This window comes from Lissotriton vulgaris, chromosome 1_1 (genome assembly GCF_964263255.1).
Source record: "Lissotriton vulgaris chromosome 1_1, aLisVul1.2, whole genome shotgun sequence".
Classification (NCBI taxonomy): Eukaryota; Metazoa; Chordata; class Amphibia; order Caudata; family Salamandridae; genus Lissotriton; species Lissotriton vulgaris.
In genome coordinates, this window is record NC_141685.1 from 1201484369 (window position 1) to 1201556457 (window position 72089).

The following is a 72089-nucleotide window of genomic DNA, read 5'->3' on the forward strand; positions in this document are numbered from 1 at the left end:
CTCCATAGTATTGATCTGGTTACCCTTTATAAAAATCTAAACTTTTTGTATTGCTTATACTAAATGTACTAACAGTGGACTTTTCCATCTGCAGATTATACTGAATGACCAGCAGTGGCAGTGTTTCTCAGCAGAGTTTCTCTGAATTGCCGAGACTGAAGCAAAAAAAAAAGGAAGTCTTCTGGCATACTGCATCATTTTACCAATTTATGTGGTAAGTAAAACTCCCAATCATTCTTTTAGGCATTAAAACGATGTTAATAGCATCGGAATGTCCTCACTACTTTATAGTGGGAGCCTGTGCCTGAATATAATTTCTGTCAAGATGGAAGTAATGTGGATCACATTATGTTGGTCATGATAGATAATAAAAGACTGTCTGACTCAAACTCTACTAAAACCTGCTTTAGATCCTGGTGCTAGCAATGTTCTATACAAGGAAATTGCTGCCTTTGAGACTGAAATTCACCATCTCACTTATGAAAAATAGTGTTACATACTCAAGGAAGGAAGCTCAACTAACCTCTTCTACTGCACTCTGTATGTTGGACTCTGATACTCAAGATGGATTCTTGTTAAGGATAATCTGTCTTTGTACCTCAATCCCACTCTCAAAAAGGACACAGTGCTTCGACTGGTTCAGATTCCTTTACCATTCCCCCTCCTACATGGCTGGCAGTCATGAATACAGATAGTAACCTACTGCATAACTTCTGATATCTCATCCTCCTGTGTGGTTAGCTTCCACAAGGACAATTGGTCCAGGGGTGTCTGACATCATAAAGCTAAAGCAAGAAGTTGTATGACATGAGGTGCCATTCTGTTGCCTAGTAGTCTGACATCATAAAGCTAAAGCAAGATGTTTTCGGACTAGAGGGCCACTCTGTTGCATAGCAGCTGGCATCATGAAGTTAAAGGAAGATGTTGTCTGACATGAGAGCCACTCTGTTGCCTAACAAGGAGTAGGATCCATTCATCCTGGTAATGAGATGAGTTGCAGGGTAAACAGGATGCCCAACGAAACGATGAGATGGTAAGAAGATAGAAATTAGGACTTTATTTAAGACTTACACATTTGTATGAACGGACGTTTGAGCATAAGAGTCTCCACTTCATCGTTGCTGAACTGATAGGATTTGGCTAAAGAGAAGATGCAAATGATGCTATTCATAGTTTCTATTATTCCCGTTAACTGTAGCATAACCCATCCTCTCTCAACTTAGCAGCTGGCTTAATTGCTACTGGTGTACCATATCCTAAAACAAAGGAAGTGAGAAGGGTGCGCTGACTCTTGGCTGGCAAAAATATTTATATACCAATGTACGTGCTACAATTGTTTAGAGAGTGTTAGCAAATGAGGCAAGGGAATGCAGAGACGTATGAGAGGTTATAAACACAAATTGAGATTTGATTTTTTTATTGAGCTGTTGGTTTTTACAATAAAACAGACTCCATAGTATTGATCTGGTTACCCTTTATAAAAATCTAAACTTTTTGTATTGCTTATACTAAATGTACTAACAGTGGACTTTTCCATCTGCAGATTATACTGAATGACCAGCAGTGGCAGTGTTTCTCAGCAGAGTTTCTCTGAATTGCCGAGACTGAAGCAAAAAAAAAAAGGAAGTCTTCTGGCATACTGCATCATTTTACCAATTTATGTGGTAAGTAAAACTCCCAATCATTCTTTTAGGCATTAAAACGATGTTAATAGCATCGGAATGTCCTCACTACTTTATAGTGGGAGCCTGTGCCTGAATATAATTTCTGTCAAGATGGAAGTAATGTGGATCACATTATGTTGGTCATGATAGATAATAAAAGACTGTCTGACTCAAACTCTACTAAAACCTGCTTTAGATCCTGGTGCTAGCAATGTTCTATACAAGGAAATTGCTGCCTTTGAGACTGAAATGCACCATCTCACTTATGAAAAATAGTGTTACATACTCAAGGAAGGAAGCTCAACTAACCTCTTCTACTGCACTCTGTATGTTGGACTCTGATACTCAAGATGGATTGTTGTTAAGGATAATCTGTCTTTGTACCTCAATCCCACTCTCAAAAAGGACACAGTGCTTCGACTGGTTCAGATTCCTTTACCATTCCCCCTCCTACGTGGCTGGCAGTCATGAATACAGATAGTAACCTACTGCATAACTTCTGATATCTCATCCTCCTGTGTGGTTAGCTTCCACAAGGACAATTGGTCCAGGCGTGTCTGACATCATAAAGCTAAAGCAAGAAGTTGTATGACATGAGGTGCCATTCTGTTGCCTAGTAGTCTGACATCATAAAGCTAAAGCAAGATGTTTTCGGACTAGAGGGCCACTCTGTTGCATAGCAGCTGGCATCATGAAGTTAAAGGAAGATGTTGTCTGACATGAGAGCCACTCTGTTGCCTAACAAGGAGTAGGATCCATTCATCCTGGTAATGAGATGAGTTGCAGGGTAGACAGGATGCCCAACGAAACAATGAGATGGTAAGAAGATAGAAATTAGGACTTTATTTAAGACTTACACATTTGTATGAACAGACGTTTGAGCATAAGAGTCTCCACTTCATCGTTGCTGAACTGGTAGGATTTGGCTAAAGAGAAGATGCAAATGATGCTATTCATAGTTTCTATTATTCCCGTTAACTGTAGCATAACCCTTCCTCTCTCAACTTACCAGCTGGCTTAATTGCTACTGGTGTACCATATCCTAAAACAAAGGAAGTGAGAAGGGTGCGCTGACTCTTGGCTGGCAAAAATATTTATATACCAATGTACGTGCTACAATTGTTTAGAGAGTGTTAGCAAATGAGGCAAGGGAATGCAGAGATGTATGAGAGGTTATAAACACAAATTGAGATTTGATTTTTTTATTGAGCTGTTGATTTTTACAATAAAACAGACTCCATAGTATTGATCTGGTTACCCTTTATAAAAATCAAAACATTTTGTATTGCTTATACTAAATGTACTAACAGTGGACTTTTCCATCTGCAGATTATACTGAATGACCAGCAGTGGCAGTGTTTCTCAGCAGAGTTTCTCTGAATTGCCGAGACTGAAGCAAAAAAAAAGGAAGTCTTCTGGCATACTGCATCATTTTACCAATTTATGTGGAAAGTAAAACTCCCAATCATTCTTTTAGGCATTAAAACGATGTTAATAGCATCGGAATGTCCTCACTACTTTATAGTGGGAGCCTGTGCCTGAATATAATTTCTGTCAAGATGGAAGTAATGTGGATCACATTATGTTGGTCATGATAGATAATAAAAGACTGTCTGACTCAAACTCTACTAAAACCTGCTTTAGATCCTGGTGCTAGCAATGTTCTATACAAGGAAATTGCTGCCTTTGAGACTGAAATGCACCATCTCACTTATGAAAAATAGTGTTACATACTCAAGGAAGGAAGCTCAACTAACCTCTTCTACTGCACTCTGTATGTTGGACTCTGATACTCAAGATGGATTGTTGTTAAGGATAATCTGTCTTTGTACCTCAATCCCACTCTCAAAAAGGACACAGTGCTTCGACTGGTTCAGATTCCTTTACCATTCCCCCTCCTACATGGCTGGCAGTCATGAATACCGATAGTAACCTACTGCATAACTTCTGATATCTCATCCTCCTGTGTGGTTAGCTTCCACAAGGACAATTGGTCCAGGGGTGTCTGACATCATAAAGCTAAAGCAAGAAGTTGTATGACATGAGGTGCCATTCTGTTGCCTAGTAGTCTGACATCATAAAGCTAAAGCAAGATGTTTTCGGACTAGAGGGCCACTCTGTTGCATAGCAGCTGGCATCATGAAGTTAAAGGAAGATGTTGTCTGACATGAGAGCCACTCTGTTGCCTATAAAGGAGTAGGATCCATTCATCCTGGTAATGAGATGAGTTGCAGGGTAGACAGGATGCCCAACAAAACGATGAGATGGTAAGAAGATAGAAATTAGGACTTTATTTAAGACTTACACATTTGTATGAACAGAAGTTTGAGCATAAGAGTCTCCACTTCATCGTTGCTGAACTGGTAGGATTTGGCTAAAGAGAAGATGCAAATTATGCTATTCATAATTTCTATTACTCCCGTTAACTGTAGCATAACCCTTCCTCTCTCAACTTACCAGCTGGCTTAATTGCTACTGGTGTACCATATCCTAAAACAAAGGAAGTGAGAAGGGTGCACTGACTCTTGGCCGGCAAAAATATTTATATACCAATGTACGTGCTACAACTGTTTAGAGAGTGTTAGCAAATGAGGCAAGGGAATGCAGAGACGTATGAGAGGTTATAAACACAAATTGAGATTTGATTTTTTTATTGAGCTGTTGATTTTTACAATAAAACAGACTCCATAGTATTGATCTGGTTACCCTTTATAAAAATCAAAACTTTTTGTATTGCTTATACTAAATGTACTAACAGTGGACTTTTCCATCTGCAGATTATACTGAATGACCAGCAGTGGCAGTGTTTCTCAGCAGAGTTTCTCTGAATTGCCGAGACTGAAGCAAAAAAAAAAGGAAGTCTTCTGGCATACTGCATCATTTTACCAATTTATGTGGTAAGTAAAACTCCCAATCATTCTTTTAGGCATTAAAACGATGTTAATAGCATCGGAATGTCCTCACTACTTTATAGTGGGAGCCTGTGCCTGAATATAATTTCTGTCAAGATGGAAGTAATGTGGATCACATTATGTTGGTCATGATAGATAATAAAAGACTGTCTGACTCAAACTCTACTAAAACCTGCTTTAGATCCTGGTGCTAGCAATGTTCTATACAAGGAAATTGCTGCCTTTGAGACTGAAATTCACCATCTCACTTATGAAAAATAGTGTTACATACTCAAGGAAGGAAGCTCAACTAACCTCTTCTACTGCACTCTGTATGTTGGACTCTGATACTCAAGATGGATTCTTGTTAAGGATAATCTGTCTTTGTACCTCAATCCCACTCTCAAAAAGGACACAGTGCTTCGACTGGTTCAGATTCCTTTACCATTCCCCCTCCTACATGGCTGGCAGTCATGAATACAGATAGTAACCTACTGCATAACTTCTGATATCTCATCCTCCTGTGTGGTTAGCTTCCACAAGGACAATTGGTCCAGGGGTGTCTGACATCATAAAGCTAAAGCAAGAAGTTGTATGACATGAGGTGCCATTCTGTTGCCTAGTAGTCTGACATCATAAAGCTAAAGCAAGATGTTTTCGGACTAGAGGGCCACTCTGTTGCATAGCAGCTGGCATCATGAAGTTAAAGGAAGATGTTGTCTGACATGAGAGCCACTCTGTTGCCTAACAAGGAGTAGGATCCATTCATCCTGGTAATGAGATGAGTTGCAGGGTAAACAGGATGCCCAACGAAACGATGAGATGGTAAGAAGATAGAAATTAGGACTTTATTTAAGACTTACACATTTGTATGAACGGACGTTTGAGCATAAGAGTCTCCACTTCATCGTTGCTGAACTGATAGGATTTGGCTAAAGAGAAGATGCAAATGATGCTATTCATAGTTTCTATTATTCCCGTTAACTGTAGCATAACCCATCCTCTCTCAACTTAGCAGCTGGCTTAATTGCTACTGGTGTACCATATCCTAAAACAAAGGAAGTGAGAAGGGTGCGCTGACTCTTGGCTGGCAAAAATATTTATATACCAATGTACGTGCTACAATTGTTTAGAGAGTGTTAGCAAATGAGGCAAGGGAATGCAGAGACGTATGAGAGGTTATAAACACAAATTGAGATTTGATTTTTTTATTGAGCTGTTGGTTTTTACAATAAAACAGACTCCATAGTATTGATCTGGTTACCCTTTATAAAAATCTAAACTTTTTGTATTGCTTATACTAAATGTACTAACAGTGGACTTTTCCATCTGCAGATTATACTGAATGACCAGCAGTGGCAGTGTTTCTCAGCAGAGTTTCTCTGAATTGCCGAGACTGAAGCAAAAAAAAAAAGGAAGTCTTCTGGCATACTGCATCATTTTACCAATTTATGTGGTAAGTAAAACTCCCAATCATTCTTTTAGGCATTAAAACGATGTTAATAGCATCGGAATGTCCTCACTACTTTATAGTGGGAGCCTGTGCCTGAATATAATTTCTGTCAAGATGGAAGTAATGTGGATCACATTATGTTGGTCATGATAGATAATAAAAGACTGTCTGACTCAAACTCTACTAAAACCTGCTTTAGATCCTGGTGCTAGCAATGTTCTATACAAGGAAATTGCTGCCTTTGAGACTGAAATGCACCATCTCACTTATGAAAAATAGTGTTACATACTCAAGGAAGGAAGCTCAACTAACCTCTTCTACTGCACTCTGTATGTTGGACTCTGATACTCAAGATGGATTGTTGTTAAGGATAATCTGTCTTTGTACCTCAATCCCACTCTCAAAAAGGACACAGTGCTTCGACTGGTTCAGATTCCTTTACCATTCCCCCTCCTACGTGGCTGGCAGTCATGAATACAGATAGTAACCTACTGCATAACTTCTGATATCTCATCCTCCTGTGTGGTTAGCTTCCACAAGGACAATTGGTCCAGGCGTGTCTGACATCATAAAGCTAAAGCAAGAAGTTGTATGACATGAGGTGCCATTCTGTTGCCTAGTAGTCTGACATCATAAAGCTAAAGCAAGATGTTTTCGGACTAGAGGGCCACTCTGTTGCATAGCAGCTGGCATCATGAAGTTAAAGGAAGATGTTGTCTGACATGAGAGCCACTCTGTTGCCTAACAAGGAGTAGGATCCATTCATCCTGGTAATGAGATGAGTTGCAGGGTAGACAGGATGCCCAACGAAACAATGAGATGGTAAGAAGATAGAAATTAGGACTTTATTTAAGACTTACACATTTGTATGAACAGACGTTTGAGCATAAGAGTCTCCACTTCATCGTTGCTGAACTGGTAGGATTTGGCTAAAGAGAAGATGCAAATGATGCTATTCATAGTTTCTATTATTCCCGTTAACTGTAGCATAACCCTTCCTCTCTCAACTTACCAGCTGGCTTAATTGCTACTGGTGTACCATATCCTAAAACAAAGGAAGTGAGAAGGGTGCGCTGACTCTTGGCTGGCAAAAATATTTATATACCAATGTACGTGCTACAATTGTTTAGAGAGTGTTAGCAAATGAGGCAAGGGAATGCAGAGATGTATGAGAGGTTATAAACACAAATTGAGATTTGATTTTTTTATTGAGCTGTTGATTTTTACAATAAAACAGACTCCATAGTATTGATCTGGTTACCCTTTATAAAAATCAAAACATTTTGTATTGCTTATACTAAATGTACTAACAGTGGACTTTTCCATCTGCAGATTATACTGAATGACCAGCAGTGGCAGTGTTTCTCAGCAGAGTTTCTCTGAATTGCCGAGACTGAAGCAAAAAAAAATTAAGTCTTCTGGCATACTGTATCATTTTACCAATTTATGTGGTAAGTAAAACTCCCAATCATTCTTTTAGGCATTAAAACGATGTTAATAGCATCGGAATGTCCTCACTACTTTATAGTGGGAACCTGTGCCTGAATATAATTTCTGTCAAGATGGAAGTAATGTGGATCACATTATGTTGGTCATGATAGATAATAAAAGACTGTCTGACTCAAACTCTACTAAAACCTGCTTTAGATCCTGGTGCTAGCAATGTTCTATACAAGGAAATTGCTGCCTTTGAGACTGAAATGCACCATCTCACTTATGAAAAATAGTGTTACATACTCAAGGAAGGAAGCTCAACTAACCTCTTCTACTGCACTCTGTATGTTGGACTCTGATACTCAAGATGGATTGTTGTTAAGGATAATCTGTCTTTGTACCTCAATCCCACTCTCAAAAAGGACACAGTGCTTCGACTGGTTCAGATTCCTTTACCATTCCCCCTCCTACGTGGCTGGCAGTCATGAATACAGATAGTAACCTACTGCATAACTTCTGATATCTCATCCTCCTGTGTGGTTAGCTTCCACAAGGACAATTGGTCCAGGCGTGTCTGACATCATAAAGCTAAAGCAAGAAGTTGTATGACATGAGGTGCCATTCTGTTGCCTAGTAGTCTGACATCATAAAGCTAAAGCAAGATGTTTTCGGACTAGAGGGCCACTCTGTTGCATAGCAGCTGGCATCATGAAGTTAAAGGAAGATGTTGTCTGACATGAGAGCCACTCTGTTGCCTAACAAGGAGTAGGATCCATTCATCCTGGTAATGAGATGAGTTGCAGGGTAGACAGGATGCCCAACGAAACAATGAGATGGTAAGAAGATAGAAATTAGGACTTTATTTAAGACTTACACATTTGTATGAACAGACGTTTGAGCATAAGAGTCTCCACTTCATCGTTGCTGAACTGGTAGGATTTGGCTAAAGAGAAGATGCAAATGATGCTATTCATAGTTTCTATTATTCCCGTTAACTGTAGCATAACCCTTCCTCTCTCAACTTACCAGCTGGCTTAATTGCTACTGGTGTACCATATCCTAAAACAAAGGAAGTGAGAAGGGTGCGCTGACTCTTGGCTGGCAAAAATATTTATATACCAATGTACGTGCTACAATTGTTTAGAGAGTGTTAGCAAATGAGGCAAGGGAATGCAGAGATGTATGAGAGGTTATAAACACAAATTGAGATTTGATTTTTTTATTGAGCTGTTGATTTTTACAATAAAACAGACTCCATAGTATTGATCTGGTTACCCTTTATAAAAATCAAAACATTTTGTATTGCTTATACTAAATGTACTAACAGTGGACTTTTCCATCTGCAGATTATACTGAATGACCAGCAGTGGCAGTGTTTCTCAGCAGAGTTTCTCTGAATTGCCGAGACTGAAGCAAAAAAAAAGGAAGTCTTCTGGCATACTGCATCATTTTACCAATTTATGTGGAAAGTAAAACTCCCAATCATTCTTTTAGGCATTAAAACGATGTTAATAGCATCGGAATGTCCTCACTACTTTATAGTGGGAGCCTGTGCCTGAATATAATTTCTGTCAAGATGGAAGTAATGTGGATCACATTATGTTGGTCATGATAGATAATAAAAGACTGTCTGACTCAAACTCTACTAAAACCTGCTTTAGATCCTGGTGCTAGCAATGTTCTATACAAGGAAATTGCTGCCTTTGAGACTGAAATGCACCATCTCACTTATGAAAAATAGTGTTACATACTCAAGGAAGGAAGCTCAACTAACCTCTTCTACTGCACTCTGTATGTTGGACTCTGATACTCAAGATGGATTGTTGTTAAGGATAATCTGTCTTTGTACCTCAATCCCACTCTCAAAAAGGACACAGTGCTTCGACTGGTTCAGATTCCTTTACCATTCCCCCTCCTACATGGCTGGCAGTCATGAATACCGATAGTAACCTACTGCATAACTTCTGATATCTCATCCTCCTGTGTGGTTAGCTTCCACAAGGACAATTGGTCCAGGGGTGTCTGACATCATAAAGCTAAAGCAAGAAGTTGTATGACATGAGGTGCCATTCTGTTGCCTAGTAGTCTGACATCATAAAGCTAAAGCAAGATGTTTTCGGACTAGAGGGCCACTCTGTTGCATAGCAGCTGGCATCATGAAGTTAAAGGAAGATGTTGTCTGACATGAGAGCCACTCTGTTGCCTATAAAGGAGTAGGATCCATTCATCCTGGTAATGAGATGAGTTGCAGGGTAGACAGGATGCCCAACAAAACGATGAGATGGTAAGAAGATAGAAATTAGGACTTTATTTAAGACTTACACATTTGTATGAACAGAAGTTTGAGCATAAGAGTCTCCACTTCATCGTTGCTGAACTGGTAGGATTTGGCTAAAGAGAAGATGCAAATTATGCTATTCATAATTTCTATTACTCCCGTTAACTGTAGCATAACCCTTCCTCTCTCAACTTACCAGCTGGCTTAATTGCTACTGGTGTACCATATCCTAAAACAAAGGAAGTGAGAAGGGTGCACTGACTCTTGGCCGGCAAAAATATTTATATACCAATGTACGTGCTACAACTGTTTAGAGAGTGTTAGCAAATGAGGCAAGGGAATGCAGAGACGTATGAGAGGTTATAAACACAAATTGAGATTTGATTTTTTTATTGAGCTGTTGATTTTTACAATAAAACAGACTCCATAGTATTGATCTGGTTACCCTTTATAAAAATCAAAACTTTTTGTATTGCTTATACTAAATGTACTAACAGTGGACTTTTCCATCTGCAGATTATACTGAATGACCAGCAGTGGCAGTGTTTCTCAGCAGAGTTTCTCTGAATTGCCGAGACTGAAGCAAAAAAAAAAGGAAGTCTTCTGGCATACTGCATCATTTTACCAATTTATGTGGTAAGTAAAACTCCCAATCATTCTTTTAGGCATTAAAACGATGTTAATAGCATCGGAATGTCCTCACTACTTTATAGTGGGAGCCTGTGCCTGAATATAATTTCTGTCAAGATGGAAGTAATGTGGATCACATTATGTTGGTCATGATAGATAATAAAAGACTGTCTGACTCAAACTCTACTAAAACCTGCTTTAGATCCTGGTGCTAGCAATGTTCTATACAAGGAAATTGCTGCCTTTGAGACTGAAATTCACCATCTCACTTATGAAAAATAGTGTTACATACTCAAGGAAGGAAGCTCAACTAACCTCTTCTACTGCACTCTGTATGTTGGACTCTGATACTCAAGATGGATTCTTGTTAAGGATAATCTGTCTTTGTACCTCAATCCCACTCTCAAAAAGGACACAGTGCTTCGACTGGTTCAGATTCCTTTACCATTCCCCCTCCTACATGGCTGGCAGTCATGAATACAGATAGTAACCTACTGCATAACTTCTGATATCTCATCCTCCTGTGTGGTTAGCTTCCACAAGGACAATTGGTCCAGGGGTGTCTGACATCATAAAGCTAAAGCAAGAAGTTGTATGACATGAGGTGCCATTCTGTTGCCTAGTAGTCTGACATCATAAAGCTAAAGCAAGATGTTTTCGGACTAGAGGGCCACTCTGTTGCATAGCAGCTGGCATCATGAAGTTAAAGGAAGATGTTGTCTGACATGAGAGCCACTCTGTTGCCTAACAAGGAGTAGGATCCATTCATCCTGGTAATGAGATGAGTTGCAGGGTAAACAGGATGCCCAACGAAACGATGAGATGGTAAGAAGATAGAAATTAGGACTTTATTTAAGACTTACACATTTGTATGAACGGACGTTTGAGCATAAGAGTCTCCACTTCATCGTTGCTGAACTGATAGGATTTGGCTAAAGAGAAGATGCAAATGATGCTATTCATAGTTTCTATTATTCCCGTTAACTGTAGCATAACCCATCCTCTCTCAACTTAGCAGCTGGCTTAATTGCTACTGGTGTACCATATCCTAAAACAAAGGAAGTGAGAAGGGTGCGCTGACTCTTGGCTGGCAAAAATATTTATATACCAATGTACGTGCTACAATTGTTTAGAGAGTGTTAGCAAATGAGGCAAGGGAATGCAGAGACGTATGAGAGGTTATAAACACAAATTGAGATTTGATTTTTTTATTGAGCTGTTGGTTTTTACAATAAAACAGACTCCATAGTATTGATCTGGTTACCCTTTATAAAAATCTAAACTTTTTGTATTGCTTATACTAAATGTACTAACAGTGGACTTTTCCATCTGCAGATTATACTGAATGACCAGCAGTGGCAGTGTTTCTCAGCAGAGTTTCTCTGAATTGCCGAGACTGAAGCAAAAAAAAAAAGGAAGTCTTCTGGCATACTGCATCATTTTACCAATTTATGTGGTAAGTAAAACTCCCAATCATTCTTTTAGGCATTAAAACGATGTTAATAGCATCGGAATGTCCTCACTACTTTATAGTGGGAGCCTGTGCCTGAATATAATTTCTGTCAAGATGGAAGTAATGTGGATCACATTATGTTGGTCATGATAGATAATAAAAGACTGTCTGACTCAAACTCTACTAAAACCTGCTTTAGATCCTGGTGCTAGCAATGTTCTATACAAGGAAATTGCTGCCTTTGAGACTGAAATGCACCATCTCACTTATGAAAAATAGTGTTACATACTCAAGGAAGGAAGCTCAACTAACCTCTTCTACTGCACTCTGTATGTTGGACTCTGATACTCAAGATGGATTGTTGTTAAGGATAATCTGTCTTTGTACCTCAATCCCACTCTCAAAAAGGACACAGTGCTTCGACTGGTTCAGATTCCTTTACCATTCCCCCTCCTACGTGGCTGGCAGTCATGAATACAGATAGTAACCTACTGCATAACTTCTGATATCTCATCCTCCTGTGTGGTTAGCTTCCACAAGGACAATTGGTCCAGGCGTGTCTGACATCATAAAGCTAAAGCAAGAAGTTGTATGACATGAGGTGCCATTCTGTTGCCTAGTAGTCTGACATCATAAAGCTAAAGCAAGATGTTTTCGGACTAGAGGGCCACTCTGTTGCATAGCAGCTGGCATCATGAAGTTAAAGGAAGATGTTGTCTGACATGAGAGCCACTCTGTTGCCTAACAAGGAGTAGGATCCATTCATCCTGGTAATGAGATGAGTTGCAGGGTAGACAGGATGCCCAACGAAACAATGAGATGGTAAGAAGATAGAAATTAGGACTTTATTTAAGACTTACACATTTGTATGAACAGACGTTTGAGCATAAGAGTCTCCACTTCATCGTTGCTGAACTGGTAGGATTTGGCTAAAGAGAAGATGCAAATGATGCTATTCATAGTTTCTATTATTCCCGTTAACTGTAGCATAACCCTTCCTCTCTCAACTTACCAGCTGGCTTAATTGCTACTGGTGTACCATATCCTAAAACAAAGGAAGTGAGAAGGGTGCGCTGACTCTTGGCTGGCAAAAATATTTATATACCAATGTACGTGCTACAATTGTTTAGAGAGTGTTAGCAAATGAGGCAAGGGAATGCAGAGATGTATGAGAGGTTATAAACACAAATTGAGATTTGATTTTTTTATTGAGCTGTTGATTTTTACAATAAAACAGACTCCATAGTATTGATCTGGTTACCCTTTATAAAAATCAAAACATTTTGTATTGCTTATACTAAATGTACTAACAGTGGACTTTTCCATCTGCAGATTATACTGAATGACCAGCAGTGGCAGTGTTTCTCAGCAGAGTTTCTCTGAATTGCCGAGACTGAAGCAAAAAAAAAGGAAGTCTTCTGGCATACTGCATCATTTTACCAATTTATGTGGAAAGTAAAACTCCCAATCATTCTTTTAGGCATTAAAACGATGTTAATAGCATCGGAATGTCCTCACTACTTTATAGTGGGAGCCTGTGCCTGAATATAATTTCTGTCAAGATGGAAGTAATGTGGATCACATTATGTTGGTCATGATAGATAATAAAAGACTGTCTGACTCAAACTCTACTAAAACCTGCTTTAGATCCTGGTGCTAGCAATGTTCTATACAAGGAAATTGCTGCCTTTGAGACTGAAATGCACCATCTCACTTATGAAAAATAGTGTTACATACTCAAGGAAGGAAGCTCAACTAACCTCTTCTACTGCACTCTGTATGTTGGACTCTGATACTCAAGATGGATTGTTGTTAAGGATAATCTGTCTTTGTACCTCAATCCCACTCTCAAAAAGGACACAGTGCTTCGACTGGTTCAGATTCCTTTACCATTCCCCCTCCTACATGGCTGGCAGTCATGAATACAGATAGTAACCTACTGCATAACTTCTGATATCTCATCCTCCTGTGTGGTTAGCTTCCACAAGGACAATTGGTCCAGGGGTGTCTGACATCATAAAGCTAAAGCAAGAAGTTGTATGACATGAGGTGCCATTCTGTTGCCTAGTAGTCTGACATCATAAAGCTAAAGCAAGATGTTTTCGGACTAGAGGGCCACTCTGTTGCATAGCAGCTGGCATCATGAAGTTAAAGGAAGATGTTGTCTGACATGAGAGCCACTCTGTTGCCTATAAAGGAGTAGGATCCATTCATCCTGGTAATGAGATGAGTTGCAGGGTAGACAGGATGCCCAACGAAACGAGGAGATGGTAAGAAGATAGAAATTAGGACTTTATTTAAGACTTACACATTTTTATGAACAGAAGTTTGAGCATAAGAGTCTTCACTTCATCGTTGCTGAACTGGTAGGATTTGGCTAAAGAGAAGATGCAAATGATGCTATTCATAGTTTCTATTATTCCCGTTAACTGTAGCATAACCCTTCCTCTCTCAACTTACCAGCTGGCTTAATTGCTACTGGTGTACCATATCCTAAAACAAAGGAAGTGAGAAGGGTGCGCTGACTCTTGGCTGGCAAAAATATTTATATACCAATGTACGTGCTACAATTGTTTAGAGAGTGTTAGCAAATGAGGCAAGGGAATGCAGAGACGTATGAGAGGTTATAAACACAAATTGAGATTAGATTTTTTTATTGAGCTGTTGATTTTTACAATAAAACAGACTCCATAGTATTGATCTGGTTACCCTTTATAAAAATCAAAACTTTTTGTATTGCTTATACTAAATGTACTAACAGTGGACTTTTCCATCTGCAGATTATACTGAATGACCAGCAGAGGCAGTGTTTCTCAGCAGAGTTTCTCTGAATTGCCGAGACTGAAGCAAAAAAAAAAAAGGAAGTCTTCTGGCATACTGCATCATTTTACCAATTTATGTGGTAAGTAAAACTCCCAATCATTCTTTTAGGCATTAAAACGATATCAATAGCATCGGAATGTCCTCACTACTTTATAGTGGGAGCCTGTGCCTAAATATAATTTCTGTCAAGATGGAAGTAATGTGGATCACATTATGTTGGTCATGATAGATAATAAAAGACTGTCTGACTCAAACTCTACTAAAACCTGCTTTAGATCCTGGTGCTAGCAATGTTCTATACAAGGAAATTGCTGCCTTTGAGACTGAAATGCACCATCTCACTTATGAAAAATAGTGTTACATACTCAAGGAAGGAAGCTCAACTAACCTCTTCTACTGCACTCTGTATGTTGGACTCTGATACTCAAGATGGATTGTTGTTAAGGATAATCTGTCTTTGTACCTCAATCCCACTCTCAAAAAGGACACAGTGCTTCGACTGGTTCAGATTCCTTTACCATTCCCCCTCCTACGTGGCTGGCAGTCATGAATACAGATAGTAACCTACTGCATAACTTCTGATATCTCATCCTCCTGTGTGGTTAGCTTCCACAAGGACAATTGGTCCAGGGGTGTCTGACATCATAAAGCTAAAGCAAGAAGTTGTATGACATGAGGTGCCATTCTGTTGCCTAGTAGTCTGACATCATAAAGCTAAAGCAAGATGTTTTCGGACTAGAGGGCCACTCTGTTGCATAGCAGCTGGCATCATGAAGTTAAAGGAAGATGTTGTCTGACATGAGAGCCACTCTGTTGCCTAACAAGGAGTAGGATCCATTCATCCTGGTAATGAGATGAGTTGCAGGGTAGACAGGATGCCCAACGAAATGATGAGATGGTAAGAAGATAGAAATTAGGACTTTATTTAAGACTTACACATTTGTATGAACAGACGTTTGAGCATAAGAGTCTCCACTTCATCGTTGCTGAAATGGTAGGATTTGGCTAAAGAGAAGATGCAAATGATGCTATTCATAGTTTCTATTATTCCCGTTAACTGTAGCATAACCCTTCCTCTCTCAACTTACCAGCTGGCTTAATTGCTACTGGTGTACCATATCCTAAAACAAAGGAAGTGAGAAGGGTGCGCTGACTCTTGGCTGGCAAAAATATTTATATACCAATGTACGTGCTACAATTGTTTAGAGAGTGTTAGCAAATGAGGCAAGGGAATGCAGAGACGTATGAGAGGTTATAAACACAAATTGAGATTAGATTTTTTTATTGAGCTGTTGATTTTTACAATAAAACAGACTCCATAGTATTGATCTGGTTACCCTTTATAAAAATCAAAACTTTTTGTATTGCTTATACTAAATGTACTAACAGTGGACTTTTCCATCTGCAGATTATACTGAATGACCAGCAGTGGCAGTGTTTCTCAGCAGAGTTTCTCTGAATTGCCGAGACTGAAGCAAAAAAAAAGGAAGTCTTCTGGCATACTGCATCATTTTACCAATTTATGTGGAAAGTAAAACTCCCAATCATTCTTTTAGGCATTAAAACGATGTTAATAGCATCGGAATGTCCTCACTACTTTATAGTGGGAGCCTGTGCCTGAATATAATTTCTGTCAAGATGGAAGTAATGTGGATCACATTATGTTGGTCATGATAGATAATAAAAGACTGTCTGACTCAAACTCTACTAAAACCTGCTTTAGATCCTGGTGCTAGCAATGTTCTATACAAGGAAATTGCTGCCTTTGAGACTGAAATGCACCATCTCACTTATGAAAAATAGTGTTACATACTCAAGGAAGGAAGCTCAACTAACCTCTTCTACTGCACTCTGTATGTTGGACTCTGATACTCAAGATGGATTGTTGTTAAGGATAATCTGTCTTTGTACCTCAATCCCACTCTCAAAAAGGACACAGTGCTTCGACTGGTTCAGATTCCTTTACCATTCCCCCTCCTACATGGCTGGCAGTCATGAATACAGATAGTAACCTACTGCATAACTTCTGATATCTCATCCTCCTGTGTGGTTAGCTTCCACAAGGACAATTGGTCCAGGGGTGTCTGACATCATAAAGCTAAAGCAAGAAGTTGTATGACATGAGGTGCCATTCTGTTGCCTAGTAGTCTGACATCATAGAGCTAAAGCAAGATGTTTTCGGACTAGAGGGCCACTCTGTTGCATAGCAGCTGGCATCATGAAGTTAAAGGAAGATGTTGTCTGACATGAGAGCCACTCTGTTGCCTAACAAGGAGTAGGATCCATTCATCCTGGTAATGAGATGAGTTGCAGGGTAGACAGGATGCCCAACGAAACGATGAGATGGTAAGAAGATAGAAATTAGGACTTTATTTAAGACTTACACATTTGTATGAAAAAACGTTTGAGCATAAGAGTCTCCACTTCATCGTTGCTGAACTGGTAGGATTTGGCTAAAGAGAAGATGCAAATGATGCTATTCATAGTTTCTATTATTCCCGTTAACTGTAGCATAACCCTTCCTCTCTCAACTTACCAGCTGGCTTAATTGCTACTGGTGTACCATATCCTAAAACAAAGGAAGTGAGAAGGGTGCGCTGACTCTTGGCTGGCAAAAATATTTATATACCAATGTACGTGCTACAATTGTTTAGAGAGTGTTAGCAAATGAGGCAAGGGAATGCAGAGATGTATGAGAGGTTATAAACACAAATTGAGATTTGATTTTTTTATTGAGCTGTTGATTTTTACAATAAAACAGACTCCATAGTATTGATCTGGTTACCCTTTATAAAAATCAAAACTTTTTGTATTGCTTATACTAAATGTACTAACAGTGGACTTTTCCATCTGCAGATTATACTGAATGACCAGCAGTGGCAGTGTTTCTCAGCAGAGTTTCTCTGAATTGCCGAGACTGAAGCAAAAAAAAAAAGGAAGTCTTCTGGCATACTGCATCATTTTACCAATTTATGTGGTAAGTAAAACTCCCAATCATTCTTTTAGGCATTAAAACGATGTTAATAGCATCGGAATGTCCTCACTACTTTATAGTGGGAGCCTGTGCCTGAATATAATTTCTGTCAAGATGGAAGTAATGTGGATCACATTATGTTGGTCATGATAGATAATAAAAGACTGTCTGACTCAAACTCTACTAAAACCTGCTTTAGATCCTGGTGCTAGCAATGTTCTATACAAGGAAATTGCTGCCTTTGAGACTGAAATGCACCATCTCCCTTATGAAAAATAGTGTTACATACTCAAGGAAGGAAGCTCAACTAACCTCTTCTACTGCACTCTGTATGTTGGACTCTGATACTCAAGATGGATTGTTGTTAAGGATAATCTGTCTTTGTACCTCAATCCCACTCTCAAAAAGGACACAGTGCTTCGACTGGTTCAGATTCCTTTACCATTCCCCCTCCTACATGGCTGGCAGTCATGAATACAGATAGTAACCTACTGCATAACTTCTGATATCTCATCCTCCTGTGTGGTTAGCTTCCACAAGGACAATTGGTCCAGGGGTGTCTGACATCATAAAGCTAAAGCAAGAAGTTGTATGACATGAGGTGCCATTCTGTTGCCTAGTAGTCTGACATCATAAAGCTAAAGCAAGATGTTTTCGGACTAGAGGGCCACTCTGTTGCATAGCAGCTGGCATCATGAAGTTAAAGGAAGATGTTGTCTGACATGAGAGCCACTCTGTTGCCTAACAAGGAGTAGGATCCATTCATCCTGGTAATGAGATGAGTTGCAGGGTAGACAGGATGCCCAACGAAACGATGAGATGGTAAGAAGATAGAAATTCGGACTTTATTTAAGACTTACACATTTGTATGAACAGAAGTTTGAGCATAAGAGTCTCCACTTCATCGTTGCTGAACTGATAGGATTTGGCTAAAGAGAAGATGCAAATGATGCTATTCATAGTTTCTATTATTCCCGTTAACTGTAGCATAACCCTTCCTCTCTCAACTTACCAGCTGGCTTAATTGCTACTGGTGTACCATATCCAAAAACAAAGGAAGTGAGAAGGGTGCGCTGACACTTGGCTGGCAAAAATATTTATATACCAATGTACGTGCTACAATTGTTTAGAGAGTGTTAGCAAATGAGGCAAGGGAATGCAGAGACGTATGAGAGGTTATAAACACATATTGAGATTTGTTTTTTTTATTGAGCTGTTGATTTTTACAATAAAACAGACTCCATAGTATTGATCTGGTTACCCTTTATAAAAATCAAAACATTTTGTATTGCTTATACTAAATGTACTAACAGTGGACTTTTCCATCTGCAGATTATACTGAATGACCAGCAGTGGCAGTGTTTCTCAGCAGAGTTTCTCTGAATTGCCGAGACTGAAGCAAAAAAAAAAAAGGAAGTCTTCTGGCATACTGCATCATTTTACCAATTTATGTGGTAAGTAAAACTCCCAATCATTCTTTTAGGCATTAAAACGATATCAATAGCATCGGAATGTCCTCACTACTTTATAGTGGGAGCCTGTGCCTAAATATAATTTCTGTCAAGATGGAAGTAATGTGGATCACATTATGTTGGTCATGATAGATAATAAAAGACTGTCTGACTCAAACTCTACTAAAACCTGCTTTAGATCCTGGTGCTAGCAATGTTCTATACAAGGAAATTGCTGCCTTTGAGACTGAAATGCACCATATCCCTTATGAAAAATAGTGTTACATACTCAAGGAAGGAAGCTCAACTAACCTCTTCTACTGCACTCTGTATGTTGGACTCTGATACTCAAGATGGATTGTTGTTAAGGATAATCTGTCTTTGTACCTCAATCCCACTCTCAAAAAGGACACAGTGCTTCGACTGGTTCAGATTCCTTTACCATTCCCCCTCCTACATGGCTGGCAGTCATGAATACAGATAGTAACCTACTGCATAACTTCTGATATCTCATCCTCCTGTGTGGTTAGCTTCCACAAGGACAATTGGTCCAGGGGTGTCTGACATCATAAAGCTAAAGCAAGAAGTTGTATGACATGAGGTGCCATTCTGTTGCCTAGTAGTCTGACATCATAAAGCTAAAGCAAGATGTTTTCGGACTAGAGGGCCACTCTGTTGCATAGCAGCTGGCATCATGAAGTTAAAGGAAGATGTTGTCTGACATGAGAGCCACTCTGTTGCCTAACAAGGAGTAGGATCCATTCATCCTGGTAATGAGATGAGTTGCAGGGTAGACAGGATGCCCAACGAAACGATGAGATGGTAAGAAGATAGAAATTAGGACTTTATTTAAGACTTACACATTTGTATGAACAGAAGTTTGAGCATAAGAGTCTCCACTTCATCGTTGCTGAACTGATAGGATTTGGCTAAAGAGAAGATGCAAATGATGCTATTCATAGTTTCTATTATTCCCGTTAACTGTAGCATAACCCTTCCTCTCTCAACTTACCAGCTGGCTTAATTGCTACTGGTGTACCATATCCAAAAACAAAGGAAGTGAGAAGGGTGCGCTGACACTTGGCTGGCAAAAATATTTATATACCAATGTACGTGCTACAATTGTTTAGAGAGTGTTAGCAAATGAGGCAAGGGAATGCAGAGACGTATGAGAGGTTATAAACACATATTGAGATTTGTTTTTTTTATTGAGCTGTTGATTTTTACAATAAATCAGACTCCTTAGTATTGATCTGGTTACCCTTTATAAAAATCAAAACTTTTTGTATTGCTTATACTAATTGTACTAACAGTTGACTTTTCCATCTGCAGATTATACTGAATGACCAGCAGTGGCAGTGTTTCTCAGCAGAGTTTCTCTGAATTACCGAGACTGAAGCAAAAAAAAAAAAGGAAGTCTTCTGGCATACTGCATCATTTTACCAATTTATGTGGTAAGAAAAACTCCCAATCATTCTTTTAGGCATTAAAACGATATTAATAGCATCGGAATGTCCTCACTACTTTATAGTGGGAGCCTGTGCCTAAATATAATTTCTGTCAAGATGGAAGTAATGTGGATCACATTATGTTGGTCATGATAGATAATAAAAGACTGTCTGACTCAAACTCTACTAAAACCTGCTTTAGATCCTGGTGCTAGCAATGTTCTATACAAGGAAATTGCTGCCTTTGAGACTGAAATGCACCATCTCACTTATGAAAAATAGTGTTACATACTCAAGGAAGGAAGCTCAACTAACCTCTTCTACTGCACTCTGTATGTTGGACTCTGATACTCAAGATGGATTGTTGTTAAGGATAATCTGTCTTTGTACCTCAATCTCACTCTCAAAAAGGACACAGCGCTTTGACTGGTTTAGATTCCTTTACCATTCCCCCTCCTACGTGGCTGGCAGTCATGAATACAGATAGTAACCTACGGCATAACTTCTGATATCTCATCCTCCTGTGTGGTTAGCTTCCACAAGGACAATTGGTCCAGGGGTGTCTGAAATCGTAAAGCTAAAGCAAGAAATTGTATGACATGAGGTGCCATTCTGTTGCCTAGTAGTCTGACATCATAAAGCTAAAGCAAGATGTTTTCGGACTAGAGGGCCACTCTGTTGCATAGCAGCTGGCATCATGAAGTTAAAGGAAGATATTGTCTGACATGAGAGCCACTCTGTTGCCTAACAAGGAGTAGGATCCATTCATCCTGGTAATGAGATGAGTTGCAGGGTAAACAGGATGCCCAACGAAACGATGAGATGGTAAGAAGATAGAAATTAGGACTTTATTTAAGACTTACACATTTGTATGAACAGAAGTTTGAGCATAAGAGTCTCCACTTCATCGTTGCTGAACTGGTAGCATTTGGCTAAAGAGAAGATGCAAATGATGCTATTCATAGTTTATTATTCCCGTTAACTGTAGCATAACCCTTCCTCTCTCAACTTACCAGCTGGCTTAATTGCTACTGGTGTACCATATCCTAAAACAAAGGAAGTGAGAAGGGTGCGCTGACTCTTGGCTGGCAAAAATATTTATATACCAATGTACGTGCTACAATTGTTTAGAGAGTGTTAGCAAATGAGGCAAGGGAATGCAGAGACGTATGAGAGGTTATAAACACAAATTGAGATTTGATTTTTTTATTGAGCTGTTGATTTTTACAATAAAACAGACTCCATAGTATTGATCTGGTTACCCTTTATAAAAATCTAAACTTTTTGTATTGCTTATACTAAATGTACTAACAGTGGACTTTTCCATCTGCAGATTATACTGAATGACCAGCAGTGGCAGTGTTTCTCAGCAGAGTTTCTCTGAATTGCCGAGACTGAAGCAAAAAAAAAGAAAAAGGAAGTCTTCTGGCATACTGCATCATTTTACCAATTTATGTGGTAAGTAAAACTCCCAATCATTCTTTTAGGCATTAAAACGATGTTAATAGCATCGGAATGTCCTCACTACTTTATAGTGGGAGCCTGTGCCTGAATATAATTTCTGTCAAGATGGAAGTAATGTGGATCACATTATGTTGGTCATGATAGATAATAAAAGACTGTCTGACTCAAACTCTACTAAAACCTGCTTTAGATCCTGGTGCTAGCAATGTTCTATACAAGGAAATTGCTGCCTTTGAGACTGAAATGCACCATCTCACTTATGAAAAATAGTGTTACATACTCAAGGAAGGAAGCTCAACTAACCTCTTCTACTGCACTCTGTATGTTGGACTCTGATACTCAAGATGGATTGTTGTTAAGGATAATCTGTCTTTGTACCTCAATCCCACTCTCAAAAAGGACACAGTGCTTTGACTGGTTTAGATTCCTTTACCATTCCCCCTCCTACGTGGCTGGCAGTCATGAATACAGATAGTAACCTACTGCATAACTTCTGATATCTCATCCTCCTGTGTGGTTAGCTTCCACAAGGACAATTGGTCCAGGGGTGTCTGACATCATAAAGCTAAAGCAAGAAATTGTATGACATGAGGTGCCATTCTGTTGCCTAGTAGTCTGACATCATAAAGCTAAAGCAAGATGTTTTCGGACTAGAGGGCCACTCTGTTACATAGCAGCTGGCATCATGAAGTTAAAGGAAGATGTTGTCTGACATGAGAGCCACTCTGTTGCCTAACAAGGAGTAGGATCCATTCATCCTGGTAATGAGATGAGTTGCAGGGTAGACAGGATGCCCAACGAAACGATGACATGGTAAGAAGATAGAAATTAGGACTTTATTTAAGACTTACACATTTGTATGAACGGAAGTTTGAGCATAAGAGTCTCCACTTCATCGTTGCTGAACTGATAGGATTTGGCTAAAGAGAAGATGCAAATGATGCTATTCATAGTTTCTATTATTCCCGTTAACTGTAGCATAACCCTTCCTCTCTCAACTTACTAGCTGGCTTAATTGCTACTGGTGTACCATATCCTAAAACAAAGGAAGTGAGAAGGGTGCACTGACTCTTGGCTGGCAAAAATATTTATATACCAATGTACGTGCTACAATTGTTTAGAGAGTGTTAGCAAATGAGGCAAGGGAATGCAGAGACGTATGAGAGGTTATAAACACAAATTGAGATTTGATTTTTTTATTGAGCTGTTGAGTTTTTACAATAAAACAGACTCCATAGTATTGATCTGGTTACCCTTTATAAAAATCTAAACTTTTTGTATTGCTTATACTAAATGTACTAACAGTGGACTTTTCCATCTGCAGATTATACTGAATGACCAGCAGTGGCAGTGTTTCTCAGCAGAGTTTCTCTGAATTGCCGAGACTGAAGCAAAAAAAAAAAAGGAAGTCTTCTGGCATACTGCATCATTTTACCAATTTATGTGGTAAGTAAAACTCCCAATCATTCTTTTAGGCATTAAAACGATGTTAATAGCATCGGAATGTCCTCACTACTTTATAGTGGGAGCCTGTGCCTGAATATAATTTCTGTCAAGATGGAAGTAATGTGGATCACATTATGTTGGTCATGATAGATAATAAAAGACTGTCTGACTCAAACTCTACTAAAACCTGCTTTAGATCCTGGTGCTAGCAATGTTCTATACAAGGAAATTGCTGCCTTTGAGACTGAAATGCACCATCTCACTTATGAAAAATAGTGTTACATACTCAAGGAAGGAAGCTCAACTAACCTCTTCTACTGCACTCTGTATGTTGGACTCTGATACTCAAGATGGATTGTTGTTAAGGATAATCTGTCTTTGTACCTCAATCCCACTCTCAAAAAGGACACAGTGCTTTGACTGGTTCAGATTCCTTTACCATTCCCCCTCCTACGTGGCTGGCAGTCATGAATACAGATAGTAACCTACTGCATAACTTCTGATATCTCATCCTCCTGTGTGGTTAGCTTCCACAAGGACAATTGGTCCAGGGGTGTCTGACATCATAAAGCTAAAGCAAGAAATTGTATGACATGAGGTGCCATTCTGTTGCCTAGTAGTCTGACATCATAAAGCTAAAGCAAGATGTTTTCGGACTAGAGGGCCACTCTGTTGCATAGCAGCTGGCATCATGAAGTTAAAGGAAGATGTTGTCTGACATGAGAGCCACTCTGTTGCCTAACAAGGAGTAGGATCCATTCATCCTGGTAATGAGATGAGTTGCAGGGTAGACAGGATGCCCAACGAAACGATGAGATGGTAAGAAGATAGAAATTAGGACTTTATTTAAGACTTACACATTTGTATGAACGGAAGTTTGAGCATAAGAGTCTCCACTTCATCGTTGCTGAACTGATAGGATTTGGCTAAAGAGAAGATGCAAATGATGCTATTCATAGTTTCTATTATTCCCGTTAACTGTAGCATAACCCTTCCTCTCTCAACTTACCAGCTGGCTTAATTGCTACTGGTGTACCATATCCTAAAACAAAGGAAGTGAGAAGGGTGCACTGACTCTTGGCTGGCAAAAATATTTATATACCAATGTACGTGCTACAATTGTTTAGAGAGTGTTAGCAAATGAGGCAAGGGAATGCAGAGACGTATGAGAGGTTATAAACACAAATTGAGATTTGATTTTTTTATTGAGCTGTTGATTTTTACAATAAAACAGACTCCATAGTATTGATCTGGTTACCCTTTATAAAAATCTAAACTTTTTGTATTGCTTATACTAAATGTACTAACAGTGGACTTTTCCATCTGCAGATTATACTGAATGACCAGCAGTGGCAGTGTTTCTCAGCAGAGTTTCTCTGAATTGCCGAGACTGAAGCAAAAAAAAAGAAAAAGGAAGTCTTCTGGCATACTGCATCATTTTACCAATTTATGTGGTAAGTAAAACTCCCAATCATTCTTTTAGGCATTAAAACGATGTTAATAGCATCGGAATGTCCTCACTACTTTATATTGGGAGCCTGTGCCTGAATATAATTTCTGTCAAGATGGAAGTAATGTGGATCACATTATGTTGGTCATGATAGATAATAAAAGACTGTCTGACTCAAACTCTACTAAAACCTGCTTTAGATCCTGGTGCTAGCAATGTTCTATACAAGGAAATTGCTGCCTTTGAGACTGAAATGCACCATCTCACTTATGAAAAATAGTGTTACATACTCAAGGAAGGAAGCTCAACTAACCTCTTCTACTGCACTCTGTATGTTGGACTCTGATACTCAAGATGGATTGTTGTTAAGGATAATCTGTCTTTGTACCTCAATCCCACTCTCAAAAAGGACACAGTGCTTTGACTGGTTTAGATTCCTTTACCATTCCCCCTCCTACGTGGCTGGCAGTCATGAATACAGATAGTAACCTACTGCATAACTTCTGATATCTCATCCTCCTGTGTGGTTAGCTTCCACAAGGACAATTGGTCCAGGGGTGTCTGACATCATAAAGCTAAAGCAAGAAATTGTATGACATGAGGTGCCATTCTGTTGCCTAGTAGTCTGACATCATAAAGCTAAAGCAAGATGTTTTCGGACTAGAGGGCCACTCTGTTACATAGCAGCTGGCATCATGAAGTTAAAGGAAGATGTTGTCTGACATGAGAGCCACTCTGTTGCCTAACAAGGAGTAGGATCCATTCATCCTGGTAATGAGATGAGTTGCAGGGTAGACAGGATGCCCAACGAAACGATGACATGGTAAGAAGATAGAAATTAGGACTTTATTTAAGACTTACACATTTGTATGAACGGAAGTTTGAGCATAAGAGTCTCCACTTCATCGTTGCTGAACTGATAGGATTTGGCTAAAGAGAAGATGCAAATGATGCTATTCATAGTTTCTATTATTCCCGTTAACTGTAGCATAACCCTTCCTCTCTCAACTTACTAGCTGGCTTAATTGCTACTGGTGTACCATATCCTAAAACAAAGGAAGTGAGAAGGGTGCACTGACTCTTGGCTGGCAAAAATATTTATATACCAATGTACGTGCTTCAATTGTTTAGAGAGTGTTAGCAAATGAGGCAAGGGAATGCAGAGACGTATGAGAGGTTATAAACACAAATTGAGATTTGATTTTTTTATTGAGCTGTTGAGTTTTTACAATAAAACAGACTCCATAGTATTGATCTTGACGTAAATAATTAATTTACTCTCTTAATTTCTATGCAGGTAAGTACTTAATCAATAATAACTCAATCGGAATGAAAAAAGACAGAGTCCGTGGTGTTAGAGTTTCTAAGGGTTTTATTCCTCATAAAGGAATCAGGATATCATGTTCTGACCACCACAGGGGTGTCAGAAGGGATAGAGCGCTCCCGTTTAATAACAGTACATAGCTTATATACTTGATTTATACCATAAAGAATAATGTAAGAGGCGTAACAGCTGAGAGAAGACAAGATAACAGTATACACGTGGTACTAGTACATCATCAAGAGGCGTAAACTAGGCGTGAACCAGAGGTGTGTGCTAGAAACGTCACTGATAAGTGACGCAAGTGGGTGGCACCAAGGGGTGGTGCTAACAGAATTTTGCAATGTCAGCAGAAATCGGAAGCTTGGATGCGCGCGCAGCTGCATGACGTGTGATTGACGAGGTGCAAGGGACTTGACATTTACACTGACGGAAAGAGACAGAAGTCTGGCATGTCAGATCAACTTGTACTTCTATCATATCTGATATCTGATGTTTAGGAACTATACTATCTGGGCGGAAAAGGTCTCTAGGGCAGAAGCTATTCTATGCTAACTGTGGATGTGTGTATAAGCGCCTGAGTGTCTACATGTGAAGCGTGGGGCACGGGGCCTTCCATGGAAGCATGGTAACAGAGGCTATGAATTACTTGCATTGAGACAGGTCGGCCCTTTGGCTCTGCAGCTGGGGAGGATGTTTACAGAATCTAGTAGGCAGGAATGCATTCTCGAGGAACGGAACAGATAACTCGAAGGTTATAGTCAGTCTTGGCAGAAAGCAGGCTGAGCTGAGCGCGAGGGGCCGCGCTGAAAGTAGGACAGAGTTCACGGGTACAGAGGTAGCCTGGGCAGAGTCAGGAGCCACAAAAGAGGTTCAGATGGCAGGAATTCAGGGCCTACTCTTGCTAGAGCAGGAAGAATATGAGAAGTGTACTACAAAGAGACGGTGGCATAGCATATTTAGGGACGGACTACATAATCCATTCATGGTGGATCTGAAAAAGGACAAGTTAACGGTGGACGCAAATGTATTTGCGTCTTCATAGCTGGCACAGGAGGGAAGTTACATGCACTTTAAGCTGGTACATGGAGTCGGTGGGGTACGCGCTAGGGAACACAACATGGCCAAAATTTAATTTTCCTCATTCCCTCCTTGTTCCCTACGGACCCTTCATGAAATATCGATCCTCATGAATCGATCAGTCTGTTCTTGTAACATCATTTGTTCTTCTTTCTTTCGGTTACGTTTTGAATGAAAACTGGAATGTTCAATACAAGAAGTGGCACACAGTCCACAAATCGCTGGCCCACCTTGTAGGCACAGGCAGCAACTGAATACTAGGACTAGGCCAATGCCTAGGAAGGATAGGATCTTCCATCCCCAAGCTGTTAACGTTGTCCAGAACCAACCGGACCAAGTCCAGGTGCCTGGATTCTGATGTATCTGATTTGCAATATTATGAAGACGGGTGATAGCTTGATATACTGATGGTGCGTTTTGTGGAATGAAAACACAGCAACTTGACCCGATGACCTTACAGGCTCCACCTCTATCTGCCAAGATGACGTCAATTACAAGACGATTCTGAAGGACAACAACCCGCATAGCGGACTGCTCTTCTGTTAAGTTACCTAAGGCGGAGGCAGTTTCATTTACTACTGCTTCAAGTGTTCTAGTTAATCTGCGTATTAATTTACTATTCTGGACAGGTCCTAAAAAGAAAAAGAATCCTTTATTAAAATCGGTGTACTGTTCCCATGCCGTTTCTGTGTAGTCGACAAGTGGGACATCTCTTCTGGGTCTATTCTTTACTATATTGCTATTTCTATGGTAATCAGGAGGAGCTAGAAAAACAGGTGGCAGAAGGAATGCAATGTAACAGGTACCATCCCAATCTGGAGGTAGACGAATGTATGCGGTATGACCACAAACAAAGTAAGAATGACTGATAGCTTTGAAAGATGACTTTCCATGATCACTGAATTCGACCACAGTAGTGCATTTACTATGACCTAAGTGTACTGAACCTTTCTTCTTGATACATAATTCACCAGTGACTGGCAGTACTGACATAATAGGTAGAACTGGTGTGGCTTCGGATTAGACAGTAAGAATCATAAGGCTAATTGTATAATTACCTAATCCATACACTTCATTTTCTAGATCAGTTCCTATTCTAGTGGGGAGTCCCTCCTTATCTGGGTAACAGACGTCGAGCAGGACCAAGTTCAAGTTTCCCCAAACCCAGCCCCCATCGAAAACAGCAATATCAGGATCTAAGGAATTAATTATTTTAAACCATGCTCCGCAGGAGCCATTGTGAGAGAACGGATACGGAAAGAGAGGCAGAGCTCCCTTGTAATTCTGATAGGGAGGGAGTCGGCCACATATCCAGCAATTTGTAGCATTGTTAGTTTGATGAGAATGATGTAACATACTAATGAATGTGTTGTTGCGCAGCGCAAGTCTGTAGGAAAGCTCGTGAGGAGGTAACTCACTAAAAGTGTGTTCAGCAGAAACATTGTAAACAGATTGTTCACGCTTGAAAATAGGATAATAGATAGGTAACAAGATGCTAGCAATAATAATTAAAATGCTGATAATAAACATAATTATTAGTGTCACTATGCAGTGACTACGAAGTGATTTGCAATATGTACGTTTCTTTGCTTCTCTCTCTCTATCTCGATCTAGGGGATACATGTCAGAAACTATTTAACCGATTCACCTAGGGGAGGACTTAAACAATTAAACTGTCTGACTTGCTAGATCGTAATTTCATGCGATATTGTTCTTGAGGAGTCTTTTCTCGTTGCGATTCGGTAAAGTCTTTGGTAACACAGTCTTTGGTGGGGGTGGACGAGTCTGGGTCAGGTTTCAGTCCAGCGAATTTCTTGATATGGCTCGTGTGTACCCACCCCTTTCTTCCCTCGATTTTCACCGCCGTCCTTGTTGTTAGAAGAACGGTCTTCGGAGACTTCCAGCGGGGCTCCAACGGACTTTTCCTGTCGAAGTTGCGGACGAGGACAGTATCACCGGGACGGACGTCATGTGGCTTTACATCAGTGTTGTCAGGGAAGGCTGCGGCAACCTGTGAACGACATGATTGGAGTGCAGACATCAAGGAGGCAAGGTAATCTGTCAACATATTAGAATCAACATCAGTAATCTTTTTGGGAATGGGCGTCCCCCACATATTCGGTGGTCTTCCAAAGACCACCTCGTACGGAGATAGCCCTGATCTCGAATGGGCGACCATTCTCATATAGAATAGTGCCACTGGCAGGGCGACTATCCAGTCGACCCCTTTTTCCTGACATATTTTGGCAAGGCGGATCTTTAGTGTCTGGTTATGCCTCTCAACAAGGCCTGCGGCTTCTGGGTGTCGGACACAATGGAACTTCCACTGGTATCCTAGTAATAAGGAAACTTCTTTCATTAAGGCAGACGAGAATGGCTGACCGTTATCTGAGTACACGACACGAGGCAGGCCGTATCGTGGGAAGAATTCACGAACCAACTGCTTGGCAGTGGTCGGAGCAGTGTAATCTGAGACTGGGTATGCTTCGGTCCAGCGGGACAGAGCACAGACAACTACGAGAACATATTTAAAACCTCGACAACGGTCCATCTGGATATAATCCATCTGGAGGACTTCAAAAGGGTGATCGGGAGGATGAAATCCACCTTGCTCTACAGGGACGCTTTTACCTGGATTGAACTGACAACAGATCATGCAAGTACGCACTTTCTGTTTTGCTGCTGCTCGTAAGTGTTTATTGTTCCAGAGATTTTGCAAACTGTCTAGCATTGCTTTCTCTCCTAGATGTGCAGGACTATGTGCTGTATTTATCATGACTTGAACCATAGAGTCAGGGAGAAACCATGTCGATTTTCCCTTCGTCATCCAACCTTGATCTGTCTGGATCCCTCCTAGTTCAATCCATTTCTTTATTTCTTCTGGAGTAGCATGTGTCTGAATGTCGATAACATCTAGTGTGGGATCCCTGACTGTCATACAGTTTGTCGGATCTGTTATTTTTGTCGTATCATTTATCTGAGTGTCGGTCAGTGCTGTATGTTTTGCTGTCTGATCTGCCAGGTCGTTACCCTGGGAAACAGAATCTGTGGCTTTAGTATGTGCTTTACACTTCATGACGGATATGGCTGAAGGCAGATGTATTGCTTCTAATAGTGCTTGAATGAGAGGACCATGTTGGATCTTTGTACCATGAGAGGTCAGAAAACCTCGTTCTTGCCACAGCATGCCGAAGTCGTGTACGACTCCGAACGCATAGCGGGAATCTGTGTATATGTTAACATTTCTGTTCTTGGCTAGAATACAGGCTCGGGTCAGAGCGATGAGCTCTGCTGCTTGAGCAGACAGTGTATCAATACGGTGTGTTTCTTTAACTTCAGTTTCAGTGGTCACAGCATACGCGGCCACTAACTCTCCTGTACTTGTTCTCATGCATGAACCATCTACATAAAGTGTCAGGTCTGGATTTGTCAATGGAACATCTGTTAAATCTCGTCGGGGCTTTGTTACTGCATTAATGATCTCTATACAATCATGTGGAGCTGGATCTGTCATAACTGTAGGTAACAGTGTTGCTGGGTTCAGGATACTGCAGCGTCTGATTTCTATGTGTGGCTGGAATAATGTCAATTCGTAACCTGTGAGTCGTGCTATAGTCAAGTGCTGAGTCTGGGTTCTGTTTAACAGAACCTCTACAGAGTGTGGAACTTGTACTGTTAACTGATGACCTAAAACAATTGAGTCGCTCTGTCTGATTGCTAACGCTGTTGCTGCTACTGACTTTAAACATGCAGGGAGTGCCTGGGCTACTGAATCCAATGTACTTGAAAAATAAGCGCAAGGCTTATGTGAACCTGCTTGATCTTGGGTGAGGACAGACAACGCTGTACCATCACGTTCTGTAACGAAAAGTGTAAACGGTTTGCTGTAACATGGTGTCGCTAAAACTGGTGCTTGGCATAAAGCTTTCTTTAATTCCTCAAAGGCTTGTGTGTGTTCCTGAGTCCAAGGGAGGGCAATGGAAGTTGCTGCCTCCTGCGTCGTTAACTGAATGAGTGGTTTAGCTAGAAATGCATATTGAGGAATCCATTGTCTGCAGTACGAGGTGAGGCCTATGAAGGCCCGCACTTCCTTTTGTGTCTGGGGTCGTGGCATATTTACAATTAACTGGATGCGATCGGGAGTGAGCTGTCTCCCCACTTTGGACAGCAAGTGACCCAAGTACACAACTTGCTGAACACAGAATTGTAGCTTCGAAGGAGACACCTTGTGTCCCTTGTCGGCCAGGAAATGCAAAACTGTTAACGATGCTTGTTCACATTCGGGCTCACTTCGTGCGGTGATCAGTAGATCATCGACGTATTGTAGTAAAGCTGTATTAACTGGCATTTGGATACAATCTAGTTGTCTTTTCAGTGCTTGACTATAGATGCTGGGGCTTTCTGTGAATCCTTGAGGTGCGCGGGAAAATTTGAAACTTCGTCCATTTAAACTGAATCCGAAGAGATATTGGCTCTCCGGGTCAATAGGTACACTGAAGAAAGCGTTCTTGAGATCAATTACAGTAAAGAACGTTGCTTCTGAATCAATAGCAGTCAATAGGGAAGAGATATCGGGGACCACAGGATACTGTGGTACAATACATTTGTTCAGTTCTCGAAGATCAATCACCAGCCGATATACTGGCGGTGCATTGCGGTCTGTACGTTTAAGAATTGGAATGATTGGTGAATTACAGATATTGGAGTCGGTCTCTACGACCACCCCCTGGGCTATAAGCTCTTCAATGATTTTCAGTAAAGCCACTACAGCATCGGGTGGTAACTTGTATTGTCTGATTCTGGGTAGGACAACTCCTGTCTTGAGTGTAACACGGTATGGAGTGATATGCATACAACCTACATCAGCTGGGCCTTTCGCCCATAAGTGATCTGGTACATTTTTCAATCTGTCATCAAAATCACGTAAAACATAATGACCCTTGAAATCCCGTAGAAAGAGTCTGACTCCCTCCGGGGAACAGCATATTATAGCTCCTAGAGCCTTCAGTGTTTTAATTCCTAACAGATTTTCTGGACATGATTTCGTAAGTAACAAATCTGTAACTCGAGATAATGGACCTACAGCTAATGGTACTGGTTCTGATACTTCATTTACAATAGGCTGTCCTGAAAAACCAAGGGAAACATTCTGTGAGCCTGAGAGGGGTGCCCCTGGGACTTCATTGTGACTGATAGTAGTGCGACTTGCCCCTGTGTCAATTAAAAACTTTCTGTCTTTTCCCAATACGTGACTGTGTACATAAGGACCTTCTTGATCTACAGGAATTTCAATAAGAGGCAAATCACTTTCCCTCCCTAGGCTGTTTCATGTATAACGGGGATAATCTGGATATGCCGACTGGGCATACTGGTACATCTGTTGTGATACTTGCCGAGTTGCGGCAATGGGCTGTGTCTGGGCTGGTTGTGGCTGCGATACTGCTACTGTCTGTACTGTGTGGGACTGATCATGCATGGGCTGTGTATTCTGCACTGGCTGTTCGTTCTGTGAGGTCTGTTGATGACCCTGTTCATGTCTAGGCGGACGCGGTCTTTCTTTAGTTTTACCTGTCTCGATGTTATGTTTCAGGACTGGACATTCATGTACGTAGTGACCTGGCTGCTTGCAATAATTACATGTCCCTTTAACGGGAGCGGCAGAATGATTGGTCTGGGCCCCACCTTTCCTATGACCGTCGGCTGGGATCGTCTGAGCTACTAACATTTTCATTTTCGTGTCTTTCATACGTTTCTGTTCCTGATCTTGTTCTTCCCTAATTCTGTTCTGGTGGTATTGTAACATTTGTAACATTTGGGATGGCGTATTTGCTTGCCAAGTACTTTCAACTTTGTACACTCTATTTTTGACTAATGGTAGGGCATTCTCTACTAATTTTGTTACAAAAAGGTGTGGATATGACTCACTGCTAACCTTTAGGCCGCTATTTATGATGAAACATTTCTCGAATCTTGAATAAAAGTCACTAGTATCTTCATCTTGTTTCTGTTTACAGGACGAGATTGCGTCCCAATCTTCCTTTCTAGTTGTCAATAATCTTGGCAAAACCTGTACTATTAAACCTGGTAATGCTTTAGTCTTGTCCCCAAGGCCTACCCCTGGGACTCGTTTGCTTTCTTCGTCTTCTATTTCTGCCCATGCTATCTTTGACTCTCCCACCTCCCAATCCTTTTCCTTTAATTTCTCGTAAATGCCCGTGGGCAACAGTACTTTTAACATTTTCATTATATCATCATACGTGTAATCTCCCATCAGTAACATGTCTTTAAGCTCTCTGTGAAAACCGGCAGGGTCTTTATCATGGCACGGAACTAATTTCTTCATTTCTAACAGTTCTAACTTAGTCAGTGGTGTGTGAACATACACACGCTTCAAGCGTTGGTCCGTACCCATAACTGGGTGTACTTCTCGTAAGGGATTCTGACTTTCAATGCCACCACCGCATTGCATGTGGTACGTTTTCCTTTCTGGAGGCGGGGCGGGAACATATTCAGAGTTTATGAAGGTGTTATACTTACATCGTTGTTCTAGAATTATTTGTATTAATTTGGTACTAAAACCTCTCCATCTATCCATGAGTAGTGCTTCTAATGTCTCGTGTAAGGGACCTGGATCAGAATGATGGTTTCTGAACTTGATGAGGAGGTGCTGAATCATGTATACACCTGCTATTTTCTGCTCTTCCGGGGAAAGGTTCAAGAATGTCTGTACTAATGTGTCATCATTATACATGTCTGCGTTTTCGGCCCATAACACGGCTGACCGGGCTAGTTCTTGTTCATCCATAGAATTGAGTACATGGTACCCCACTCGGTCTCGAAGCCTTTTATCAGTTTCCTGGAACTGATGTTCAGAAGAATTCGGATTTGTTAAAGCAGAGAAAAGAACTCTCTTGCTTTCCGGACGGATGCCTTTCCTAAGGTAATTTCCCTTACCTACGTACGCTATAGTATCTGTAGACCTTCCTGGTGCTTCATGGTCTTCTTCCTCCTCGGAGGAAGCTTTATCATTCCCTTCCTGGTGTGCAGTCAATACTGCCTTTCTAATTTTCTGGGACATACTGGCTATGCAATTCCCTCTATCATGCTTTCCTTCGGCTATATTTTGACCCCACTTGTTTAATGCGTCTAGTTCACTTTGGTCTGTCTCGGGCCTGTCTCGTTCTCTTATTACACAATTTATGAAAAATCGTAATATCTGTGCTTGAATGTCAACTTTCTGTTTATGCATGGCATCTTTGACACTGTCAGGGTCTTTCCCTGTCTGTATAAACTCATATAGTCTGTCGAGGCGTTCCTGCATTCCTACATAGCATAGCAAGCTATCGGTGGCAGATCTTAATCGTAGTGATGCTAATATCATTAAATCGTCTTTTCCGGGTACTGGATCATATCTGCAAACTGACATCTTCTCTTTAAATGCGTCAAGCCGGGATAAGTGGGGAGACTGGAAAGGATTCTGCGTGTCCCTTAAATGCAATCTGTGTGTCGGTGGCGGGGTCTGTAGACCCGCTGTCGCACCTCCTGAGGCGGATGCTTGAGCATTATCTCTCCGCGGAGTCTGGATCTGAGTCTGAATTTGTCGTTTAGTGAGATCAGGTAGGACTGGTTTCGGTAGGTCTGTTTTGAGTGCGGGAAGTGGCGGAGCTGGCGGAACAGGGGAGGTCTGTCGTGATACTGGCGGAACATTATCTGGGGGCACAGTGCCACCCCCATCCCTGTCTGTAGGCAGGGCACGAACAGGCAGATTGGTGTAAGCTGGTGCTACATCCTCTAGATATGAATTTAGGAATATGTCTTTAGTAGTTTTATGCATTACTTTAGTTGGAACTAATGATGTCGGTAAGTTTTTCGGTGTTTCTGATTGGGCTTCAGATGTGCCATCTGCTGCAAGATACATACCGTTTACAAGATTATTTCGGGCACGGTCTATTTGTTCTGTTTTTACTCGGATCCCTTCAGTAACTAATTCGTTTTCTTGGTCTTTCTCTGATTCTTTAAGTCTGTCTTCTCTACGGAGTGCTTTGTCAGCACGCTTACGTGATTCCTTACGCCAAAATTCTATGGCGTCCTTCTGAGATTGTCTAGCTTTCTTTTTCCATAATGCTTCTTCTACCCTCATGATGCACTCGGCATCCCATGTTCCGGTGACAGGCCATCTGTGTCTTTCGTCTAGGTGTTTGGTGTAATCGGCCCATAAATCTAGATATAATATGGCATCTATGCCATGCTTCTGGTACATAAAATTGCCTGGAGTGTCCCTAGGGGGAATAGGAATTTCTTCCTCCAGTAACCCCTTCCTAGTTCCTATCTGTTTTAACTTGTTGAAAAACGGCATCTTGCTTACTTATTACTGAATGCTAGATCCTTATTCCTTAATACTCTTGACAGCTAGATTATACGAGAAGCACAATAATACACGTTTAAACAGTCACATTCATACCACAACATTAATCACATAAAAACATTGAAGACATAGATGACTACCCCCCTATACTGGATGTACTGCTCAACAGTACGGATATACTGGTGTAACAGTACAGTTACACTGCCTAAAAACAGTGCAGAAATTCGGAATACTTGATATACTGCTAAACAGTACAGATACACTGCCTAAAAACAGTGCAGACCGGACTTGCGTACCCAAACCCGTCTAGATACGACCCAGCAATGGTACTCACCGGGAAGCACGAAAACAGAAGGCCTCGGAAAACTTCGACTGGACTCGACTCGGAACTTCGGAAAACTTCGGAAAATTTCGGAAAACTTCGGAAAACTTCGGAAAACTGGTGGGCCTCTTCACACCTCGGACCTTGCTTCTTTCGGCTAGGCTCTGGTCGGGATCCTCCGCACTCCTCACCGCCTCGTCTGGGCACTGATCGCAGTCTTCGTCACCTCCGTGGGTCAGAGGGAGATGCAGGAAATCCTGCCAGTACACGTGTGTTCCATCTAACTGATGGCAGGGGACACAGCTTGCAACGCACCAACCGGCGCGTGAGGTGGGGGAGGGGTCCCTATTCGGGCGCCAAAATGACGTAAATAATTAATTTACTCTCTTAATTTCTATGCAGGTAAGTACTTAATCAATAATAACTCAATCGGAATGAAAAAAGACAGAGTCCGTGGTGTTAGAGTTTCTAAGGGTTTTATTCCTCATAAAGGAATCAGGATATCATGTTCTGACCACCACAGGGGTGTCACAAGGGATAGAGCGCTCCCGTTTAATAACAGTACATAGCTTATATACTTGATTTATACCATAAAGAATAATGTAAGAGGCGTAACAGCTGAGAGAAGACAAGATAACAGTATACACGTGGTACTAGTACATCATCAAGAGGCGTAAACTAGGCGTGAACCAGAGGTGTGTGCTAGAAACGTCACTGATAAGTGACGCAAGTGGGTGGCACCAAGGGGTGGTGCTAACAGAATTTTGCAATGTCAGCAGAAATCGGAAGCTTGGATGCGCGCGCAGCTGCATGACGTGTGATTGACGAGGTGCAAGGGACTTGACATTTACACTGACGGAAAGAGACAGAAGTCTGGCATGTCAGATCAACTTGTACTTCTATCATATCTGATATCTGATGTTTAGGAACTATACTATCTGGGCGGAAAAGGTCTCTAGGGCAGAAGCTATTCTATGCTAACTGTGGATGTGTGTATAAGCGCCTGAGTGTCTACATGTGAAGCGTGGGGCACGGGGCCTTCCATGGAAGCATGGTAACAGAGGCTATGAATTACTTGCATTGAGACAGGTCGGCCCTTTGGCTCTGCAGCTGGGGAGGATGTTTACAGAATCTAGTAGGCAGGAATGCATTCTCGAGGAACGGAACAGATAACTCGAAGGTTATAGTCAGTCTTGGCAGAAAGCAGGCTGAGCTGAGCGCGAGGGGCCGCGCTGAAAGTAGGACAGAGTTCACGGGTACAGAGGTAGCCTGGGCAGAGTCAGGAGCCACAAAAGAGGTTCAGATGGCAGGAATTCAGGGCCTACTCTTGCTAGAGCAGGAAGAATATGAGAAGTGTACTACAAAGAGACGGTGGCATAGCATATTTAGGGACGGACTACATAATCCATTCATGGTGGATCTGAAAAAGGACAAGTTAACGGTGGACGCAAATGTATTTGCGTCTTCATAGCTGGCACAGGAGGGAAGTTACATGCACTTTAAGCTGGTACATGGAGTCGGTGGGGTACGCGCTAGGGAACACAACATGGCCAAAATTTAATTTTCCTCAATCTGGTTACCCTTTATAAAAATCAAAACTTGTTGTATTGCTTATACTAAATGTACTAACAGTGGACTTTTCCATCTGCAGATTATACTGAATGACCAGCAGTGGCAGTGTTTCTCAGCAGAGTTTCTCTGAATTGCCGAGACTGAAGCAAAAAAAAAAGGAAGTCTTCTGGCATACTGCATCATTTTACCAATTTATGTGGTAAGTAAAACTCCCAATCATTCTTTTAGGCATTAAAACGATGTTAATAGCATCGGAATGTCCTCACTACTTTATAGTGGGAGCCTGTGCCTGAATATAATTTCTGTCAAGATGGAAGTAATGTGGATCACATTATGTTGGTCATGATAGATAATAAAAGACTGTCTGACTCAAACTCTACTAAAACCTGCTTTAGATCCTGGTGCTAGCAATGTTCTATACAAGGAAATTGCTGTCTTTGAGACTGAAATGCACCATCTCACTTATGAAAAATAGTGTTACATACTCAAGGAAGGAAGCTCAACTAACCTCTTCTACTGCACTCTGTATGTTGGACTCTGATACTCAAGATGGATTGTTGTTAAGGATAATCTGTCTTTGTACCTCAATCCCACTTTCAAAAAGGACACAGTGCTTTGACTGGTTCAGATTCCTTTACCATTCCCCCTCCTACGTGGCTGGCAGTCATGAATACAGATAGTAACCTACTGCATAACTTCTGATATCTCATCCTCCTGTGTGGTTAGCTTCCACAAGGACAATTGGTCCAGGGGTGTCTGACATCATAAAGCGAAAGCAAGAAGTTCGAGGCCATTGACTGTTGTTTGGCGGCCTTCTCCTCCACCCCTAAACCATTTTCTCTACTGATGAGGGAAGTGATCCCGAAACCCGAGCCATGTCTCGGGCGATACCCAAAAACCCGGGACATGTATCGGGTCTAGAGATTCATCAGTCCAACAAGTACCGACTTGCACCCACCTGGGTGATCCACTACTGAACTACAAGTACCAGAATCCCGAGGGGCGATCCGGAGGAGGGGCTAGCGGTGTGCGCTCCATTGCGGTGGTTTTTACTAATTGGCTCCCTTGAGCTTTGAGCCGACGGGCTCCTGGATGCTGCCCTGCGTGCCGGTTCGGGCATCGAGGCCATTGACTGTTGTTTGGCGGCCTTCTCCTCCACCCCTAAACCATTTTCTCTACTGATGAGGGAAGTGATCCCGAAACCCGAGCCATGTCTCGGGCGATACCCAAAAACCCGGGACATGTATCGGGTCTAGAGATTCATCAGTCCAACAAGTACCGACTTGCACCCACCTGGGTGATCCACTACTGAACTACAAGTACCAGAATCCCGAGGGGCGATCCGGAGGAGGGGCTAGCGGTGTGCGCTCCATTGCGGTGGTTTTTACTAATTGGCTCCCTTGAGCTTTGAGCCGACGGGCTCCTGGATGCTGCCCTGCGTGCCGGTTCGGGCATCGAGGCCATTGACTGTTGTTTGGCGGCCTTCTCCTCCACCCCTAAACCATTTTCTCTACTGATGAGGGAAGTGATCCCGAAACCCGAGCCATGTCTCGGGCGATACCCAAAAACCCGGGACATGTATCGGGTCTAGAGATTCATCAGTCCAACAAGTACCGACTTGCACCCACCTGGGTGATCCACTACTGAACTACAAGTACCAGAATCCCGAGGGGCGATCCGGAGGAGGGGCTAGCGGTGTGCGCTCCATTGCGGTGGTTTTTACTAATTGGCTCCCTTGAGCTTTGAGCCGACGGGCTCCTGGATGCTGCCCTGCGTGCCGGTTCGGGCATCGAGGCCATTGACTGTTGTTTGGCGGCCTTCTCCTCCACCCCTAAACCATTTTCTCTACTGATGAGGGAAGTGATCCCGAAACCCGAGCCATGTCTCGGGCGATACCCAAAAACCCGGGACATGTATCGGGTCTAGAGATTCATCAGTCCAACAAGTACCGACTTGCACCCACCTGGGTGATCCACTACTGAACTACAAGTACCAGAATCCCGAGGGGCGATCCGGAGGAGGGGCTAGCGGTGTGCGCTCCATTGCGGTGGTTTTTACTAATTGGCTCCCTTGAGCTTTGAGCCGACGGGCTCCTGGATGCTGCCCTGCGTGCCGGTTCGGGCATCGAGGCCATTGACTGTTGTTTGGCGGCCTTCTCCTCCACCCCTAAACCATTTTCTCTACTGATGAGGGAAGTGATCCCGAAACCCGAGCCATGTCTCGGGCGATACCCAAAAACCCGGGACATGTATCGGGTCTAGAGATTCATCAGTCCAACAAGTACCGACTTGCACCCACCTGGGTGATCCACTACTGAACTACAAGTACCAGAATCCCGAGGGGCGATCCGGAGGAGGGGCTAGCGGTGTGCGCTCCATTGCGGTGGTTTTTACTAATTGGCTCCCTTGAGCTTTGAGCCGACGGGCTCCTGGATGCTGCCCTGCGTGCCGGTTCGGGCATCGAGGCCATTGACTGTTGTTTGGCGGCCTTCTCCTCCACCCCTAAACCATTTTCTCTACTGATGAGGGAAGTGATCCCGAAACCCGAGCCATGTCTCGGGCGATACCCAAAAACCCGGGACATGTATCGGGTCTAGAGATTCATCAGTCCAACAAGTACCGACTTGCACCCACCTGGGTGATCCACTACTGAACTACAAGTACCAGAATCCCGAGGGGCGATCCGGAGGAGGGGCTAGCGGTGTGCGCTCCATTGCGGTGGTTTTTACTAATTGGCTCCCTTGAGCTTTGAGCCGACGGGCTCCTGGATGCTGCCCTGCGTGCCGGTTCGGGCATCGAGGCCATTGACTGTTGTTTGGCGGCCTTCTCCTCCACCCCTAAACCATTTTCTCTACTGATGAGGGAAGTGATCCCGAAACCCGAGCCATGTCTCGGGCGATACCCAAAAACCCGGGACATGTATCGGGTCTAGAGATTCATCAGTCCAACAAGTACCGACTTGCACCCACCTGGGTGATCCACTACTGAACTACAAGTACCAGAATCCCGAGGGGCGATCCGGAGGAGGGGCTAGCGGTGTGCGCTCCATTGCGGTGGTTTTTACTAATTGGCTCCCTTGAGCTTTGAGCCGACGGGCTCCTGGATGCTGCCCTGCGTGCCGGTTCGGGCATCGAGGCCATTGACTGTTGTTTGGCGGCCTTCTCCTCCACCCCTAAACCATTTTCTCTACTGATGAGGGAAGTGATCCCGAAACCCGAGCCATGTCTCGGGCGATACCCAAAAACCCGGGACATGTATCGGGTCTAGAGATTCATCAGTCCAACAAGTACCGACTTGCACCCACCTGGGTGATCCACTACTGAACTACAAGTACCAGAATCCCGAGGGGCGATCCGGAGGAGGGGCTAGCGGTGTGCGCTCCATTGCGGTGGTTTTTACTAATTGGCTCCCTTGAGCTTTGAGCCGACGGGCTCCTGGATGCTGCCCTGCGTGCCGGTTCGGGCATCGAGGCCATTGACTGTTGTTTGGCGGCCTTCTCCTCCACCCCTAAACCATTTTCTCTACTGATGAGGGAAGTGATCCCGAAACCCGAGCCATGTCTCGGGCGATACCCAAAAACCCGGGACATGTATCGGGTCTAGAGATTCATCAGTCCAACAAGTACCGACTTGCACCCACCTGGGTGATCCACTACTGAACTACAAGTACCAGAATCCCGAGGGGCGATCCGGAGGAGGGGCTAGCGGTGTGCGCTCCATTGCGGTGGTTTTTACTAATTGGCTCCCTTGAGCTTTGAGCCGACGGGCTCCTGGATGCTGCCCTGCGTGCCGGTTCGGGCATCGAGGCCATTGACTGTTGTTTGGCGGCCTTCTCCTCCACCCCTAAACCATTTTCTCTACTGATGAGGGAAGTGATCCCGAAACCCGAGCCATGTCTCGGGCGATACCCAAAAACCCGGGACATGTATCGGGTCTAGAGATTCATCAGTCCAACAAGTACCGACTTGCACCCACCTGGGTGATCCACTACTGAACTACAAGTACCAGAATCCCGAGGGGCGATCCGGAGGAGGGGCTAGCGGTGTGCGCTCCATTGCGGTGGTTTTTACTAATTGGCTCCCTTGAGCTTTGAGCCGACGGGCTCCTGGATGCTGCCCTGCGTGCCGGTTCGGGCATCGAGGCCATTGACTGTTGTTTGGCGGCCTTCTCCTCCACCCCTAAACCATTTTCTCTACTGATGAGGGAAGTGATCCCGAAACCCGAGCCATGTCTCGGGCGATACCCAAAAACCCGGGACATGTATCGGGTCTAGAGATTCATCAGTCCAACAAGTACCGACTTGCACCCACCTGGGTGATCCACTACTGAACTACAAGTACCAGAATCCCGAGGGGCGATCCGGAGGAGGGGCTAGCGGTGTGCGCTCCATTGCGGTGGTTTTTACTAAAGCAAGAAGTTGTATGACATGAGGTGCCATTCTGTTGCCTAGTAGTCTGACATCATAAAGCTAAAGCAAGATGTTTTCGGACTAGAGGGCCACTCTGTTGCATAGCAGCTGGCATCATGAAGTTAAAGGAAGATGTTGTCTGACATGAGAGCCACTCTGTTGCCTAACAAGGAGTAGGATCCATTCATCCTGGTAATGAGATGAGTTGCAGGGTAGACAGGATGCCCAACGAAACGATGAGATGGTAAGAAGATAGAAATTAGGACTTTATTTAAGACTTACACATTTGTATGAACAGGGGTTTGAGCATAAGAGTCTTCACTTCATCGTTGCTGAACTGGTAGGATTTGGCTAAAGAGAAGATGCAAATGATGCTATTCATAATTTCTATTATTCCCGTTAACTGTAGCATAACCCTTCCTCTCTCAACTTACCAGCTGGCTTAATTGCTACTGGTGTACCATATCCTAAAACAAAGGAAGTGAGAAGGGTGCGCTGACTCTTGGCTGGCAAAAATATTTATATACCAATGTACGTGCTACAATTGTTTAGAGAGTGTTAGCAAATGAGGCAAGGGAATGCAGAGATGTATGAGAGGTTATAAACACAAATTGAGATTTGATTTTTTTATTGAGCTGTTGATTTTTACAATAAAACAGACTCCATAGTATTGATCTGGTTACCCTTTATAAAAATCAAAACATTTTGTATTGCTTATACTAAATGACTAACAGTGGACTTTTCCATCTGCAGATTATACTGAATGACCAGCAGTGGCAGTGTTTCTCAGCAGAGTTTCTCTGAATTGCCGAGACTGAAGCAAAAAAAAAGGAAGTCTTCTGGCATACTGCATCATTTTACCAATTTATGTGGTAAGTAAAACTCCCAATCATTCTTTTAGGCATTAAAACGATATTAATAGCATCGGAATGTCCTCACTACTTTATAGTGGGAGCCTGTGCCTAAATATAATTTCTGTCAAGATGGAAGTAATGTGGATCACATTATGTTGGTCATGATAGATAATAAAAGACTGTCTGACTCAAACTCTACTAAAACCTGCTTTAGATCCTGGTGCTAGCAATGTTCTATACAAGGAAATTGCTGCCTTTGAGACTGAAATGCACCATCTCACTTATGAAAAATAGTGTTACAAACTCAAGGAAGGAAGCTCAACTAACCTCTTCTACTGCACTCTGTATGTTGGACTCTGATACTCAAGATGGATTGTTGTTAAGGATAATCTGTCTTTGTACCTCAATCTCACTCTCAAAAAGGACACAGCGCTTTGACTGGTTTAGATTCTTTTACCATTCCCCCTCCTACGTGGCTGGAAGTCATGAATACAGATAGTAACCTACTGCATAACTTCTGATATCTCATCCTCCTGTGTGGTTAGCTTACACAAGGACAATTGGTCCAGGGGTGTCTGACATCATAAAGCGAAAGCAAGAAGTTGTATGACATGAGGTGCCATTCTGTTGCCTAGTAGTCTGACATCATAAAGCTAAAGCAAGATGTTTTTGGACTAGAGGGCCACTCTGTTGCATAGCAGCTGGCATCATGAAGTTAAAGGAAGATGTTGTCTGACATGAGAGCCACTCTGTTGCCTAACAAGGAGTAGGATCCATTCATCCTGGTAATGAGATGAGTTGCAGGGTAGACAGGATGCCCAACGAAACGATGACATGGTAAGAAGATAGAAATTAGGACTTTATTTAAGACTTACACATTTGTATGAACGGAAGTTTGAGCATAAGAGTCTCCACTTCATCGTTGCTGAACTGATAGGATTTGGCTAAAGAGAAGATGCAAATGATGCTATTCATAGTTTCTATTATTCCCGTTAACTGTAGCATAACCCTTCCTCTCTCAACTTACTAGCTGGCTTAATTGCTACTGGTGTACCATATCCTAAAACAAAGGAAGTGAGAAGGGTGCACTGACTCTTGGCTGGCAAAAATATTTATATACCAATGTACGTGCTACAATTGTTTAGAGAGTGTTAGCAAATGAGGCAAGGGAATGCAGAGACGTATGAGAGGTTATAAACACAAATTGAGATTTGATTTTTTTATTGAGCTGTTGAGTTTTTACAATAAAACAGACTCCATAGTATTGATCTGGTTACCCTTTATAAAAATCTAAACTTTTTGTATTGCTTATACTAAATGTACTAACAGTGGACTTTTCCATCTGCAGATTATACTGAATGACCAGCAGTGGCAGTGTTTCTCAGCAGAGTTTCTCTGAATTGCCGAGACTGAAGCAAAAAAAAAAAAGGAAGTCTTCTGGCATACTGCATCATTTTACCAATTTATGTGGTAAGTAAAACTCCCAATCATTCTTTTAGGCATTAAAACGATGTTAATAGCATCGGAATGTCCTCACTACTTTATAGTGGGAGCCTGTGCCTGAATATAATTTCTGTCAAGGTGGAAGTAATGTGGATCACATTATGTTGGTCATGATAGATAATAAAAGACTGTCTGACTCAAACTCTACTAAAACCTGCTTTAGATCCTGGTGCTAGCAATGTTCTATACAAGGAAATTGCTGCCTTTGAGACTGAAATGCACCATCTCACTTATGAAAAATAGTGTTACATACTCAAGGAAGGAAGCTCAACTAACCTCTTCTACTGCACTCTGTATGTTGGACTCTGATACTCAAGATGGATTGTTGTTAAGGATAATCTGTCTTTGTACCTCAATCCCACTCTCAAAAAGGACACAGTGCTTTGACTGGTTCAGATTCCTTTACCATTCCCCCTCCTACGTGGCTGGCAGTCATGAATACAGATAGTAACCTACTGCATAACTTCTGATATCTCATCCTCCTGTGTGGTTAGCTTCCACAAGGACAATTGGTCCAGGGGTGTCTGACATCATAAAGCTAAAGCAAGAAGTTGTATGACATGAGGTGCCATTCTGTTGCCTAGTAGTCTGACATCATAAAGCTAAAGCAAGATGTTTTCGGACTAGAGGGCCACTATGTTACATAGCAGCTGGCATCATGAAGTTAAAGGAAGATGTTGTCTGACATGAGAGCCACTCTGTTGCCTAACAAGGAGTAGGATCCATTCATCCTGGTAATGAGATGAGTTGCAGGGTAGACAGGATGCCCAACGAAACGATGACATGGTAAGAAGATAGAAATTAGGACTTTATTTAAGACTTACACATTTGTATGAACAGAAGTTTGAGCATAAGAGTCTCCACTTCATCGTTGCTGAACTGATAGGATTTGGCTAAAGAGAAGATGCAAATGATGCTATTCATAGTTTCTATTATTCCCGTTAACTGTAGCATAACCCTTCCTCTCTCAACTTACCAGCTGGCTTAATTGCTACTGGTGTACCATATCCAAAAACAAAGGAAGTGAGAAGGGTGCGCTGACACTTGGCTGGCAAAAATATTTATATACCAATGTACGTGCTACAATTGTTTAGAGAGTGTTAGCAAATGAGGCAAGGGAATGCAGAGACGTATGAGAGGTTATAAACACATATTGAGATTTGTTTTTTTTATTGAGCTGTTGATTTTTACAATAAAACAGACTCCTTAGTATTGATCTGGTTACCCTTTATAAAAATCAAAACTTTTTGTATTGCTTATACTAATTGTACTAACAGTTGACTTTTCCATCTGCAGATTATACTGAATGACCAGCAGTGGCAGTGTTTCTCAGCAGAGTTTCTCTGAATTACCGAGACTGAAGCAAAAAAAAAAAGGAAGTCTTCTGGCATACTGCATCATTTTACCAATTTATGTGGTAAGAAAAACTCCCAATCATTCTTTTAGGCATTAAAACGATATTAATAGCATCGGAATGTCCTCACTACTTTATAGTGGGAGCCTGTGCCTAAATATAATTTCTGTCAAGATGGAAGTAATGTGGATCACATTATGTTGGTCATGATAGATAATAAAAGACTGTCTGACTCAAACTCTACTAAAACCTGCTTTAGATCCTGGTGCTAGCAATGTTCTATACAAGGAAATTGCTGCCTTTGAGACTGAAATGCACCATCTCACTTATGAAAAATAGTGTTACATACTCAAGGAAGGAAGCTCAACTAACCTCTTCTACTGCACTCTGTATGTTGGACTCTGATACTCAAGATGGATTGTTGTTAAGGATAATCTGTCTTTGTACCTCAATCTCACTCTCAAAAAGGACACAGCGCTTTGACTGGTTTAGATTCCTTTACCATTCCCCCTCCTACGTGGCTGGCAGTCATGAATACAGATAGTAACCTACGGCATAACTTCTGATATCTCATCCTCCTGTGTGGTTAGCTTCCACAAGGACAATTGGTCCAGGGGTGTCTGAAATCGTAAAGCTAAAGCAAGAAATTGTATGACATGAGGTGCCATTCTGTTGCCTAGTAGTCTGACATCATAAAGCTAAAGCAAGATGTTTTCGGACTAGAGGGCCACTCTGTTGCATAGCAGCTGGCATCATGAAGTTAAAGGAAGATATTGTCTGACATGAGAGCCACTCTGTTGCCTAACAAGGAGTAGGATCCATTCATCCTGGTAATGAGATGAGTTGCAGGGTAAACAGGATGCCCAACGAAACGATGAGATGGTAAGAAGATAGAAATTAGGACTTTATTTAAGACTTACACATTTGTATGAACAGAAGTTTGAGCATAAGAGTCTCCACTTCATCGTTGCTGAACTGGTAGGATTTGGCTAAAGAGAAGATGCAAATGATGCTATTCATAGTTTCTATTATTCCCGTTAACTGTAGCATAACCCTTCCTCTCTCAACTTACCAGCTGGCTTAATTGCTACTGGTGTACCATATCCTAAAACAAAGGAAGTGAGAAGGGTGCGCTGACTCTTGGCTGGCAAAAATATTTATATACCAATGTACGTGCTACAATTGTTTAGAGAGTGTTAGCAAATGAGGCAAGGGAATGCAGAGACGTATGAGAGGTTATAAACACAAATTGAGATTTGATTTTTTATTGAGCTGTTGATTTTTACAATAAAACAGACTCCATAGTATTGATCTGGTTACCCTTTATAAAAATCTAAACTTTTTGTATTGCTTATACTAAATGTACTAACAGTGGACTTTTCCATCTGCAGATTATACTGAATGACCAGCAGTGGCAGTGTTTCTCAGCAGAGTTTCTCTGAATTGCCGAGACTGAAGCAAAAAAAAAAAAAGGAAGTCTTCTGGCATACTGCATCATTTTACCAATTTATGTGGTAAGTAAAACTCCCAATCATTCTTTTAGGCATTAAAACGATGTTAATAGCATCGGAATGTCCTCACTACTTTATAGTGGGAGCCTGTGCCTGAATATAATTTCTGTCAAGATGGAAGTAATGTGGATCACATTATGTTGGTCATGATAGATAATAAAAGACTGTCTGACTCAAACTCTACTAAAACCTGCTTTAGATCCTGGTGCTAGCAATGTTCTATACAAGGAAATTGCTGCCTTTGAGACTGAAATGCACCATCTCACTTATGAAAAATAGTGTTACATACTCAAGGAAGGAAGCTCAACTAACCTCTTCTACTGCACTCTGTATGTTGGACTCTGATACTCAAGATGGATTGTTGTTAAGGATAATCTGTCTTTGTACCTCAATCCCACTCTCAAAAAGGACACAGTGCTTTGACTGGTTCAGATTCCTTTACCATTCCCCCTCCTACGTGGCTGGCAGTCATGAATACAGATAGTAACCTACTGCATAACTTCTGATATCTCATCCTCCTGTGTGGTTAGCTTCCACAAGGACAATTGGTCCAGGGGTGTCTGACATCATAAAGCTAAAGCAAGAAATTTTATGACATGAGGTGCCATTCTGTTGCCTAGTAGTCTGACATCATAAAGCTAAAGCAAGATGTTTTCGGACTAGAGGGCCTCTCTGTTGCATAGCAGCTGGCATCATGAAGTTAAAGGAAGATGTTGTCTGACATGAGAGCCACTCTGTTGCCTAACAAAGAGTAGGATCCATTCATCCTGGTAATGAGATGAGTTGCAGGGTAGACAGGATGCCCAACGAAACGATGAGATGGTAAGAAGATAGAAATTAGGACTTTATTTAAGACTTACACATTTGTATGAACAGAAGTTTGAGCATAAGAGTCTCCACTTCATCGTTGCTGAACTGGTAGGATTTGGCTAAAGAGAAGATGCAAATGATGCTATTCATAGTTTCTATTATTCCCGTTAACTGTAGCATAACCCTTCCTCTCTCAACTTACCAGCTGGCTTAATTGCTACTGGTGTACCATATCCTAAAACAAAGGAAGTGAGAAGGGTGCGCTGACTCTTGGCTGGCAAAAATATTTATATACCAATGTACGTGCTACAATTGTTTAGAGAGTGTTAGCAAATGAGGCAAGGGAATGCAGAGACGTATGAGAGGTTATAAACACAAATTGAGATTTGATTTTTTATTGAGCTGTTGATTTTTACAATAAAACAGACTCCATAGTATTGATCTGGTTACCCTTTATAAAAATCTAAACTTTTTGTATTGCTTATACTAAATGTACTAACAGTGGACTTTTCCATCTGCAGATTATACTGAATGACCAGCAGTGGCAGTGTTTCTCAGCAGAGTTTCTCTGAATTGCCGAGACTGAAGCAAAAAAAAAAAAAGGAAGTCTTCTGGCATACTGCATCATTTTACCAATTTATGTGGTAAGTAAAACTCCCAATCATTCTTTTAGGCATTAAAACGATGTTAATAGCATCGGAATGTCCTCACTACTTTATAGTGGGAGCCTGTGCCTGAATATAATTTCTGTCAAGATGGAAGTAATGTGGATCACATTATGTTGGTCATGATAGATAATAAAAGACTGGCTGACTCAAACTCTACTAAAACCTGCTTTAGATCCTGGTGCTAGCAATGTTCTATACAAGGAAATTGCTGCCTTTGAGACTGAAATGCACCATCTCACTTATGAAAAATAGAGTTACATACTCAAGGAAGGAAGCTCAACTAACCTCTTCTACTGCACTCTGTATGTTGGACTCTGATACTCAAGATGGATTGTTGTTCTGGATAATCTGTCTTTGTACCTCAATCCCACTCTCAAAAAGGACACAGTGCTTTGACTGGTTCAGATTCCTTTACCATTCCCCCTCCTACGTGGCTGGCAGTCATGAATACAGATAGTAACCTACTGCATAACTTCTGATATCTCATCCTCCTGTGTGGTTAGCTTCCACAAGGACAATTGGTCCAGGGGTGTCTGACATCATAAAGCTAAAGCAAGAAATTGTATGACATGAGGTGCCATTCTGTTGCCTAGTAGTCTGACATCATAAAGCTAAAGCAAGATGTTTTCGGACTAGAGGGCCTCTCTGTTGCATAGCAGCTGGCATCATGAAGTTAAAGGAAGATGTTGTCTGACATGAGAGCCACTCTGTTGCCTAACAAGGAGTAGGATCCATTCATCCTGGTAATGAGATGAGCTGCAGGGTAGACAGGATGCCCAACGAAACGATGAGATGGTAAGAAGATAGAAATTAGGACTTTATTTAAGACTTACACATTTGTATGAACAGAAGTTTGAGCATAAGAGTCTCCACTTCATCGTTGCTGAACTGGTAGGATTTGGCTAAAGAGAAGATGCAAATGATGCTATTCATAGTTTCTATTATTCCCGTTAACTGTAGCATAACCCTTCCTCTCTCAACTTACCAGCTGGCTTAATTGCTACTGGTGTACCATATCCTAAAACAAAGGAAGTGAGAAGGGTGCGCTGACTCTTGGCTGGCAAAAATATTTATATACCAATGTACGTGCTACAATTGTTTAGAGAGTGTTAGCAAATGAGGCAAGGGAATGCAGAGACGTATGAGAGGTTATAAACACAAATTGAGATTTGATTTTTTATTGAGCTGTTGATTTTTACAATAAAACAGACTCCATAGTATTGATCTGGTTACCCTTTATAAAAATCTAAACTTTTTGTATTGCTTATACTAAATGTACTAACAGTGGACTTTTCCATCTGCAGATTATACTGAATGACCAGCAGTGGCAGTGTTTCTCAGCAGAGTTTCTCTGAATTGCCGAGACTGAAGCAAAAAAAAAAAAAGGAAGTCTTCTGGCATACTGCATCATTTTACCAATTTATGTGGTAAGTAAAACTCCCAATCATTCTTTTAGGCATTAAAACGATGTTAATAGCATCGGAATGTCCTCACTACTTTATAGTGGGAGCCTGTGCCTGAATATAATTTCTGTCAAGATGGAAGTAATGTGGATCACATTATGTTGGTCATGATAGATAATAAAAGACTGTCTGACTCAAACTCTACTAAAACCTGCTTTAGATCCTGGTGCTAGCAATGTTCTATACAAGGAAATTGCTGCCTTTGAGACTGAAATGCACCATCTCACTTATGAAAAATAGTGTTACATACTCAAGGAAGGAAGCTCAACTAACCTCTTCTACTGCACTCTGTATGTTGGACTCTGATACTCAAGATGGATTGTTGTTAAGGATAATCTGTCTTTGTACCTCAATCCCACTCTCAAAAAGGACACAGTGCTTTGACTGGTTCAGATTCCTTTACCATTCCCCCTCCTACGTGGCTGGCAGTCATGAATACAGATTGTAACCTACTGCATAACTTCTGATATCTCATCCTCCTGTGTGGTTAGCTTCCACAAGGACAATTGGTCCAGGGGTGTCTGACATCATAAAGCTAAAGCAAGAAATTGTATGACATGAGGTGCCATTCTGTTGCCTAGTAGTCTGACATCATAAAGCTAAAGCAAGATGTTTTCGGACTAGAGGGCCACTCTGTTGCATAGCAGCTGGCATCATGAAGTTAAAGGAAGATGTTGTCTGACATGAGAGCCACTCTGTTGCCTAACAAGGAGTAGGATCCATTCATCCTGGTAATGAGATGAGTTGCAGGGTAGACAGGATGCCCAACGAAACGATGAGATGGTAAGAAGATAGAAATTAGGACTTTATTTAAGACTTACACATTTGTATGAACGGAAGTTTGAGCATAAGAGTCTCCACTTCATCGTTGCTGAACTGATAGGATTTGGCTAAAGAGAAGATGCAAATGATGCTATTCATAGTTTCTATTATTCCCGTTAACTGTAGCATAACCCTTCCTCTCTCAACTTACCAGCTGGCTTAATTGCTACTGGTGTACCATATCCTAAAACAAAGGAAGTGAGAAGGGTGCACTGACTCTTGGCTGGCAAAAATATTTATATACCAATGTACGTGCTACAATTGTTTAGAGAGTGTTAGCAAATGAGGCAAGGGAATGCAGAGACGTATGAGAGGTTATAAACACAAATTGAGATTTGATTTTTTTATTGAGCTGTTGATTTTTACAATAAAACAGACTCCATAGTATTGATCTGGTTACCCTTTATAAAAATCTAAACTTTTTGTATTGCTTATACTAAATGTACTAACAGTGGACTTTTCCATCTGCAGATTATACTGAATGACCAGCAGTGGCAGTGTTTCTCAGCAGAGTTTCTCTGAATTGCCGAGACTGAAGCAAAAAAAAAAAAAGGAAGTCTTCTGGCATACTGCATCATTTTACCAATTTATGTGGTAAGTAAAACTCCCAATCATTCTTTTAGGCATTAAAACGATGTTAATAGCATCGGAATGTCCTCACTACTTTATAGTGGGAGCCTGTGCCTGAATATAATTTCTGTCAAGATGGAAGTAATGTGGATCACATTATGTTGGTCATGATAGATAATAAAAGACTGTCTGACTCAAACTCTACTAAAACCTGCTTTAGATCCTGGTGCTAGCAATGTTCTATACAAGGAAATTGCTGCCTTTGAGACTGAAATGCACCATCTCACTTATGAAAAATAGTGTTACATACTCAAGGAAGGAAGCTCAACTAACCTCTTCTACTGCACTCTGTATGTTGGACTCAGATACTCAAGATGGATTGTTGTTAAGGATAATCTGTCTTTGTACCTCAATCCCACTCTCAAAAAGGACACAGTGCTTTGACTGGTTCAGATTCCTTTACCATTCCCCCTCCTACGTGGCTGGCAGTCATGAATACAGATAGTAACCTACTGCATAACTTCTGATATCTCATCCTCCTGTGTGGTTAGCTTCCACAAGGACAATTGGTCCAGGGGTGTCTGACATCATAAAGCTAAAGCAAGAAATTGTATGACATGAGGTGCCATTCTGTTGCCTAGTAGTCTGACATCATAAAGCTAAAGCAAGATGTTTTCGGACTAGAGGGCCACTCTGTTGCATAGCAGCTGGCATCATGAAGTTAAAGGAAGATGTTGTCTGACATGAGAGCCACTCTGTTGCCTAACAAGGAGTAGGATCCATTCATCCTGGTAATGAGATGAGTTGCAGGGTAGACAGGATGCCCAACGAAACGATGAGATGGTAAGAAGATAGAAATTAGGACTTTATTTAAGACTTACACATTTGTATGAACGGACGTTTGAGCATAAGAGTCTCCACTTCATCGTTGCTGAACTGATAGGATTTGGCTAAAGAGAAGATGCAAATGATGCTATTCATAGTTTCTATTATTCCCGTTAACTGTAGCATAACCCATCCTCTCTCAACTTACCAGCTGGCTTAATTGCTACTGGTGTACCATATCCTAAAACAAAGGAAGTGAGAAGGGTGCACTGACTCTTGGCCGGCAAAAATATTTATATACCAATGTACGTGCTACAACTGTTTAGAGAGTGTTAGCAAATGAGGCAAGGGAATGCAGAGACGTATGAGAGGTTATAAACACAAATTGAGATTTGATTTTTTTATTGAGCTGTTGATTTTTACAATAAAACAGACTCCATAGTATTGATCTGGTTACCCTTTATAAAAATCTAAACTTTTTGTATTGCTTATACTAAATGTACTAACAGTGGACTTTTCCATCTGCAGATTATACTGAATGACCAGCAGTGGCAGTGTTTCTCAGCAGAGTTTCTCTGAATTGCCGAGACTGAAGCAAAAAAAAAAAAGGAAGTCTTCTGGCATACTGCATCATTTTACCAATTTATGTGGTAAGTAAAACTCCCAATCATTCTTTTAGGCATTAAAACGATGTTAATAGCATCGGAATGTCCTCACTACTTTATAGTGGGAGCCTGTGCCTGAATATAATTTCTGTCAAGATGGAAGTAATGTGGATCACATTATGTTGGTCATGATAGATAATAAAAGACTGTCTGACTCAAACTCTACTAAAACCTGCTTTAGATCCTGGTGCTAGCAATGTTCTATACAAGGAAATTGCTGCCTTTGAGACTGAAATGCACCATCTCACTTATGAAAAATAGTGTTACATACTCAAGGAAGGAAGCTCAACTAACCTCTTCTACTGCACTCTGTATGTTGGACTCTGATACTCAAGATGGATTGTTGTTAAGGATAATCTGTCTTTGTACCTCAATCCCACTCTCAAAAAGGACACAGTGCTTTGACTGGTTCAGATTCCTTTACCATTCCCCCTCCTACGTGGCTGGCAGTCATGAATACAGATTGTAACCTACTGCATAACTTCTGATATCTCATCCTCCTGTGTGGTTAGCTTCCACAAGGACAATTGGTCCAGGGGTGTCTGACATCATAAAGCTAAAGCAAGAAATTGTATGACATGAGGTGCCATTCTGTTGCCTAGTAGTCTGACATCATAAAGCTAAAGCAAGATGTTTTCGGACTAGAGGGCCACTCTGTTGCATAGCAGCTGGCATCATGAAGTTAAAGGAAGATGTTGTCTGACATGAGAGCCACTCTGTTGCCTAACAAGGAGTAGGATCCATTCATCCTGGTAATGAGATGAGTTGCAGGGTAGACAGGATGCCCAACGAAACGATGAGATGGTAAGAAGATAGAAATTAGGACTTTATTTAAGACTTACACATTTGTATGAACGGAAGTTTGAGCATAAGAGTCTCCACTTCATCGTTGCTGAACTGATAGGATTTGGCTAAAGAGAAGATGCAAATGATGCTATTCATAGTTTCTATTATTCCCGTTAACTGTAGCATAACCCTTCCTCTCTCAACTTACCAGCTGGCTTAATTGCTACTGGTGTACCATATCCTAAAACAAAGGAAGTGAGAAGGGTGCACTGACTCTTGGCTGGCAAAAATATTTATATACCAATGTACGTGCTACAATTGTTTAGAGAGTGTTAGCAAATGAGGCAAGGGAATGCAGAGACGTATGAGAGGTTATAAACACAAATTGAGATTTGATTTTTTTATTGAGCTGTTGATTTTTACAATAAAACAGACTCCATAGTATTGATCTGGTTACCCTTTATAAAAATCTAAACTTTTTGTATTGCTTATACTAAATGTACTAACAGTGGACTTTTCCATCTGCAGATTATACTGAATGACCAGCAGTGGCAGTGTTTCTCAGCAGAGTTTCTCTGAATTGCCGAGACTGAAGCAAAAAAAAAAAAAGGAAGTCTTCTGGCATACTGCATCATTTTACCAATTTATGTGGTAAGTAAAACTCCCAATCATTCTTTTAGGCATTAAAACGATGTTAATAGCATCGGAATGTCCTCACTACTTTATAGTGGGAGCCTGTGCCTGAATATAATTTCTGTCAAGATGGAAGTAATGTGGATCACATTATGTTGGTCATGATAGATAATAAAAGACTGTCTGACTCAAACTCTACTAAAACCTGCTTTAGATCCTGGTGCTAGCAATGTTCTATACAAGGAAATTGCTGCCTTTGAGACTGAAATGCACCATCTCACTTATGAAAAATAGTGTTACATACTCAAGGAAGGAAGCTCAACTAACCTCTTCTACTGCACTCTGTATGTTGGACTCTGATACTCAAGATGGATTGTTGTTAAGGATAATCTGTCTTTGTACCTCAATCCCACTCTCAAAAAGGACACAGTGCTTTGACTGGTTCAGATTCCTTTACCATTCCCCCTCCTACGTGGCTGGCAGTCATGAATACAGATAGTAACCTACTGCATAACTTCTGATATCTCATCCTCCTGTGTGGTTAGCTTCCACAAGGACAATTGGTCCAGGGGTGTCTGACATCATAAAGCTAAAGCAAGAAATTGTATGACATGAGGTGCCATTCTGTTGCCTAGTAGTCTGACATCATAAAGCTAAAGCAAGATGTTTTCGGACTAGAGGGCCACTCTGTTGCATAGCAGCTGGCATCATGAAGTTAAAGGAAGATGTTGTCTGACATGAGAGCCACTCTGTTGCCTAACAAGGAGTAGGATCCATTCATCCTGGTAATGAGATGAGTTGCAGGGTAGACAGGATGCCCAACGAAACGATGAGATGGTAAGAAGATAGAAATTAGGACTTTATTTAAGACTTACACATTTGTATGAACGGACGTTTGAGCATAAGAGTCTCCACTTCATCGTTGCTGAACTGATAGGATTTGGCTAAAGAGAAGATGCAAATGATGCTATTCATAGTTTCTATTATTCCCGTTAACTGTAGCATAACCCATCCTCTCTCAACTTACCAGCTGGCTTAATTGCTACTGGTGTACCATATCCTAAAACAAAGGAAGTGAGAAGGGTGCACTGACTCTTGGCCGGCAAAAATATTTATATACCAATGTACGTGCTACAACTGTTTAGAGAGTGTTAGCAAATGAGGCAAGGGAATGCAGAGACGTATGAGAGGTTATAAACACAAATTGAGATTTGATTTTTTTATTGAGCTGTTGATTTTTACAATAAAACAGACTCCATAGTATTGATCTGGTTACCCTTTATAAAAATCTAAACTTTTTGTATTGCTTATACTAAATGTACTAACAGTGGACTTTTCCATCTGCAGATTATACTGAATGACCAGCAGTGGCAGTGTTTCTCAGCAGAGTTTCTCTGAATTGCCGAGACTGAAGCAAAAAAAAAAAAAGGAAGTCTTCTGGCATACTGCATCATTTTACCAATTTATGTGGTATGTAAAACTCCCAATCATTCTTTTAGGCATTAAAACGATGTTAATAGCATCGGAATGTCCTCACTACTTTATAGTGGGAGCCTGTGCCTGAATATAATTTGTCAAGATGGAAGTAATGTGGATCACATTATGTTGGTCATGATAGATAATAAAAGACTGTCTGACTCAAACTCTACTAAAACCTGCTTTAGATCCTGGTGCTAGCAATGTTCTATACAAGGAAATTGCTGCCTTTGAGACTGAAATGCACCATCTCACTTATGAAAAATAGTGTTACATACTCAAGGAAGGAAGCTCAACTAACCTCTTCTACTGCACTCTGTATGTTGGACTCTGATACTCAAGATGGATTGTTGTTAAGGATAATCTGTCTTTGTACCTCAATCCCACTCTCAAAAAGGACACAGTGCTTTGACTGGTTCAGATTCCTTTACCATTCCCCCTCCTACGTGGCTGGCAGTCATGAATACAGATTGTAACCTACTGCATAACTTCTGATATCTCATCCTCCTGTGTGGTTAGCTTCCACAAGGACAATTGGTCCAGGGGTGTCTGACATCATAAAGCTAAAGCAAGAAATTGTATGACATGAGGTGCCATTCTGTTGCCTAGTAGTCTGACATCATAAAGCTAAAGCAAGATGTTTTCGGACTAGAGGGCCACTCTGTTGCATAGCAGCTGGCATCATGAAGTTAAAGGAAGATGTTGTCTGACATGAGAGCCACTCTGTTGCCTAACAAGGAGTAGGATCCATTCATCCTGGTAATGAGATGAGTTGCAGGGTAGACAGGATGCCCAACGAAACGATGAGATGGTAAGAAGATAGAAATTAGGACTTTATTTAAGACTTACACATTTGTATGAACGGAAGTTTGAGCATAAGAGTCTCCACTTCATCGTTGCTGAACTGATAGGATTTGGCTAAAGAGAAGATGCAAATGATGCTATTCATAGTTTCTATTATTCCCGTTAACTGTAGCATAACCCTTCCTCTCTCAACTTACCAGCTGGCTTAATTGCTACTGGTGTACCATATCCTAAAACAAAGGAAGTGAGAAGGGTGCACTGACTCTTGGCTGGCAAAAATATTTATATACCAATGTACGTGCTACAATTGTTTAGAGAGTGTTAGCAAATGAGGCAAGGGAATGCAGAGACGTATGAGAGGTTATAAACACAAATTGAGATTTGATTTTTTTATTGAGCTGTTGATTTTTACAATAAAACAGACTCCATAGTATTGATCTGGTTACCCTTTATAAAAATCTAAACTTTTTGTATTGCTTATACTAAATGTACTAACAGTGGACTTTTCCATCTGCAGATTATACTGAATGACCAGCAGTGGCAGTGTTTCTCAGCAGAGTTTCTCTGAATTGCCGAGACTGAAGCAAAAAAAAAAAAAGGAAGTCTTCTGGCATACTGCATCATTTTACCAATTTATGTGGTAAGTAAAACTCCCAATCATTCTTTTAGGCATTAAAACGATGTTAATAGCATCGGAATGTCCTCACTACTTTATAGTGGGAGCCTGTGCCTGAATATAATTTCTGTCAAGATGGAAGTAATGTGGATCACATTATGTTGGTCATGATAGATAATAAAAGACTGTCTGACTCAAACTCTACTAAAACCTGCTTTAGATCCTGGTGCTAGCAATGTTCTATACAAGGAAATTGCTGCCTTTGAGACTGAAATGCACCATCTCACTTATGAAAAATAGTGTTACATACTCAAGGAAGGAAGCTCAACTAACCTCTTCTACTGCACTCTGTATGTTGGACTCTGATACTCAAGATGGATTGTTGTTAAGGATAATCTGTCTTTGTACCTCAATCCCACTCTCAAAAAGGACACAGTGCTTTGACTGGTTCAGATTCCTTTACCATTCCCCCTCCTACGTGGCTGGCAGTCATGAATACAGATAGTAACCTACTGCATAACTTCTGATATCTCATCCTCCTGTGTGGTTAGCTTCCACAAGGACAATTGGTCCAGGGGTGTCTGACATCATAAAGCTAAAGCAAGAAATTGTATGACATGAGGTGCCATTCTGTTGCCTAGTAGTCTGACATCATAAAGCTAAAGCAAGATGTTTTCGGACTAGAGGGCCACTCTGTTGCATAGCAGCTGGCATCATGAAGTTAAAGGAAGATGTTGTCTGACATGAGAGCCACTCTGTTGCCTAACAAGGAGTAGGATCCATTCATCCTGGTAATGAGATGAGTTGCAGGGTAGACAGGATGCCCAACGAAACGATGAGATGGTAAGAAGATAGAAATTATGACTTTATTTAAGACTTACACATTTGTATGAACGGACGTTTGAGCATAAGAGTCTCCACTTCATCGTTGCTGAACTGATAGGATTTGGCTAAAGAGAAGATGCAAATGATGCTATTCATAGTTTCTATTATTCCTGTTAACTGTAGCATAACCCTTCCTCTCTCAACTTACCAGCTGGCCTTATTGCTACTGGTGTACCATATCCTAAAACAAAGGAAGTGAGAAGGGTGCACTGACTCTTGGCTGGCAAAAATATTTATATACCAATGTACGTGCTACAATTGTTTAGAGAGTGTTAGCAAATGAGGCAAGGGAATGCAGAGACGTATGAGAGGTTATAAACACAAATTGAGATTTGATTTTTTTATTGAGCTGTTGAGTTTTTACAATAAAACAGACTCCATAGTATTGATCTGGTTACCCTTTATAAAAATCTAAACTTTTTGTATTGCTTATACTAAATGTACTAACAGTGGACTTTTCCATCTGCAGATTATACTGAATGACCAGCAGTGGCAGTGTTTCTCAGCAGAGTTTCTCTGAATTGCCGAGACTGAAGCAAAAAAAAAAAGGAAGTCTTCTGGCATACTGCATCATTTTACCAATTTATGTGGTAAGTAAAACTCCCAATCATTCTTTTAGGCATTAAAACGATGTTAATAGCATCGGAATGTCCTCACTACTTTATAGTGGGAGCCTGTGCCTGAATATAATTTCTGTCAAGATGGAAGTAATGTGGATCACATTATGTTGGTCATGATAGATAATAAAAGACTGTCTGACTCAAACTCTACTAAAACCTGCTTTAGATCCTGGTGCTAGCAATGTTCTATACAAGGAAATTGCTGCCTTTGAGGCTGAAATGCACCATCTCACTTATGAAAAATAGTGTTACATACTCAAGGAAGGAAGCTCAACTAACCTCTTCTACTGCACTCTGTATGTTGGACTCTGATACTCAAGATGGATTGTTGTTAAGGATAATCTGTCTTTGTACCTCAATCCCACTCTCAAAAAGGACACAGTGCTTTGACTGGTTCAGATTCCTTTACCATTCCCCCTCCTACGTGGCTGGCAGTCATGAATACAGATAGTAACCTACTGCATAACTTCTGATATCTCATCCTCCTGTGTGGTTAGCTTCCACAAGGACAATTGGTCCAGGGGTGTCTGACATCATAAAGCTAAAGCAAGAAATTGTATGACATGAGGTGCCATTCTGTTGCCTAGTAGTCTGACATCATAAAGCTAAAGCAAGATGTTTTCGGACTAGAGGGCCACTCTGTTGCATAGCAGCTGGCATCATGAAGTTAAAGGAAGATGTTGTCTGACATGAGAGCCACTCTGTTGCCTAACAAGGAGTAGGATCCATTCATCCTGGTAATGAGATGAGTTGCAGGGTAGACAGGATGCCCAACGAAACGATGAGATGGTAAGAAGATAGAAATTAGGACTTTATTTAAGACTTACACATTTGTATGAACGGACGTTTGAGCATAAGAGTCTCCACTTCATCGTTGCTGAACTGATAGGATTTGGCTAAAGAGAAGATGCAAATGATGCTATTCATAGTTTCTATTATTCCCGTTAACTGTAGCATAACCCATCCTCTCTCAACTTACCAGCTGGCTTAATTGCTACTGGTGTACCATATCCTAAAACAAAGGAAGTGAGAAGGGTGCACTGACTCTTGGCCGGCAAAAATATTTATATACCAATGTACGTGCTACAACTGTTTAGAGAGTGTTAGCAAATGAGGCAAGGGAATGCAGAGACGTATGAGAGGTTATAAACACAAATTGAGATTTGATTTTTTTATTGAGCTGTTGATTTTTACAATAAAACAGACTCCATAGTATTGATCTGGTTACCCTTTATAAAAATCTAAACTTTTTGTATTGCTTATACTAAATGTACTAACAGTGGACTTTTCCATCTGCAGATTATACTGAATGACCAGCAGTGGCAGTGTTTCTCAGCAGAGTTTCTCTGAATTGCCGAGACTGAAGCAAAAAAAAAAAAGGAAGTGTTCTGGCATACTGCATCATTTTACCAATTTATGTGGTAAGTAAAACTCCCAATCATTCTTTTAGGCATTAAAACTATGTTAATAGCATCGGAATGTCCTCACTACTTTATAGTGGGAGCCTGTGCCTGAATATAATTTCTGTCAAGATGGAAGTAATGTGGATCACATTATGTTGGTCATGATAGATAATAAAAGACTGTCTGACTCAAACTCTACTAAAACCTGCTTTAGATCCTGGTGCTAGCAATGTTCTATACAAGGAAATTGCTGCCTTTGAGACTGAAATGCACCATCTCACTTATGAAAAATAGTGTTACATACTCAAGGAAGGAAGCTCAACTAACCTCTTCTACTGCACTCTGTATGTTGGACTCTGATACTCAAGATGGATTGTTGTTAAGGATAATCTGTCTTTGTACCTCAATCCCACTCTCAAAAAGGACACAGTGCTTTGACTGGTTCAGATTCCTTTACCATTCCCCCTCCTACGTGGCTGGCAGTCATGAATACAGATAGTAACCTACTGCATAACTTCTGATATCTCATCCTCCTGTGTGGTTAGCTTCCACAAGGACAATTGGTCCAGGGGTGTCTGACATCATAAAGCTAAAGCAAGAAATTGTATGACATGAGGTGCCATTCTGTTGCCTAGTAGTCTGACATCATAAAGCTAAAGCAAGATGTTTTCGGACTAGAGGGCCACTCTGTTGCATAGCAGCTGGCATCATGAAGTTAAAGGAAGATGTTGTCTGACATGAGAGCCACTCTGTTGCCTAACAAGGAGTAGGATCCATTCATCCTGGTAATGAGATGAGTTGCAGGGTAGACAGGATGCCCAACGAAACGATGAGATGGTAAGAAGATAGAAATTATGACTTTATTTAAGACTTACACATTTGTATGAACGGACGTTTGAGCATAAGAGTCTCCACTTCATCGTTGCTGAACTGATAGGATTTGGCTAAAGAGAAGATGCAAATGATGCTATTCATAGTTTCTATTATTCCCGTTAACTGTAGCATAACCCTTCCTCTCTCAACTTACCAGCTGGCCTTATTGCTACTGGTGTACCATATCCTAAAACAAAGGAAGTGAGAAGGGTGCACTGACTCTTGGCTGGCAAAAATATTTATATACCAATGTACGTGCTACAATTGTTTAGAGAGTGTTAGCAAATGAGGCAAGGGAATGCAGAGACGTATGAGAGGTTATAAACACAAATTGAGATTTGATTTTTTTATTGAGCTGTTGAGTTTTTACAATAAAACAGACTCCATAGTATTGATCTGGTTACCCTTTATAAAAATCTAAACTTTTTGTATTGCTTATACTAAATGTACTAACAGTGGACTTTTCCATCTGCAGATTATACTGAATGACCAGCAGTGGCAGTGTTTCTCAGCAGAGTTTCTCTGAATTGCCGAGACTGAAGCAAAAAAAAAAAGGAAGTCTTCTGGCATACTGCATCATTTTACCAATTTATGTGGTAAGTAAAACTCCCAATCATTCTTTTAGGCATTAAAACGATGTTAATAGCATCGGAATGTCCTCACTACTTTATAGTGGGAGCCTGTGCCTGAATATAATTTCTGTCAAGATGGAAGTAATGTGGATCACATTATGTTGGTCATGATAGATAATAAAAGACTGTCTGACTCAAACTCTACTAAAACCTGCTTTAGATCCTGGTGCTAGCAATGTTCTATACAAGGAAATTGCTGCCTTTGAGGCTGAAATGCACCATCTCACTTATGAAAAATAGTGTTACATACTCAAGGAAGGAAGCTCAACTAACCTCTTCTACTGCACTCTGTATGTTGGACTCTGATACTCAAGATGGATTGTTGTTAAGGATAATCTGTCTTTGTACCTCAATCCCACTCTCAAAAAGGACACAGTGCTTTGACTGGTTCAGATTCCTTTACCATTCCCCCTCCTACGTGGCTGGCAGTCATGAATACAGATAGTAACCTACTGCATAACTTCTGATATCTCATCCTCCTGTGTGGTTAGCTTCCACAAGGACAATTGGTCCAGGGGTGTCTGACATCATAAAGCTAAAGCAAGAAATTGTATGACATGAGGTGCCATTCTGTTGCCTAGTAGTCTGACATCATAAAGCTAAAGCAAGATGTTTTCGGACTAGAGGGCCACTCTGTTGCATAGCAGCTGGCATCATGAAGTTAAAGGAAGATGTTGTCTGACATGAGAGCCACTCTGTTGCCTAACAAGGAGTAGGATCCATTCATCCTGGTAATGAGATGAGTTGCAGGGTAGACAGGATGCCCAACGAAACGATGAGATGGTAAGAAGATAGAAATTAGGACTTTATTTAAGACTTACACATTTGTATGAACGGACGTTTGAGCATAAGAGTCTCCACTTCATCGTTGCTGAACTGATAGGATTTGGCTAAAGAGAAGATGCAAATGATGCTATTCATAGTTTCTATTATTCCCGTTAACTGTAGCATAACCCATCCTCTCTCAACTTACCAGCTGGCTTAATTGCTACTGGTGTACCATATCCTAAAACAAAGGAAGTGAGAAGGGTGCACTGACTCTTGGCCGGCAAAAATATTTATATACCAATGTACGTGCTACAACTGTTTAGAGAGTGTTAGCAAATGAGGCAAGGGAATGCAGAGACGTATGAGAGGTTATAAACACAAATTGAGATTTGATTTTTTTATTGAGCTGTTGATTTTTACAATAAAACAGACTCCATAGTATTGATCTGGTTACCCTTTATAAAAATCTAAACTTTTTGTATTGCTTATACTAAATGTACTAACAGTGGACTTTTCCATCTGCAGATTATACTGAATGACCAGCAGTGGCAGTGTTTCTCAGCAGAGTTTCTCTGAATTGCCGAGACTGAAGCAAAAAAAAAAAAGGAAGTGTTCTGGCATACTGCATCATTTTACCAATTTATGTGGTAAGTAAAACTCCCAATCATTCTTTTAGGCATTAAAACTATGTTAATAGCATCGGAATGTCCTCACTACTTTATAGTGGGAGCCTGTGCCTGAATATAATTTCTGTCAAGATGGAAGTAATGTGGATCACATTATGTTGGTCATGATAGATAATAAAAGACTGTCTGACTCAAACTCTACTAAAACCTGCTTTAGATCCTGGTGCTAGCAATGTTCTATACAAGGAAATTGCTGCCTTTGAGACTGAAATGCACCATCTCACTTATGAAAAATAGTGTTACATACTCAAGGAAGGAAGCTCAACTAACCTCTTCTACTGCACTCTGTATGTTGGACTCTGATACTCAAGATGGATTGTTGTTAAGGATAATCTGTCTTTGTACCTCAATCCCACTCTCAAAAAGGACACAGTGCTTTGACTGGTTCAGATTCCTTTACCATTCCCCCTCCTACGTGGCTGGCAGTCATGAATACAGATAGTAACCTACGGCATAACTTCTGATATCTCATCCTCCTGTGTGGTTAGCTTCCACAAGGACAATTGGTCCAGGGGTGTCTGAAATCGTAAAGCTAAAGCAAGAAATTGTATGACATGAGGTGCCATTCTGTTGCCTAGTAGTCTGACATCATAAAGCTAAAGCAAGATGTTTTCGGACTAGAGGGCCACTCTGTTACATAGCAGCTGGCATCATGAAGTTAAAGGAAGATGTTGTCTGACATGAGAGCCACTCTGTTGCCTAACAAGGAGTAGGATCCATTCATCCTGGTAATGAGATGAGTTGCAGGGTAGACAGGATGCCCAACGAAACGATGACATGGTAAGAAGATAGAAATTAGGACTTTATTTAAGACTTACACATTTGTATGAACGGAAGTTTGAGCATAAGAGTCTCCACTTCATCGTTGCTGAACTGATAGGATTTGGCTAAAGAGAAGATGCAAATGATGCTATTCATAGTTTCTATTATTCCCGTTAACTGTAGCATAACCCATCCTCTCTCAACTTACCAGCTGGCCTTATTGCTACTGGTGTACCATATCCTAAAACAAAGGAAGTGAGAAGGGTGCACTGACTCTTGGCCGGCAAAAATATTTATATACCAATGTACGTGCTACAACTGTTTAGAGAGTGTTAGCAAATAAGGCAAGGGAATGCAGAGACGTATGAGAGGTTATAAACACAAATTGAGATTTGATTTTTTTATTGAGCTGTTGAGTTTTTACAATAAAACAGACTCCATAGTATTGATCTGGTTACCCTTTATAAAAATCTAAACTTTTTGTATTGCTTATACTAAATGTACTAACAGTGGACTTTTCCATCTGCAGATTATACTGAATGACCAGCAGTGGCAGTGTTTCTCAGCAGAGTTTCTCTGAATTGCCGAGACTGAAGCAAAAAAAAAAAAGGAAGTCTTCTGGCATACTGCATCATTTTACCAATTTATGTGGTAAGTAAAACTCCCAATCATTCTTTTAGGCATTAAAACGATGTTAATAGCATCGGAATGTCCTCACTACTTTATAGTGGGAGCCTGTGCCTGAATATAATTTCTGTCAAGATGGAAGTAATGTGGATCACATTATGTTGGTCATGATAGATAATAAAAGACTGTCTGACTCAAACTCTACTAAAACCTGCTTTAGATCCTGGTGCTAGCAATGTTCTATACAAGGAAATTGCTGCCTTTGAGGCTGAAATGCACCATCTCACTTATGAAAAATAGTGTTACATACTCAAGGAAGGAAGCTCAACTAACCTCTTCTACTGCACTCTGTATGTTGGACTCTGATACTCAAGATGGATTGTTGTTAAGGATAATCTGTCTTTGTACCTCAATCCCACTCTCAAAAAGGACACAGTGCTTTGACTGGTTCAGATTCCTTTACCATTCCCCCTCCTACGTGGCTGGCAGTCATGAATACAGATAGTAACCTACTGCATAACTTCTGATATCTCATCCTCCTGTGTGGTTAGCTTCCACAAGGACAATTGGTCCAGGGGTGTCTGAAATCGTAAAGCTAAAGCAAGAAATTGTATGACATGAGGTGCCATTCTGTTGCCTAGTAGTCTGACATCATAAAGCTAAAGCAAGATGTTTTCGGACTAGAGGGCCACTCTGTTACATAGCAGCTGGCATCATGAAGTTAAAGGAAGATGTTGTCTGACATGAGAGCCACTCTGTTGCCTAACAAGGAGTAGGATCCATTCATCCTGGTAATGAGATGAGTTGCAGGGTAGACAGGATGCCCAACGAAACGATGACATGGTAAGAAGATAGAAATTAGGACTTTATTTAAGACTTACACATTTGTATGAACGGAAGTTTGAGCATAAGAGTCTCCACTTCATCGTTGCTGAACTGATATGATTTGGCTAAAGAGAAGATGCAAATGATGCTATTCATAGTTTCTATTATTCCCGTTAACTGTAGCATAACCCTTCCTCTCTCAACTTACCAGCTGGCTTAATTGCTACTGGTGTACCATATCCTAAAACAAAGGAAGTGAGAAGGGTGCACTGACTCTTGGCTGGCAAAAATATTTATATACCAATGTACGTGCTACAATTGTTTAGAGAGTGTTAGCAAATGAGGCAAGGGAATGCAGAGACGTATGAGAGGTTATAAACACAAATTGAGATTTGATTTTTTTATTGAGCTGTTGAGTTTTTACAATAAAACAGACTCCATAGTATTGATCTGGTTACCCTTTATAAAAATCTAAACTTTTTGTATTGCTTATACTAAATGTACTAACAGTGGACTTTTCCATCTGCAGATTATACTGAATGACCAGCAGTGGCAGTGTTTCTCAGCAGAGTTTCTCTGAATTGCCGAGACTGAAGCAAAAAAAAAAAGGAAGTCTTCTGGCATACTGCATCATTTTACCAATTTATGTGGTAAGTAAAACTCCCAATCATTCTTTTAGGCATTAAAACGATGTTAATAGCATCGGAATGTCCTCACTACTTTATAGTGGGAGCCTGTGCCTGAATATAATTTCTGTCAAGATGGAAGTAATGTGGATCACATTATGTTGGTCATGATAGATAATAAAAGACTGTCTGACTCAAACTCTACTAAAACCTGCTTTAGATCCTGGTGCTAGCAATGTTCTATACAAGGAAATTGCTGCCTTTGAGACTGAAATGCACCATCTCACTTATGAAAAATAGTGTTACATACTCAAGGAAGGAAGCTCAACTAACCTCTTCTACTGCACTTTGTATGTTGGACTCTGATACTCAAGATGGATTGTTGTTAAGGATAATCTGTCTTTGTACCTCAATCCCACTCTCAAAAAGGACACAGTGCTTTGACTGGTTCAGATTCCTTTACCATTCCCCCTCCTACGTGGCTGGCAGTCATGAATACAGATAGTAACCTACTGCATAACTTCTGATATCTCATCCTCCTGTGTGGTTAGCTTCCACAAGGACAATTGGTCCAGGGGTGTCTGACATCATAAAGCTAAAGCAAGAAATTGTATGACATGAGGTGCCATTCTGTTGCCTAGTAGTCTGACATCATAAAGCTAAAGCAAGATGTTTTCGGACTAGAGGGCCACTCTGTTGCATAGCAGCTGGCATCATGAAGTTAAAGGAAGATGTTGTCTGACATGAGAGCCACTCTGTTGCCTAACAAGGAGTAGGATCCATTCATCCTGGTAATGAGATGAGTTGCAGGGTAGACAGGATGCCCAACGAAACGATGAGATGGTAAGAAGATAGAAATTAGGACTTTATTTAAGACTTACACATTTGTATGAACGGACGTTTGAGCATAAGAGTCTCCACTTCATCGTTGCTGAACTGATAGGATTTGGCTAAAGAGAAGATGCAAATGATGCTATTCATAGTTTCTATTATTCCCGTTAACTGTAGCATAACCCATCCTCTCTCAACTTACCAGCTGGCTTAATTGCTACTGGTGTACCATATCCTAAAACAAAGGAAGTGAGAAGGGTGCACTGACTCTTGGCCGGCAAAAATATTTATATACCAATGTACGTGCTACAACTGTTTAGAGAGTGTTAGCAAATGAGGCAAGGGAATGCAGAGACGTATGAGAGGTTATAAACACAAATTGAGATTTGATTTTTTTATTGAGCTGTTGATTTTTACAATAAAACAGACTCCATAGTATTGATCTGGTTACCCTTTATAAAAATCTAAACTTTTTGTATTGCTTATACTAAATGTACTAACAGTGGACTTTTCCATCTGCAGATTATACTGAATGACCAGCAGTGGCAGTGTTTCTCAGCAGAGTTTCTCTGAATTGCCGAGACTGAAGCAAAAAATAAAAGGAAGTGTTCTGGCATACTGCATCATTTTACCAATTTATGTGGTAAGTAAAACTCCCAATCATTCTTTTAGGCATTAAAACGATGTTAATAGCATCGGAATGTCCTCACTACTTTATAGTGGGAGCCTGTGCCTGAATATAATTTCTGTCAAGATGGAAGTAATGTGGATCACATTATGTTGGTCATGATAGATAATAAAAGACTGTCTGACTCAAACTCTACTAAAACCTGCTTTAGATCCTGGTGCTAGCAATGTTCTATACAAGGAAATTGCTGCCTTTGAGACTGAAATGCACCATCTCACTTATGAAAAATAGTGTTACATACTCAAGGAAGGAAGCTCAACTAACCTCTTCTACTGCACTCTGTATGTTGGACTCTGATACTCAAGATGGATTGTTGTTAAGGATAATCTGTCTTTGTACCTCAATCCCACTCTCAAAAAGGACACAGTGCTTTGACTGGTTCAGATTCCTTTACCATTCCCCCTCCTACGTGGCTGGCAGTCATGAATACAGATAGTAACCTACGGCATAACTTCTGATATCTCATCCTCCTGTGTGGTTAGCTTCCACAAGGACAATTGGTCCAGGGGTGTCTGAAATCGTAAAGCTAAAGCAAGAAATTGTATGACATGAGGTGCCATTCTGTTGCCTAGTAGTCTGACATCATAAAGCTAAAGCAAGATGTTTTCGGACTAGAGGGCCACTCTGTTGCATAGCAGCTGGCATCATGAAGTTAAAGGAAGATGTTGTCTGACATGAGAGCCACTCTGTTGCCTAACAAGGAGTAGGATCCATTCATCCTGGTAATGAGATGAGTTGCAGGGTAAACAGGATGCCCAACGAAACGATGAGATGGTAAGAAGATAGAAATTAGGACTTTATTTAAGACTTACACATTTGTATGAACGGACGTTTGAGCATAAGAGTCTCCACTTCATCGTTGCTGAACTGATAGGATTTGGCTAAAGAGAAGATGCAAATGATGCTATTCATAGTTTCTATTATTCCCGTTAACTGTAGCATAACCCATCCTCTCTCAACTTACCAGCTGGCTTAATTGCTACTGGTGTACCATATCCTAAAACAAAGGAAGTGAGAAGGGTGCACTGACTCTTGGCCGGCAAAAATATTTATATACCAATGTACGTGCTACAACTGTTTAGAGAGTGTTAGCAAATGAGGCAAGGGAATGCAGAGACGTATGAGAGGTTATAAACACAAATTGAGATTTGATTTTTTTATTGAGCTGTTGATTTTTACAATAAAACAGACTCCATAGTATTGATCTGGTTACCCTTTATAAAAATCTAAACTTTTTGTATTGCTTATACTAAATGTACTAACAGTGGACTTTTCCATCTGCAGATTATACTGAATGACCAGCAGTGGCAGTGTTTCTCAGCAGAGTTTCTCTGAATTGCCGAGACTGAAGCAAAAAAAAAAAGGAAGTGTTCTGGCATACTGCATCATTTTACCAATTTATGTGGTAAGTAAAACTCCCAATCATTCTTTTAGGCATTAAAACGATGTTAATAGCATCGGAATGTCCTCACTACTTTATAGTGGGAGCCTGTGCCTGAATATAATTTCTGTCAAGATGGAAGTAATGTGGATCACACTATGTTGGTCATGATAGATAATAAAAGACTGTCTGACTCAAACTCTACTAAAACCTGCTTTAGATCCTGGTGCTAGCAATGTTCTATACAAGGAAATTGCTGCCTTTGAGACTGAAATGCACCATCTCACTTATGAAAAATAGTGTTACATACTCAAGGAAGGAAGCTCAACTAACCTCTTCTACTGCACTCTGTATGTTGGACTCTGATACTCAAGATGGATTGTTGTTAAGGATAATCTGTCTTTGTACCTCAATCCCACTCTCAAAAAGGACACAGTGCTTTGACTGGTTCAGATTCCTTTACCATTCCCCCTCCTACGTGGCTGGCAGTCATGAATACAGATAGTAACCTACGGCATAACTTCTGATATCTCATCCTCCTGTGTGGTTAGCTTCCACAAGGACAATTGGTCCAGGGGTGTCTGAAATCGTAAAGCTAAAGCAAGAAATTGTATGACATGAGGTGCCATTCTATTGCCTAGTAGTCTGACATCATAAAGCTAAAGCAAGATGTTTTCGGACTAGAGGGCCACTCTGTTGCATAGCAGCTGGCATCATGAAGTTAAAGGAAGATGTTGTCTGACATGAGAGCCACTCTGTTGCCTAACAAGGAGTAGGATCCATTCATCCTGGTAATGAGATGAGTTGCAGGGTAAACAGGATGCCCAACGAAACGATGAGATGGTAAGAAGATAGAAATTAGGACTTTATTTAAGACTTACACATTTGTATGAACGGACGTTTGAGCATAAGAGTCTCCACTTCATCGTTGCTGAACTGATAGGATTTGGCTAAAGAGAAGATGCAAATGATGCTATTCATAGTTTCTATTATTCCCGTTAACTGTAGCATAACCCATCCTCTCTCAACTTACCAGCTGGCTTAATTGCTACTGGTGTACCATATCCTAAAACAAAGGAAGTGAGAAGGGTGCACTGACTCTTGGCCGGCAAAAATATTTATATACCAATGTACGTGCTACAACTGTTTAGAGAGTGTTAGCAAATGAGGCAAGGGAATGCAGAGACGTATGAGAGGTTATAAACACAAATTGAGATTTGATTTTTTTATTGAGCTGTTGATTTTTACAATAAAACAGACTCCATAGTATTGATCTGGTTACCCTTTATAAAAATCTAAACTTTTTGTATTGCTTATACTAAATGTACTAACAGTGGACTTTTCCATCTGCAGATTATACTGAATGACCAGCAGTGGCAGTGTTTCTCAGCAGAGTTTCTCTGAATTGCCGAGACTGAAGCAAAAAAAAAAAGGAAGTCTTCTGGCATACTGCATCATTTTACCAATTTATGTGGTAAGTAAAACTCCCAATCATTCTTTTAGGCATTAAAACGATGTTAATAGCATCGGAATGTCCTCACTACTTTATAGTGGGAGCCTGTGCCTGAATATAATTTCTGTCAAGATGGAAGTAATGTGGATCACATTATGTTGGTCATGATAGATAATAAAAGACTGTCTGACTCAAACTCTACTAAAACCTGCTTTAGATCCTGGTGCTAGCAATGTTCTATACAAGGAAATTGCTGCCTTTGAGACTGAAATGCACCATCTCACTTATGAAAAATAGTGTTACATACTCAAGGAAGGAAGCTCAACTAACCTCTTCTACTGCACTCTGTATGTTGGACTCTGATACTCAAGATGGATTGTTGTTAAGGATAATCTGTCTTTGTACCTCAATCCCACTCTCAAAAAGGACACAGTGCTTTGACTGGTTCAGATTCCTTTACCATTCCCCCTCCTACGTGGCTGGCAGTCATGAATACAGATAGTAACCTACGGCATAACTTCTGATATCTCATCCTCCTGTGTGGTTAGCTTCCACAAGGACAATTGGTCCAGGGGTGTCTGAAATCGTAAAGCTAAAGCAAGAAATTGTATGACATGAGGTGCCATTCTGTTGCCTAGTAGTCTGACATCATAAAGCTAAAGCAAGATGTTTTCGGACTAGAGGGCCACTCTGTTGCATAGCAGCTGGCATCATGAAGTTAAAGGAAGATGTTGTCTGACATGAGAGCCACTCTGTTGCCTAACAAGGAGTAGGATCCATTCATCCTGGTAATGAGATGAGTTGCAGGGTAAACAGGATGCCCAACGAAACGATGAGATGGTAAGAAGATAGAAATTAGGACTTTATTTAAGACTTACACATTTGTATGAACGGACGTTTGAGCATAAGAGTCTCCACTTCATCGTTGCTGAACTGATAGGATTTGGCTAAAGAGAAGATGCAAATGATGCTATTCATAGTTTCTATTATTCCCGTTAACTGTAGCATAACCCATCCTCTCTCAACTTACCAGCTGGCTTAATTGCTACTGGTGTACCATATCCTAAAACAAAGGAAGTGAGAAGGGTGCACTGACTCTTGGCCGGCAAAAATATTTATATACCAATGTACGTGCTACAACTGTTTAGAGAGTGTTAGCAAATGAGGCAAGGGAATGCAGAGACGTATGAGAGGTTATAAACACAAATTGAGATTTGATTTTTTTATTGAGCTGTTGATTTTTACAATAAAACAGACTCCATAGTATTGATCTGGTTACCCTTTATAAAAATCTAAACTTTTTGTATTGCTTATACTAAATGTACTAACAGTGGACTTTTCCATCTGCAGATTATACTGAATGACCAGCAGTGGCAGTGTTTCTCAGCAGAGTTTCTCTGAATTGCCGAGACTGAAGCAAAAAAAAAAAGGAAGTGTTCTGGCATACTGCATCATTTTACCAATTTATGTGGTAAGTAAAACTCCCAATCATTCTTTTAGGCATTAAAACGATGTTAATAGCATCGGAATGTCCTCACTACTTTATAGTGGGAGCCTGTGCCTGAATATAATTTCTGTCAAGATGGAAGTAATGTGGATCACACTATGTTGGTCATGATAGATAATAAAAGACTGTCTGACTCAAACTCTACTAAAACCTGCTTTAGATCCTGGTGCTAGCAATGTTCTATACAAGGAAATTGCTGCCTTTGAGACTGAAATGCACCATCTCACTTATGAAAAA